This window comes from Medicago sativa, chromosome 1, assembly GCF_051527215.1.
Source record: "Medicago sativa cultivar Bolivia chromosome 1, Bolivia_mono, whole genome shotgun sequence".
NCBI classification, from domain to species: Eukaryota; Viridiplantae; Streptophyta; class Magnoliopsida; order Fabales; family Fabaceae; genus Medicago; species Medicago sativa.
In genome coordinates, this window is record NC_140749.1 from 83,805,279 (window position 1) to 83,858,902 (window position 53,624).

Consider the following 53,624-nt stretch of genomic DNA (forward strand, 5'->3'; position numbering starts at 1 on the left):
GCCATCTTAGTAAATTGCATGCAATGATGACGCAAATGTAATGGCATAACCAAAGAAATACCTAACTAGTTAAGGACATTATACCAAAGCTCTCTGGATGTGTCACACTATAGAAATAAATGTTGTGCTGATTCCGTAATTCCACACCCAGCTGCCGCACACATGATATCATCTGAATTTATAATATTCCTCCTCAACAGATTGTCTTTCGTCGGCAATCTATTACGTAAGAGACGCCAAGCCAACAGAGAAACTTTTAACGGGATCTGCTTGTGCCACACATCGTCCACAATAGACCTGTCGTCATTATTGCCTGAGTGAGAAATAAATCTGTATGCTTCTCGCACTGAGTAACCATGAACAGGAACCAACATCCATCTCTAGGTGTCAATAACGTTATCCTGCAAAACAACATTATGTAATAAAATAGAACACTCCCGAACACTTTCCTCCTCCCAAGCTAACAGACGGCGTCTCCACACCCACGCCATTCCTCCTTCCGTTCACCCCAATCTCCACATATCCTCCACCGAACACTCCTTACTAACAGCCAGATCAAAAAGGCAGGGAAACTTTAATCTTAAAGGCAATTCCCCCACCCAACAGTCAAACCAAAACAACGTATTGCGACCATTACCAACTACCCTACGCATATTATCTTCAAACCAACTCCCTACACCCTCCCTCACCCCATCTCGGACACGACAATCGTCATCCACCAATGCGAGCCACTCTTATCCCCCTCCCTCAAGCGCCCTCCCCACTCACCGTAACGGGCTTTCAAAACTCTATACCACAGCCCATCCTTCTCGTTCACCAACCTCCAACATCACTTCCCCAACAAAGATAAGTTAAAAGCTCCCACCTTTCTAACCCCCAACCCCCCTTCCTCCCTTGGTAAACAAATCGAATCCCAATTTATCCAATGAATTTTCCTAGAGTCCTCACCACCCCCCCCCCCCCCCCCCCAAAAAAAATTAAAAATAGATTTGATAGAAGAAATTATACCTGCAGGGGCTCTGAAAAAGGAAAGAAAGTAAACCGGAAGAGAGGACAGTACAGACTTCAGCAATACCAAACGGCCACCAAAAGACAAAAATTTGTTACTCCAAGATGATAATTGCGTTACTATACGATCAATAACAGGCTTCCAAAAACTCAACCTCCTGGAATCCCCACCAATTGGTAGGCCCAAATAAACAAAAGGGATAGCTCCCTTTCGACAGTTCATCACCACTGCAGCCTCAGACAACCAGGATTCAGAAACATTTACACCTGTCAACATACTTTTGTGGAAGTTAACCTTCAAACCCGACACCTCCTCGAACAAAAGCAAAACAACCCTCATAGATTGGACATTCAGCCGAGATTTTTCTCCTATCAAGAGAGTATCATCCGCAAACTGAAGGTGAGTTACCCGGACAACCTTTGCGCTACCAAGACCATAACCATTAAACAGTTGCGCCCCCACACAGCTTGCATCAACACATTAAGCCCTTCGGCAGCCAACAAAAATAAGAAAGGCGACAAAGGATCCCCTTGACGAAGACCCCTCTCAATAAAAAACTCTTCCGTAGGAGACCCATTAACCAAAACTGATGTTGTTGTTGTCCCTACACATTCCTTTATCCATTTACGCCAAATAGTAGGAAAATTCATTTTAACCGTCACCGCATCAAGATACTTTAAATCAACGGAGTCATATGCCTTTTCAAAATCAACTTTAAATAAAAGAAGTTCCTTATTCAAGCGCTTCGCTTCATCCACCACTTCATTTGCTATCAAAATGCCATCTAAAATTTGCTTCCCTCTGACAAACGCTGATTGAGTATCCGACACCACACTATTAATGACACAACGCAATCTATTAGCAAGAACCTCGCTAAAACCTTATACATACTCCCTACTAACGAGATAGGCCGGAAATCATTCAACCGTTGTGGACTAGACACCTTCGGGATCAATGCAATAAAAGTATAATTAATTCCTTTTGAAAGTTTCCCGTTCCGATGAAACTCGACCAAAAATTTCATAAAATCATCCTTCAAAATGTCCCAAAACTGTTTAATGAATCCGAAATGCACACCATCCGGTCCAGGACTCTTGTAACTATCACAGTCCCAAACCGCTTGCTTCACTTCTTCCAAAGTAAACAGCCTTGTTAAACTTCCCGCTTCAGTATATGAAAGTTGGCGAAACTGAAGCCCATCAATACTTGGCCGAGATGTTCCACTAGATTTATAATGAGAAGAGAAATGATTGTACACCGCCTCTCTAATATTTTGCACGCCTTCTACATTAACACCATTAACAGACACCACACTGATAGTATTAGACGATATTTTTCTATTAATATCTAAAAATAAATTGTAGCATATAATATGTTGGATTTGTAACTAAATATTGTTAAAATATCAATTTTCTATAATTTTTACTAAATAACTAAAGATATTAAATGTTAAAATTGTGTATTAGCATGTGTGAAACAAGCAACCTAGTATTTAATATATGAGATAGTGGAAGTAATTTGGTTTATTTGAGTTCGACACTATATCATCATACTATGATTTAAGTACCTCTTTTCAACTTTATTGGTTATCTTAAAAAAACAAAAAACATTATTGAACACAGTGTTGTTTGCTTGGAAGAACAAAATTTGGTCTGGGATATCTTAAAATTCTAAAAGAAGAGAAATTCTAATATGGTCACGAGACCAAACAAATAGTGTTTGGTCACACACACACAAACAAATATTTTTTAATGATGAAAAGAAAATTGATAACAAAATAATTAAATATTTTAAAGATAATATCTTCATGTGAGTGTGTCCAAAGACTATTTATTTGGTCTTGTGACCATGGAAGAATGACTCCTAAAAGAATATCCACACACAAAAGCTTGATTTGAAAGGCAACTTTTTAAGCCAATAACCTATTTAATTTTTTGTAGTGTATCATACATTTATTCTAGTCTCTAGACTAATTTTAATGTTTTTTCTATGGTTACATCTTTTTTTTTGGTTACAAGACTAATTTTAATGTAAACCTAAAAAAAAAAAAAAAAAGGGTTAAACCTCTATCGTTTTAATAAAATAGCATTTTTTTGTGGAGAAAAAAATTGCGATAAATTTTAATAGAAATATTTTTACTCTCATTAAACAAGTTACCATGTACTACCTTTAAAAAAAAATTATCATGTAATATCCTTTTTTGGTAGTGATTACCATGTAATATCTAGTAATTAAACTGAAGCTACTAATTAAATATATTAAAGGTAGAATCAACCGAGAATACTTGATCGATTCAACTGCTAACTCGAACAATGTTTGTGCCTTTTATTTACATTTTAGTGAAACTTCAGGTGCTCATTTATTCTCTGAGTTGAAGATTGATAGATAATAATTGGAAAAGAAACAAGTAAAAAACAGTTCTTATGACCATATTGATGAAAGTTTTAGATTTTTAGCCATAGATCACTAGATACAAATTATAGCATATCATCAATAACAAAGAAAGAACAAGAGATTGTGTACCTTTGAATTAGGTTGATGAGGATAACCGTAGACAACGCCGACAACTATGAGAGGGGTAACCACCCTCGTTCTGTCTAGCTCTAGGTTTTCACCAATATTCAGAATAATTAACCGTCTAATGGGATGACGTTTAAATAGCTATACGGCTGAGGGCAGGGACCTCTCATTGGGCTTATCTAAATGGTCCAACCCATCACAGTCCATTTAGTTACAAAAGCCCAATCACTCAAATTCATCATATAATTAGTGCTTAACACAATAGACCATAATTTATATTATGACACCGACTTATAATAATTGATTATTGTCAATCCATAATTGATTAATTAAATAATTAATCCAACAATCTCCCACTTGGATGACAATACTCAATTACTGAAAGAATAAAAAATTCACTTGTCATAAAGAATTTAAAATTTAAAATTACATGTATGGTCAAAGCACTAATCATTCAAAAGAGAAGTAAGCTTTAATGCTGCAGAAATTGAATCCGATAGGGAAAACAAATCATACAGATCAAAGACTCACTTTTCTAACAAATGATGAATCTATAGTGACACGTTTGAATTAAAAAAGAATATGTCACTAAAGAATAGCCCAAGCATTTTAAAAAATGCTGTAACAAACTCCCACTAACCCAAAATAACATAGACTTAATCAAAACATTATGAGTTACAATACTCATATATATATAAGTCTGTGGTTAGTGGTTCTGCCAATGAGTTTTCAATATTACAGAAGTCGTATATCCACATAGGTACACGAATAGTAATTACTTATAGGGATAGCCTATTAAGAGTGTAATTACATATAGTCAAAATCAATAAATGTTCTACGACATTCAATTAATCCAAGTTTTACAAAAATGTGACTATGAAAATCCATAAAAGCAAAATAGGAAATTCAATAATCCCAAAATTGGATTAACATAGACACTTAGTTTAAAGAAAAAGATGTGGATTAATGTGGCCACTAGAATGTCAATAACAAAAGAACATTTATGATTATCTCAAATTATAAGTACCACAAGAACACAATATCATACTCGATAGGAGTATTGATATTATACATTGTACTTACTGTTTATGACTTCAAAAATGTGGAATGTTGGTAAAACAGAAGCACAATGTATATTTGCATGCCAAGAAGTTATTGTGCATATTCCAACAAGATTGACTTAAGCATCCAATTATGATGCTCATTGAGATCGATAGAATTTTAACATATATCTCAATATAATAGAATGAGACTAAAGTTTAAAGTCTTTTAAGTTATGCCATATTTTATAGTGTGCACAAGAGTATATGGCGATAACGGCAATAATATTGTGTACACATTTCTCTTGATCTCACATATATATATAAACAAGAGTGAGATTTCTCATTTGAGCTCATAATATATAATATTGTGTACACACTCCCACTGATCCCACATATATATAAACAAGAGTAAGTGGGGTTCTCATTAGTGATCACTGATACAAAATATTATAATAATGTAATATTCAACAGTGGGATACTCAATTACTAGTGCAAGATTATCAACATAAGTGATTATATAATTTTAGCCAATAGAGTTTCATGAACTCAACCACATATTTTGCACAGCATAGCAGAATTATTAACACAAGTGGTAACTCAAGAATAATATGAAACCCCCATAAATACATATTTTATCAATGGCAGATTTTATCAAGAAATGGGTTTCGTAGTTAACCACATATTCTGCATTTAGAATTAAGGAGAACGTAAATTTTCATTTAAGAATTTTATAACACAAGATCTCCTTTTCACAATTAAAATTCCACAGAATTTTATAAACATAGTAACCGTTATATGACAGAGTATGATGATTATATAAAAAATTTATCATCATATGAGTGAGATGAGTCTCTAAAAAAAGATATAAGGCTCTGTTCACAATTTTAATAACTCACTCAAAACTCAAATGCTACAATTATACTTACACAAATTTGAGAAACAATTAGGTTACAGGCAGCGGAAATACACAAGACTTATATTTTATTATTATTGAGGATATAAGAGAAAATAGTCATAAGCTTCCATAAGTATTAAAGAATAGCAATAGCATAAATAATATCCTCAATATAAGTCTCTACAAAAATTTCATATCTAAAATATGAAAAACAAATAAATATATTTGTTTATGAGATATAGTAAGTTGACATGTAGAATTTTTCTCACTTATTGAAGAATGATATTTTCTCCACTTGGTGGAGAATGATAGTTAAACTATCTTACCCACAAAAGGATGATTATGTTAAGTAATGTCATACCGATAGGGTATGTCCATCACGTTACACAATACATAGCAATGATTCTCCCACTTGATAGAGAATAGACAATGATAGTTGAATTAAAAAGGTTTGAAAGATATTTTATTTAAAATATTCAACTATTTCTCTATCACAAAATGATATGTTAAGTAACGTCACACCGATAGGGTATGTCCGTCTCTCACATAACAAGGGATAGTAGCAATCCGATATATTTATATATATATATATATAAAAATCACATTTAGGTAGAAATTTAATTCAAAATGTAATAATATTGGATTGCAAAATTTATACAATTTTCTTCATGTCTTTTAACAAAGTAACTTACTTATATTAATCTCATTCAAGGATCTTAACGATAATAAGTAAGAACTATATCATCACAATGTACCATTCTTATGTCTTACAAAATTTAAACATTGATAGAGTATTCTAATTATAATTGACATAAGTATAAACATTTTAGGTACATTGAATAATAACAATTATATTAATAACAACACACCAATAGGGTATGACTGTTACCAATATAATGCTAATCTATTTAACAAAATTTGCATAATTGTACCCACGATAGGTGAGATTACAATTATACAAATAAATAATATGATACAATAATATCATGCATACACAATTATACTTAAATTTACTCAACTTCGGTCATATTCAAATGATAGAAAAATGTGCTTAACAATATTTTAAATTAGCACATCATAAATATGACTTTAGAATTTCTTTTATATAAAGTAGTATAATAACAAAAGTTGTTATTTGGAATAGAAGTGTGTCAAATAGTTTTCTAATTTATCCAGAAAAGAACTCTTAGAATAAAATTTTCAATACTCCCACTATAAATTAGAAATAACACAAATACAAAATGGAGCATTATAGTAAGAAAATAGTATATAACAACAGAGTTCTGTTTAGAATATTCTGAAAAAGGATTTCACTTCTATATAGATATCATAATTGCTCAACAAAAGAGAAGAAAGACTAAATTTCTTCATATATGCAATAATAAGCAATAAGTCACAAGAGGATAAAATAATTAAATCACAACATACCTCGGAGAGTGTGACATTCATCCTTATACTTAGAGCCAATGATTGTTGATGACTTAACGAGAATATCTTATAATATAGTCATCTCAAAATATTCATCAATGGAGAATAAGCAATTGTAAATAAACATATGTGAGACTCTAATTATAAATCAATATGATTTATATAAGAATTCAGATGTAAGGATGATAAATATTTTCAAAATTGCCTCAATTCTTAATAAGTTGTTCTGATAATAATTAACAGATAAACAACAAAGAGGCTTACAAATTTTAATTCATCATTAGACTTTTAGCAAAAAAAAAATGCAACCACGCCTCATTCATAGTTCGACATAATTGTGATCCAAATATTTAATTACGACAAGACACATAATTAGATAGTTAATGGTGTTTGTCACAAAATTTAGAGTAATAAATTAAGGGTCTAGATTAGAGAGTATAGCAGAAAACATAATGTATATTAAAGAGAAATATATCAATTTTAGATTCAATTAATATAAATGACATATATAATATACAACTTACTATACTCCTTTTGAAAACAAAATATTATTAAGACCCTTTAAATCAATTTGTGACAAGAATCAGGCACAAGTGTCTAAGTTCAAATATGTCGCCAAAAGAATGATCAATTAGTGAACTTTGGATTTTTATGCTAAGACGATATGAATTAAAGAATATATTAAATTCAATATATTTGGCATTAGAATTAATAAAATTGAACCTTCTAAAAATTCACAATAGTTTAAGCTCAAATATTGAGAATACATGATTTGAAATAAATTATTCTCAATTTAATTGATATCTAATCCTTACAAGATTTGACAAAATTTTGAAATTCATGCATCAAAAATACAATATCAACAATTCTCAAAATATATTAGTTTATACAAGATATTTGAGACAAGAATATAAGACTGAGTCTAAAGATTCTTCACAATACTAACACTTTAAAAGAATAATTTACATAAGTGTTATATTTTAGACTCAAATCTAAAGAATGCATGATTTAAAAGAACATATGATTCTCATATCAATTTACATAAAAAAAATTAGAGATTTCAAAAGTAATTTAAATCCCAAATTTTAAGGGTATAAAATAAATCAAATCTTCTGAATATTTTTGGGTACAAGATAAACTATATTTATATCCCAAAATAATATAATATTTACTAGTTAATTTGGGGAATAAATTTTTTTTTTGTCATTGACGCATCAATTTTGAGGGTGAGATTAATCCAATGAGTCATATAAGAGTAAGGATAGTTCATAAAATTTCCACACAACAAATGTGAGAATATAATTTGAATATATCAACATGTATCAAAAAATTTCCAAAATAATGTGCCAAAATTATAAGAATAGTAAATAACAATTATTTGGCATTTAAAGGAAATAAAATTTAGAATCTTAAGATTCTGACACGTCTGTGGGCTCCCATCAGTTTTTTTTATTTATTTATTTATTTTAAACGGTTTCTTCTTCGCCCGAATGCAGAGAACGGGTCGAAACGACCCACGTCTTGACCCGGTACAATGTGAAGATTTACGCAGCAGAATTCGACGATTCCAAAGGCGTTTTGATCGCAAAACATAAACAAAAGTATCGCGCATATAAATTTTTAGGATTATCGACTTTATGACAGATTTGAGAAATTAGGGTTCATTGGCAATTTTAGAATTTGTAAGCGATGGTTTTCATGATTCATATGATTCCAGCAAACAACATGATCTTAAAATTGTTTACAATCTAAATTTGTTGTCTTTAACTCGGATCGAAAAATAAGGTTATTCCCATGATCAATTTTATTTCAAAATAGTATAATATATGATCAACAAAGATGAATCAAATGTAACAAGCAAAGATTTACGGATTTCAATAATATATGATTCAAAGATTTAGCATGAAAGTAATATGGCAAGTTTGATCGGTGTCAATGTATTCATACGATTTTAACAACACCCATAAGAATGATCAAAATCATAAAATCATATAATAACAGCAAACATCAATAATAACCCTTTGTCAAAATTGACATCGAATGGAAGAGAAGTCAATTTACGGGTTGAAACAATTTGCAAAAGCCATAAAATGTATCTATTTGGCTCTGATACCAATTGATGAAAGTTTTAGATTTTTAGCCATAGATCACTAGATACAAATTATAGCATATCATCAATAACAAAGAAAGAACAAGAGATTGTGTACCTTTGAATTAGGTTGATGAGGATAACCGTAGACAACGCCGACAACTATGAGAGGGGTAACCACCCTCGTTCTGTCTAGCTCTAGGTTTTCACCAATATTCAGAATAATTAACCGTCTAATGGGATGACGTTTAAATAGCTATACGGCTGAGGGCAGGGACCTCTCATTGGGCTTATCTAAATGGTCCAACCCATCACAGTCCATTTAGTTACAAAAGCCCAATCACTCAAATTCATCATATAATTAGTGCTTAACACAATAGACCATAATTTATATTATGACACCGACTTATAATAATTGATTATTGTCAATCCATAATTGATTAATTAAATAATTAATCCAACACATATGATATGATAATTTCATACAAATCTTGATTATATTAATTTAATAAATTTAAGTAAATCTTAACTGACTTTACAAATTTAATTTTATTATATTAAGTAAAAGTAACAAAAAAAAATTTTAATCAATGACTTGTTCGAAGATGTGAATTCCTTAATATTTGGCATTCCCCATGTCTTTTATTTACTGTGCAAACTATTGTTTTTGGTACAAATTGTGCAAACTATTTTATTACTCCCTCCGTTTCAAAATGAGTGTCGTTTTAGGTGTTTACACATATATTAAGAAATGCAATGATTAAGAGAAAGAGAATGATTATTTTACCAAATTATCCTTATTAACTATTGGTTAGTTTCAAAAGTAATACTTTGGAAGTAGTGTGCAGAGTATTAATTGGAGGGTACAATTGAAAAGAAAAAGTTATTATTGCATTGGAAACTGAAAGCGACACTCATTTTGAAACAAATTTTTTTGGCTAAAGCGACACTCATTTTGAAACGGATGGAGTAATAGAAAAGGAAATTAGTTGCACATAGGGATGGGAATAGGCCAGGTCAGTCTACAAAGGTCTACGGCCTAGCCTACGACAGACCAGATCAAGTTTTTTTTTTTTTTAAGAAGAGAAGGTCTAGGCTTTTTTAGAAGCTTATTTAGTTTAAAAGGTCGGGCCACAATCCATTCAAAAAGCCTCTTAGACCTATTAGGCCCATCTATTTAAGTAAATATGAATAATATTTTTTTTTAGGGAATGAATAATATTATTTAGGCCAAATATCTCCCCGGGTCCTTTAAGTTTCATGTTTGTTTCAGATAGATCCTTTAAGTTTCTAAGGTTTCAGATAGGTCCTTTAAGTTTCGAGTTTGTTTCGGATAGGTCCTTTCTATCAACCTCTGTTAAGCCAAAGTTGATCTGTCCGTTAAACCAAAGTTGATCTGGTTGGGAAAAAATCGATGCCAAGTGTCAGAGAGAACCACCTCACCCACTTAACGGACATATCAGCTTTGGCTTAATGGACAGAACAACTTTGCCTTAACGAAGGTTGACAGAAAAGACCTATCCGAAACAAACTCGACACTTAAAGGACCTATCTGAAACAAACGTGAAACTTAAAGGACCCAGGGAGATATTTGGCCTATTATTTATTATTATATTATATTTTGTATTTTGAATTAAGATGCAAATTTGTTAACTTTTACAATAATTTAAGCTTATTAGTATACATTAATTTTTTGCATATTTAAATTATCATAAGAGAGTTTAATCTAATTGATATATTTGCTTGCTAGTCTATTTAAACTTAGATTACATTGTTTATTTAAAGATGTTCATATGAAATATGCTTTTAACTAGGCTAACATGTCGTATCAGGCTTTCAGAAAGCCAAACGCAGATCTAAAAAGTAGGTCTATGACAGGCCGCAAGTCAAGCTTAGGCCTTCAAAAAAATTGACAGGCCAGACTTAGACCTTGCATTGCCTAGATCGGCCTAGCCTATTTCCATCCCTAATCACAAAAACTTGTTCGTATCTTTTTTATTTTATTGAGCTAGATTTTAATGTCCATCATAATTTTGCCAAAAAACAGACTCATGAAAAGGAAATTTGAGAACAAAAGACAAATCAACATCCCAAAGTCACCAACCCATATGGGTCAAGTGGCAATTTAACAAAAGGATGCGTTAGGTTGTAGGGCCTTTGCCATGTCTCAATAATGTTTGTGATAATATATGTCCAAAGGTGTTAGGAAAATAAGAGAAGTGACAAGATTGCCACAATTTTAATTTCAATAAATGTCTTGCTAACGAGTGCTTTGGTGTATTTTTTAAATATTTAAATTAAAAAAATATTTTTTGTAAAAATTATATACTTTAATTTTTGATAGCGAAATGATATTTGAACTCCATTTGGTGACAACTGTTGTGACAACTTTCTCTCTCATACTCACATTATTTTTCACTTTTATCTCTCTATTGCTATGGTTTCCGTGACAATACTACTTTTTCTTTGTAAATTATGGTTGTTAAATACTCCCTCCGTCCTAAATTATAAGAAAAAAAATCACACTTATTAAGAAAACTAAAACATAAGAATTTGGAGTATAATTTTTTGTGTTTTCTTTGGAAAAAGTTTTATAAAAAGATGTAAAAACAATTTTCATTAGCTATTGGTTATGAAAAAATGAAAGAGAAAGAAAATTGAATGTAATTTGCATTTAATTTTATGAGAATAAACAAAAGTTTTTCTTGGAAAAGAGATTTTTTAAAAAACAAGATTAAATATGATAAAAATTTGTCTTTTTTGCTTATATTTTGGGACAAAGAAAATGAATTTTTTTTTGCTTATATTATGGGACGGAGGGAGTAAGTTATCATCAAATTGGTTGTTCAAATAACACTCTTTCTTATTATTTACCTTTCAAATAAGGGAAATGTTAACTTGTGCCTTCAAGGCACAAGTTAATGAAACAAATATAGAAATAGCTCATTGGAATGTGTGCATTATATTTAATCTTTAGTTTTTTAATGAATTGAATGCACAAAATTTTATAAAATATTTCTTCTTTTAGATTTTTTAACATGTGCCCTAAAGGCACAAGTTAACACTACCCCTTCAAATAATAATAGAAAAAGACATACTAATGAGGCCACGAGTTCTCACTTGAATTTAAACTTTTGAGATATGAATATTGAATTTTACATATGCAACGTAGTAATGTACTATAATTATTGAGTTCGATGGCTATCTAGGAGGAAACAACATATTCACTTTATATTTAAGCTTTTGAGATAGAATGAAAATAATATGGAAAATTATCTTTGTACATCTATGTTCAATCTACACCATAAGAGAGATAGAAAGAAAAAGAATGGTCTAATATGATAAGAGATATAGAGAGAAAATGAGATAAAAATGAGTGTTCCAGAATTATGAGTGTACAAATTTAAGGGATTTCGAGGACTTCACCATATTATATGTATACTTGATATTATAATTATTATTATAGTTTCAATATCATGGACCACAATGTCACCAATATCATCGACCACAATGTCACCCAAGTGTTGTAACCAAAAAAACAATGTCACCCAAGTGTTATCCCTTATATTATGCTAATAAACTTCCACTACTAGTTCATGTTGAAATTTGGGGTCTGACTCATCCTTACAAAACCGACTTGTAAGATGAGGATTGTCTCATCTTTATAAGAGTCTTATCTATCCGATGTGGAACTTGGGGTTTTTTCCGATAATTCACATACTGTATTTTCCAACATATGGTGACTTGTGGAATTAAATGGACTCAGATGCTATTTTAAATAATTAAATTTATGTCAAATCTAACTCATTTCATACAAAATTAATTTGAAAGATTGAAGTGATCTTACATGTAAACTCATTTTCAATGAGACTCTACAAAACCAAACATGGAAGTGTCAAACTCAAGTAAGACTTGTAAGTTGTAAGTGTGATTATCATTTTGTAGAAATTAATTCCCCTGCCAGCTAAAAGTCATCTGAACATCACCTCATGATATAAATTAATTATGAATGGCCTGCCGATAATGACTCTGATTAATTATAACACTCATAGCGACGTACACCCTCCGGTCACAAATATAAGCAAAAATTCATGTTTTAGATACATTTAATAAATGATGTATGTGGTCTTCATTGTAGACAACATACATCATTTATTGAATGAATTTAAAATATGAATTTTTGCTTATATTTATGACCGGAGGGTGTATGTATCAAATCATTCAATTCAATTTGAAAACATGGAAAAATTATATTCTCTTATGGAACAAAAAATAATGTTTATGGATGGAGCTAAGATAGCATTTCACGAGTTTCCCACATCCCCTGTCGGGTTTCTAGCAACCACCCTTTTGATTTGTGACCGCCAATTTTGAACTATCGTTACTTTCCGGGGATTTATACAAACACAAACATTAAACTTAACACTTTGTACAAAAACAGCAACAACAACAAGAAGAAAATAATTTCGTCAAAAAAAATAAGAAGAAGAAGAAATTAATAAAAAGTTTATTTGTAAAAATGATATAAGCCCATACACAAATTAAAAAAAAAAAAAAACAATTCAATGGCTGAGAGAGAAGGAGAGAATGTTTGACAGATATTTATTACGTTTTTTATGATTATTTTAGTCTCTCAAGATCATCCTATATTGTAAACAAAAAATCATATAGTCCTATCTTCTCATTTTTATCAAAAAATAAAAAAGATTAAAACTTTCGATTTGATAAAATCATTTTTGAAGTTCAAAAGTTTTTGATGTAGTAAAATTAAATTTTAATTAATAAAATTTAATTACTTTATAAAATGTGATATTAAGATTTGAAGAGTTCATATTAGACCATGTAGGATGGTTAATACCATTCAACACCCACTTTTTCAATTCTCAACACTACACATCATTTTCTCTCTCTTAATTCAACATTCATTCAACTTTTACCTCTCCAATGGTTTTTCATCCAACACCCTACCCCACCACTTTTTATTTATTTCTTATTCTTATTTAATTTTTGTTTTTATAATTACATAAAATTATAATTATCGATTATAATTAAATTAAAATAATACAATTAACTATTTATTTTTTAGTATTTTTGGAAAAACAAAATTTAGTAAAATAATTTATTTTTATTTTCTTAACTTAATATGGTTGAAAGTTTGGAACAGAGGATGACTGGTTGAAATTTGGTGTAAAACCAAAATTAGGTACGTTTTGAGGTATGTTTTGAGGACGTTGGTTGAAAAATTGATTTGGATTTGGATAATTGTTGGAATTTTCGTAGTTAAATGGGTAATTAGAATAATTTTGGGTGTTGAAATGGTTATTATTGGGATCCATTTCACTAAAAATAAGATTAAAACTTCACTTAGCTTGCTAATAGAAAGATATTAATAAGATGAAGATAGTGAAAAACTTGTTTTTTTTTGCTGTGTCCAAATCAAATGAATCAAGTCTCTATTTATAGAGAAAAAAAAATCATGAATTTTGGAGTTTTTTTTAAAAAATTAATTTACAACGAAATTATTGAGGTCCAATTATTAAAATAATAAGAATCTGGACAACCAATAACAAAGCAGCACGTGTCCCTTATCTTTCAAAATTTCGTTTTCTCTCTCCGTCATCTGCACCTCACGCGTGTTGTCGGCGCGTGGGCTACACGCGTCATGTTTCAGCAAATAAAGACGCGACACGTGGCACTTTCGGCAGGGTTCAACAATGTTTAATGCATTCATCTCCTCTCTCATCCATCTCACCATTCAACACACTCTCAACAAACCATTGGAGCTTTTATTATTGTTGAATCTCACTTTCAAGAGACCATTGGAGATGGTCTTAGTTAGAGATTACTCTTCCCCTCCCTCTCCAACAAGCCGACCCTAGTTTTCTCTCTCTCTAGGTTTTCTCTTCCAGTTTCTTCATTGAAGGGTGGTTTTGGGTCAATTTTTGACCTGAAATCACCCCCACTTCATCATTTTTTCTCTATTTTAATCTAAATAAGTGATTTTCACATAGATTTAGGTTTTTTCTTTGTGTCAATTTAAATAAGTGATTTTCACATAGATCTAGGTTTTTTCTTTGTGATTTCATCATTTAAGTGTGGTGGTTTGTTGTTTGTCGTCTTGTGCGGCGCTGTTTGATTTCCCGTCTTCTTGCGGTGTTCATTTGATTCATGTTGAAAGATCGATTATTCAATCAAAGATTTGGGCGTCAACGTTGCAGATCCGGATGCCTTGTATATTTCAGTCACTTTAATTTTATCATATATTTTTGTAGGCATTATGCCGTTATACGCTATTAACTTGGATACTGTGAGTTTGTTCGCATATTCATTCTTCACGTTTTTAGCGCTGTTGAATGATGTAATCTCTCGATTTGAATGAATGAATATCATTTTATTTTTATAAAAAAAAAAGATTTGAAGAGTTTAATTTTTATTACTTGTTGCGACTTATTTTATATAAAAGTTCCAAAAAAAAAAAATTATAATGAAGATTTCGAACCTTTATTTAAATGAAATGTTCTAGTCCTCTTGAGTTTAGCTCAGATGGCAGAAACAATGTATAATATATGCAAAGTTCGGGGTTCAAACTCCGACCACCACCAAAAAAAAAAAGAGAAATTCCACATATCGATTTTACATTATCAGTCCTTAAATAATATTTTTTTATTATATAATTTTGGATGGATTTAGTTTAGTTGAGGTTTAGTATTAATCATACGCATCAAGCATGAAGAGGCAGATATGTTTATTTGATCATATATAATTATATTTATAAAAATAAGTTTGTAAATATAGGACGAATATTAGTTGCAGTGTATTGGGTCAATAAAGGTTGAAGTCAATGCTCATTTTAAAAGGTGTGATTCCCATTCTTCGAGTGATCAATGTGGAGAAATAACTTTATCCCTTAATTATGAATATTTATAGGCAAAACTATTTCTAATGGTCAAAACGAAATGACCTACAACCTTGCTTGTTTATTTGCACAAGTTATGTGTTAATTTCCCTCGTTGAGGTCCCTTCATTTGATTGACAACTTTCCACTTCATGTCATGATCAGTTGACAAGACCCATAATAAGCATCTTTTCTTAAAACATGTTTCCTTACTCACCGTTATTTACAATTAGGGTATGTTTGGTTCAAAGGAAAGAAAGGGATGAGGAAAGAAAGGTTGAGGAAAGAAACACTTTACATTGTTTGGAAACACTCTAAAAAGGGATGGAAAGAAAGAATCTGGTGGGCCCCACACAAAAAATCCTTCCACACCAAAACGTGCAGAAAGGTTGAGGAAACTCACCATTTTACTTAAAAAGTCCAAAACACCCCTACCATTATTGTTTTTTTTATTTATGTTACTATTCTTTCCTTTTTTGAACAAATGGGTGTTTATGTCAATTACTTAAAATAGATCATTCTTTCCTCAAACTTTCTAATCCACTTTCTCTTAAACCAAACAACTAAAACAATCCTCTCACTTTCCACTCCCTTTCTTTCCTTATACAATCTTTCCTTTCACTATCTTTCCTTACACTTTCTTTTTGCAACCAAACAGACCGTGACGCTATTAAAAGAAAGTATGAGTCTAACATCTCATTATCAAGTTCTACCGAACACTGATACAATATGATATCTTCGAGACTCACATGTTAATTAATTAGTAGACTCGAGAAAAATTTGAATAACCTCGTTCGACTGCAGTAACACTCGCTTGATCTTTCACTAATTGAGGAAACTCATCTTACTTTTAATCTCATATATGCCAATTTCGATTAACAAAGTAATTACTTTGGATCTTTAATTTGTGCTCTTAAAAAACTGTTAACATTTTTCATAAAAGATAGGTTGATGATTATCCCACTTCATGAATATTTCGGGTTGGTTCCACATTCTCACTCTAAAAATGTACTCCAAAATTCTACTCTAGTTGGTAAATAACAGAATACTACTACCTCCGTTCCGGTATAATTGACCTACTTTGATTTTTCACACGGATTAAGAAAAGTGTATAAATAAAGGGGAAAGTGGAATATATTGTATTGGGAATGATAAAAGTAGTACTCCCTCCGTCTCGGTTTAATTGACTTACTTTGGTTTTTCACACAGATTAAGAAAAATGTATAAATAAAGGGGAAAGTGGAATATATTGTATTGGGAATGATAAAAGTAGTATTATTTAGTGTTATATTGTATTGGGAATGATAAAAGTTGTATTGAAAATTGAAATGAGTCAGTTATTTTGGGACACTTTTTTTTAGAAAATAGGTCAGTTATTCCGGGACGGAGGGAATATTATTTAGTGTTATACTCCCTCCGGTCTCAAATAAAGAAAATATTCCTTTTTTAGGTTCATTGAGTAGTTAATGTATCTGGTCTACATTGTAAAGCAGATACATTAATTATTCAATGAATCTAAAAAAGGAATTTTTTCTTATATTTGAGACCGGAGGGAGTATTGTATTGGGAATGATGAAAGTTGTATTGAAAATTGAAATGGGTCAGTTATTTTGGGACACTTTTTTTTTAGAAAATGGGTCAGTTATTCCGAAACGGAGGGAGTATAATTTATCACCGACACCGATACCGCTTGTTTCTCTTTCATTCAACATCTTTACACTGGCTTGGTAAGAAAACAGAGGTAAGTTATGTCACATCAAAAAAATATCCTATACTTGGTGTATTATATTCTTATTTAGGTTTTAAAATGATTGTAGACGGCTTAAACAAATGATTAATACCTTTGACCCATTGAAAATAAATAAATAGAAAGTATAATGTGACGAATGTTAATTCGATAAAAAGAGGGGTGTTTAAATATAATAAAGGGAAAATAAGATGTGAAGTGAATGAAATTTAATGATGTTTAAATATAATACTAGTTATATTTTTTATCAAATACTTCATGGGATATCGAGAGCTTCTTTTTAACCTGAAAATATTCCTACTCTTGTGTTAAAATCTGAGAGACTTTTTCTAAGTTTTCTTCTATTTTTTATTGATTCATGATATTAATTCTGTTAATTTTATATCTGAAAAATACAATATCTAAAATTTTAGACTCCTATTTTGTAAGTTATTCTAATCAGATTCGCATGTGTTTATGTCTGTAGATAAAACTCAACTAAAATAATTCAAATTATTTGTTTTTAGTAAAATGCCTATGACCCTATATTCAACCGAGAAAAAATTATTTAACTTATTAAATCGCAAAACAGCTTTTGTAAAAAGTCTAGAAATACAATAATATAACTTCTCATAATTTATATTACTATATAATTTGTCTTACAACCCCTGCAAAAGCAGCAGGCTAAAGACTACACATCATCAACATTTGCATGTACTATTGATTGTACATGTCATGGACCATAGCAGAACAGTGCTGCTTTACAACTGTCAAAATATAAAAGCTAAACTCATAATTCATCATTCATAATTCATAATAATAAACAAAAGCAATCCTATCATAGAAACAGAATATATTAAATTCACACTTTTTTGTGAAGACAAAATGCGGAAACTTTGCTTCCATTTTCTCTCTTTCGTGTATTATTATTATCAAGTGCTCTTCTTCTTCCTTTTCCATCGCTTTCTTTATTTTCAAATATTCTTCACTCATATAGCCTACAAAAATATAAAACATGCAGATATTATTATTATTATTGTTATCATCAGTCAGTCAACGTCATTAATTATATGGTCCCTCACCTAAATCTAAACGAGAAAAATATTTATTATTATACGTAAAAAGTTGATGTAGACCATATACACAATTTTGCTCTTATTACCAGAATAGTTAAATTTTGCCAAAAGCATGTAAACACATTTTGAAGGGTTGAATCAATAATAGTGAATACTGAATACTCACCGATTCTCTTAAGTCATTTATCTGATTATGGATATTTTTGTTAAAGTTTCGAAATGATAAATTATTAATAATTTATCAATATTAATAATTAATTTACTCAATGGCAATATGTGTCAAAAATCATTTGTTGTTTTCCAAAATCGTTCACTCATAATTAAATTATTTTATTCTTTACACCATTCCCATTAATCCTTACATGAGACAGAAAAATTAAAGTATATGTTTTTACGTGTATATAAGAGTATTTTTGTCAGTAGATAATGAATGTATAATGAGACTCATAAATAATTGACAGACAAATACTAAAAAGAAATATTATATTATAGTATTTAATGATGGAGGAATTACAATTGCAACAGAAAGGTGAAGAAATAAATTATGCGATATTAATATTATAGAGGAGATTAAATGAAAAAGCTTACATGCATAGAGATATGGTAAATCATCCACTATCTAAGAGTGGTAAGGAGGGGGAGGTGATGCATAGATGTAACTGTGAACTGGTGGTGGAGGAGAGTGATAAACTGGGTGAGGAGTGTAGGGAGGATGAACTGGTGGTGGAGAGTGGTAAATTGGTTTTGGAGTGTAGGGAGGGTGAACTGGTGGAGAGTGGTAAACTGGTTTTGGAGTGTATGGAGGGTGAACTGGTGGTGGAGAGTGGTAAACTGGTTTTGGAGTGTAGGGAGGGTGAACTGGTGGTGGAGAGTGGTAAACTGGTTTTGGAGTGTATGGAGGGTGAACTGGTGGTGGAGAGTGGTAAACTGGTTTTGGAGTGTATGGAGGGTGAACTGGTGGTGGAGAGTGGTAAACTGGGTGTGGAATGTATGGAGAATGAACTGGTGGTGGAGGGGATGAGTATTTGTATGGCTTCTTTGGTGGTGGTGGAGAGTGGTAGTAGGGCTTAGGGCTGACGTGATGCACTGGTGGTGGTGGTGAGGAATACTTGTATTTTGGTGGTGGAGAGTGGTAGACTGGTTTTGGAGTGTATGGAGGGTGAACTGGTGGTGGTGAGTGGTAAACTGGGTGGGGGTGAGGGTAATGGTGGTGGGTTGGTGGTGGTGGAGATGGATACTTGTAAGGTTTTTTAGGTGATGGGGGAGGTGAGTGGTGAACTGGGTAGGGGTGGGGGTGGGGGTGTGGATGGGGGTGAGGGTGTGGATAAGGGTGATATGGAGGTGGAGGAGATGAATACTTGTATGGCTTCTTTGGGGGAGGAGGTGAATGGTAAACTGGATGGGGGTGTGGGTAAGGTTTTGGGTGGGGGTGGGGATGAGGGTGTGGGTAGTATGGAGGTGGGGGAGAGTGGTAGTAAGGTTTAGGGCTTACATAATGCACTGGTGGAGGAGGAGAGGAGTATTTGTATGGCTTCTTTGGGGGAGGAGGTGAATGGTAAACTGGATGGGGGTGTGGGTAAGGTTTTGGGTGGGGGTGGGGATGTGGGTGTGGGTGGTATGGAGGTGGTGGGGAGTGGTAGTAAGGTTTAGGGCTGACATAATGCACTGGTGGAGGAGGAGAGGAATATTTGTACGGCTTCTTTGGTGGTGGTGGAGAATGGTAGTAAGGTTTAGGGTGCACATATGGTGGAGGAGGAGAAGAATACTTGTAAGGTTTCTTTGGTGGTGGAGGTGGTGAACTGTAATGGTAGGGAGGAGGAGGTGAGTAAACCGGTGGGGGTGGAGAGTGGTAGTAGTATGGTTTCTTAGGTGGTGAGTACACTGGTGGTGGTGGTGAAGAGTAATGGTAAGGTGGTGAAACTGGAGGGTACACCTTGGGTGGTGGTGAATGTGGAGGATATTTCTTGGGTGGTGGTGGTGAAGAGTAATGGTAAGGTGGTGAAACTGGAGGGTACACCTTGGGTGGTGGTGAATGTGGAGGGTACACCTTAGGTGGTGGTGGTGAAGAGTAATGGTAAGGTGGTGAAACTGGAGGGTACACCTTTGGTGGTGGTGAATGTGGAGGGTACACCTTAGGAGGTGGTGGTGAAGAGTAGTGGTAAGGTGGTGAAACTGGAGGGTACACCTTTGGTGGTGGTGAGACTGGAGGGTACACCTTAGAAGGTGGTGGAGGTGAAGAATACAAATAGCTGTTTGCTGAAATTTGAGATGGTATGGAGAGAGACACTATAGCTAATAGAAGAGTCAAAGTGGCAGAGGCCATTGAAGACCTCATTTTTTTTGTTCTCTTGTTGCCTTAACCTCACTAGATAGTGGGATTTTGATATGCTATAATGTAACCAAGTGATGCCCTTTATATAGATCTTTAATTTACCTTATTTATTACCTAGTAGTACTAACCATATTAGAATTTCTCCTAATCATGTTGGTTGGTAACTTTGTTTTCAACTTGTCAAAATTGTGTTGCCAATAAGGCGTTGCCGTATCTTTTGGTGTCCTATTTTTTTTAATCAAAAGTCAATAATATTCTAACACAAGTTTTGATAAAAAAAAAAAACTAGCACAAAAGCTGGCACTTAAAAATTGTTATAAATAAGCAACTTACTTTTCTGAATAGTTTGATTTAATTGGAAAAAAGGGAGGATAATTTATGCAAAAAGAGAAGTTGTGTTCCCTATATTCATTTTCATAAAAAGAAGAGAAAAATTATTAAAGCAAAATTAGGTTATTTTATTTTAACCAATTTTTTAAAATTATTAAAATGGACAGTATTTTGATGTAGGCTGCAAGCTTTTAGCAGGAAATTTTTTTTGTGGTGGCCAGGATTTGAACCCCGGACCTTGCATATATTATACATTGTCCATACCAACTGAGTTATGCTACCAACTGAGTTATGCTCACGAGGACTTTTTTAGCAGGAAATAAAATAGCTTGAAATGTCTCAAATTAAAACAAAATAGATTTTTTTTAATGAATTAAAACAAAGGAGGAAGAATATAAAATGTGTTAAATTGATGGATAGGTTAAAAAATCATCATTGTATTCGAATTCCTAATTTATCTTCTCCATATATCTTTTACTGTTCTTGAAAAATGCATGTATAGAGGCCTAACTTCGTGCTATATTCGTTTGTCCTTTGATTTGAAGACTTTTCAAAAAGACTCGTACACCAGGGCCCATGCATATGCATAGCATAGCAGCCTCAATTATAGGACGATAATTTTACCTGAAATTTTGATTATTACTTTTATAAAGTATAGACATAAATTTTTTCATTTAAAGAAAAATTAATTTCGATGCCATTAATTCATTTTGGTAGGCAGAGTCTAGAATATTCTAGACTAGATTAGTATATACACTTCTAGCTCCCCATCACAAATTTTGCATGCATTTAAATGATTTATCATGCATCGTCTAGGCTTGGTCCCATTCAGATAAAGACAAAAGTTATGTCTCCTGTTTACTTTTAAGCCATAGTTTTTTTTTTTTACTCTTCTGTAAAGTATATAGTATATATGACTTTTGATATACAAATAGGATTGTGGGTCCAATTGGATATAATTTACCATCCTATCACAATTATAAATAAAAATTTATACTTTAGATTTATTCAATTAATAATGGATATGATCTTTATTATAGACCACATACGTCATTTAATGAATGACTCTAAAATTTTGATTTTTGCTTACAACAATGAATAGTGACAGAAGGATGTAACTATTTTCTTAAGTCGTTGTTGTTTCTCTAAAACAATTTATTTTTATAATGGAAGGGTGTTAATTTTTTAAGACCCTTAACCCGGTACTTACAGGCATACTCTTTATTTAGTTTTGTTTTAAAAAAATATTTGAAATCTGGTTCGATCCTAGCGATTTTTATAAAACAACATAGAAATGTATACAAAAATGTTTGCTTTATTATGGTTTTTAATTTTTTAAATTGGTTTACAGTTTTATTTCAAATCGGCTTGGATTTGAACACCCCTACTTCTTACCCATGCACACAAGGAAATTCAAATCAAGGTTGAGAAGAATAATTATCTGTTTTTTTGACAAAGAATAATTATCTGTTGAATCTACCATTTTTGTATACATTTCTATGTTGTTTTATAAAAATCGCTAGGATCTACAATTAAAAGATTTCAATTATTTTGAAATCTTTTAATTTTTCTGTTCTAAAAAATACTCAGTTTAAACAGGATAAATGAGTGAGCATGTAATTTTTCAATATTTATTCAATATCTTATTTTTTTCTCAATTTATATTCCAATCATATCATATCATATAATATATAATATATTTATAAAATTTATCACGTCGTTGACTCGTTTCTTTCTCTTTCAAAACATTGAGGAGATTTATGCATGTACACAAATCATTAAGTGTAATTGAGTTGTGTAAAACACAAAAACTGCAGAGATGGGAATCATAGATCACTTGTTTAATTAAGAAGCATGGGAACAAATAAATTAATAGAAATAGTAGCTTAGTTTATGCTCTTATATCAGTAAAAATTAGGTGGGAGTTATTATTTTTCCACAGATTAGCATATATATATACCCCACAAGTCCATATTATTTTTCCCCTAAAAATGTCCATGTTACTTTTCTTTCAATGTATCCGAACTAGGAAAAGTCCGGAAAATTAATTTTTACCTGGGCAACAACACATCACCATTAATTATTTTTTCCATTTTTTTAGTTGTCCACGTTTTAAGATTATTTATCTTGACTAAAAGAATCAATACATTCTAATATCTATCTCATTACACCTATTTTTTTGTTACATGAGATAAAAAAGAACAAAGAAACAAAAGAAAGGAAAAGAAAAAAAATTAAGCCCTAATAAAGTACCCATCCACAGTGTCAACTAATAAATTAAGCCCTAATAAAGAAGAACAAAGAAACAAATAAAATTAAGCCTTAATAAATTTCATTATCTTATTACACCTATTTTTTTATGAGGAAAACATGTCTAATATAGATAAAATATAATCGGCGCAGGTTTGTGAATTTAGATTATGTCTTTTTAATCCTAATAAAAAAAGATTATGTTTTTTTAATAAGGCAAACTAACCTATCGAGATTGACACAAAAGAAAATCAAACATGAGACTCGGAACATACTTCAAGGTTTCAATTCAAATTTAAATTATGTTGATGTTAACAATTAAAATTTCATTGTTTTTCATGATATGAAAATTCTTTACTAAAAAGAAAATGATATGAAATTTCTGCCTTGTTTTTGAAAGGTGGGAACTAGGTCGAAATAAATAATAACAATGTTTCAATTGATAAGTTCTTTAAAAAAAAAAAAAAACATTCTATATTCTATTGTAGATGAGATTATGTTCGATTACATCTAAATCACAAAAGTATAAACTGGACAAAAAAATATAAGAAACTCTCAAAAAGCATTACAACTTTTATGTTAGAGGTGGCCTTAAATTTGTTTAACCGTGCTTAATTTTTGTCTTGTTTCATTTTTGTTTCTTTTTCATCTTTTTATTTTGGGTTAGATTTTTCTTCTCCTTGTATTTTTTTCTCATTTATTTTGATATATTTTAAAATTATAAAGAGCAACAGCAATAATAATAAGTTGCCCTTAAAATAATTTAAAATCCGTCACTAGCAAGTTAAGGGAAGTCACCAACCACGCAATAAATGACCCTTATTAGGATAGTTTATTGATTTAAGTCATCAGAAGTAAGAAGAAAGGGAAGGCACCAACTTGTACCCAAAAAAGAAGAAAGAGAAGGGACCAACCCAAACATTGATATTCGATGATCATGACTGCAGTACTTTTTACAGAAAAAAGGTTTTACTTTCATATCCAACCCCTGCATATGCTTGACTTTAATATTGGGATATATCGATCCAATATCTTCCATCATACATAAGTATTTTTTTACCATCGGATTAAAAAAAGTCACACCATTGCAACAAAAAAAAATCACATCATATTTCATTTAATTTAATGGTAAAATATATTGATCCGATAATAAAAACTAACTTATGTATGTTTTTTTTTTTTTTGAAAGAACTAACTTATGTATGTTGTAAAATTTGTTTCATTCATATACAGTAGAATTGACATATTATTTACTAGAGTAATTTTTCTTGGACACCTCATATATGCATGGCACACTTATTTTACACTAAAATATAAAATATTTAATATATAAAAACTGTTTTTTTTTCCTTTCAAAATGATAAAAATTGTTTATTTATGATAATAATATCATTGATGGTGGGAGAAGGTCGAAAACATGCATAACATAAAGCTCCGCCATCAAACATCGAAACTTCACCATCGATCATCGTTGAGCCACTAAAGCTCTTCCACTGACCACCTTGGATCGTTAGAACTCCACACCATCGGCCGGCCACCATCAATATTGAGGTGTCAAACGAGTGTCCCTATATATGAAATGTCCAGCTATCAATAGTCAATACTCGGAGAATTGACCCTCCGTGGTTACATAGAGGACACATTCCGTTGACTGAACGTTCTACATACTGTGAAAAACGAAGGTATAGTCATATAGCCCCTTGTCACACGCAAAACCACATTCCATTGAAGCTCCTAGATCAATTGATCTTGCATTATTTTATATTAATTTTATAAAATTAATTTAAGTTAGCTTTATCACGACAATTTTACTATGATAAATTTGCTATAAGAGCTCAAATATTAATTATAATAAATTTGCTATAAGAGCCCTAGGGCTGGAAATGAGTCGAGTCGAACCGAACCTGTCTGAGCTCGACTCGACTTGATAAGAATTTGCTCGGCTCGAAACTCGACTCGAGTTCGACACGAACTCTTTTTTCAGCTCGAGTTCGACTCGTTTAAAGTTCACCGGCTCGTTAGGTTCAACTCGTTGCTCGAGTAATATAATTCAAAAGTTTTTTTTGTTTTTGTCAAAAATTTATATTTTGACCTTTTAATTTATTTAAAAAAGTATACAAAGATTGAACTAAAAAAAAACTATAGACCATGTTTGTCTTAAGACTACTACTAAGGAAAAAGTAGTAGTACTTTAAAATCAAAACAACTGTAGCGCAAGCTATTTAGATGAACAAATGCACTTCTCTTTTATAACTACTCTTCCACTATGCTGTTATTAAACTCCCCGATGTGGGACAAAGTTTAGCACATATGTCTAGTTAAAATCTTACACAAATGTGTTATTTGCTTCTTGTTGTTTCTTTCACTCTTTTTTTTGGGTGATATTCTTTCTCTCTTTTATTAAATTGTTAATTAAATTAGAAATAACTCCTCCTCCTCTCTTTGATAAAAAAAAAAAGAAAGAAATAATTCCTCTCAAAACAAGTACATAAATATCATAGGAAGTTTGTAATAAATTACATGTGTTGTATTTTAATATTAAAGCTTGTATTTTATTATTTTTTACTAAATTTATATATATATATATATATATATAATATATTATCGAGCCAACTCATGAACCAACCGAGTCGAACTATATAAAGCTCAAGTTCAGCTCATTTATTTAACGAACTTAATTTTCAGCTCAAGTTCAGCTCGTTTGGTTCATGAACCAAGTTCAACGAGTTAATTGTCGAATCGAGTTCCGAACTATTATCGAGTTGGTTCGGTTCATTGCCAGCCCTAAAGAGCCCAAATATTTGTTTTTGAAGAAAGAGCCCAAGTTTTATAACTTTTCAATTTTACTCAAATGCATTTCTAATTGAGAACAATTTTCCTAATAAAATAGCATTTTAAGCTGAATTCAGCAGCGTAAAATTTGGTTTTGGCCAATTAAAGTATAAAGCTTTTATGTTTGAGATTTGTAGAAAAGAGTAGTGTTAGAAAAACTCTCTCCAACATTTATTTTTTATTGACTTAAATTAAGATGGTCACACACTTTAAAATGAGTTTCACTTAAAATTATAGGTCAAACATTAATTTTATCTAATAAAAAAATTTAATGTTGAAAGGGTGTTGAAAAGATAACACTCCTTGAAAAGCAAATGAACAATTGCCGGCTAGTTCTCTATGTGTCTTATATTTTTTACTTAATTAAATTTTGTTCCTCTATTTTACCAAATTAGCAAAAATAATCTTTTTTTTAAAAGGCTGAGAAAAATATATTAACAAACCAAACAAAACCCCTCTAACATAAAGTGTATCAGAGAAGGTTAACCAACTAAGAAATTCACATTAAAAACCAAACAAAACCTCTCTAACACATGATGTATCATGGTTGTGTGTAAGGAATTTTAACGGTGTTTCATTATAAATAAAACTGTTTAAAATTCACTGAAAAAAATGTAACTAACAAAATAAAATATTGGTGGGGTAGTTTAGCACGTGAATTAGGACAATCATCGATCAAGATGTCTCTCAAAGATGGGTATACATTCCGCCACACATGTTAAAACTTTAAATTAAGAAGTTAGACATCATGCAGGCCAAATTCTGAGATGTTGGTTTAAAGTCGCCTAAGAATCAGATTAATTTAGTACAAATATCATATGGTCACTTGAATATTAGATAAGCCGGACATATGCAACATAACAAACCATTTAAGGGAATATGTGACTTATTTGAAATTTCCAAATTGACTTATTTGAAATTTCCTTTCTAATTTTCAATACCAATGACAATTTGTAATCAAGATTCAAGAATGAAATTTGCAGGAAAACTTATATAATCTTCTACACCATGTTTTATAATACTAATTAATCAATTGTATTACTCCTTATCTATGTCTCATATAATGGGTTTTAATTGAAAGAGTGGTGATATTTCAACATATAAAATAGGATAACTTATGGAAAAACTTGATTTTTTTGTTTTTAGTCTAATTTTATAAGCTGTCTAAATTTTGATGTTTAAATATCAATACTCCAATTGACATGTGTACACCTCTTTAGTCTGGTGTCTGTAGCGGGGTTGGGTTGGATGTCGGGAGATGCTTTGATGATAACACTCGTAGGGTGGTGGGAGATGGTAGTGGTACTTACTTCTGGAGTGATAACTGGATGGGAGGTGTTCCACTTAGTGTCAGATATCCGCGACTCTTTGATTTGGCCGCAAATAGATGGAGCACAGTGGAGGAGATGGCGTGTTTCGGTTGGGAAGGAGGGGGTGGTGCGTGGGTGTGGAGGTGTCGCCTATTAGCATGGGAGGAGGAGGAAACGAGGGAATGCACTATTTTATTACTTAACGTTGTTTTGCAGGCTCATGTTCATGATAGGTGGAAATGGTTTCCAGATCCTACTCAAGGCTATTCTGTGTGTGGGGCTTATCACTTTCTCACGTCTGCGGATGGACCTTTAGGTAGGGAACGCATTGACAATGTGTGGCACAATCATATTCCTCTAAAGGTTTCCTTGTTCGTGTGGTGCCTTCTTCGCAACCGTCTTCCTACCAGAGACAACCTAGTGAGACTGAGGGTGATTAACAACGAGCTGGTTTCGTGTCTGGCTGGTTGCGGTGTCCTTGAGGAGGCCGACCACTTGTTTCTAGGTTGCATCACGTTGAGTAGCGTGTGGTCCCTTGTGTGGTAGTGGCTACAGATTTCTTCGATTAACTCTTGTGTGCTCTGTGACCATTTTTATCATTTTTGTCATATGGCGGGTATGCCGCGATCATCGCACTCATTCTTTAAGGTTATTTGGTTTGCTTGCGTTTGGAACATTTGGAAGGAAAGAAACAACAGAGTCTTCAACAACAACACATCTGATCCTAATACCATCTCGGACAATGTCAAGCTGACATCTTTTTTGTGGTTAAAGGCTCACTCGCCTTTATTTGTTTTTGATTTTCGTGATTGGTGGCAACACCCTCTTCTTTGTATGAGTGTTGTTACTTAACAATTTCATCTTTGGTTATTTGTTCCTTGGCGGTGCTTGAGTATTCGGCACCGGTGATTTTGTAATCCTTCTTTGGTGTTTTTCTCGTTGCACGCCTTGTGCGCGGAGATACACCACTGAGTTTTTTATAATATTCCATTTTGACTTGTTCAAAAAAATGTACTAATTAATCAAATGTATTATTATCTCTGTCTGATATAATGGGTTTTAATTGAAAGAGTAATGATATTTCAATATATAAAATTGGATAACTTATTCGACAACTTATAAAATCTAGTGTTAATTTGTTTTTAGTCTGGTTTTATAAGTTATCACATAATTAATCCAAATTTTGATGTTCAAATATCAATACGTCAATTCAAACGGGTACACCTCTTATCAATTTTTTTTTCCTTCTAAATTATCAAATTTCAAAACAAAGTAACTTCTTAAATTGAATTATCACTCTACTTCATATATCATTCACATTTACATAGTAGTTAATCTAAGCAAGCGGCGTATGGCGGCTGGCTCCAAAAATGGGATAGCGTATAGCAGTATGGCCATTATTAAACCTTTTTTGAACAAATTACAATGGATAATGTCAATAATTGTAACCACATCTATATACCGGCCTACATTTGATTTTTTTTTTTTTAATTGAATACTTAGCATTATCCATTGTTGCATATATTTCACCCATCGCAGGTTTTTTCTCAATATAAACTATTCTTATCCATGGATATGAAGCCGCTATTTTCATATGCTCCGCTAAGCTACCACCATAGCGGTCGGTGGCTGCTACGCTACGCCGCTATAATGCCTTATTGACTACTTTGATTATTTGTTCACCATGCACTTGTAAAAAAAAAAAATAAATTAACTAAGGATATATAACATTGAAAACCCTCGTGTCGATTTCACTAAAGAGACCAAACAAATAAATAAACTCATGATTTAACAAGGGTAACCATGACTTTAGCAACTTCCAACATTTTTATAAAGATTCCAACATATATTCATGATATTGTTACAAATGAAGTACTGAAGTATTCTTTAATAAAAAAGGGTGACATTGGAAAAAAAATGTTAGATTAGTACTCTAAGAAAGATAAAAATCGTAAGACAAAAATATTTTGAATAAGCGAGTGTTAGCCTTAAATTCTTCTAAACATCCACTCCTTAATCGATTGAAATCAAAATAAATCAAACTAAATCATGTATGCTTCACACAAGTTTAATAGTCGTTCAAAAGGTGTGTTTAGTATTGAAAAAAAATCAAGTCTTGCATTGAATAAGGGTAGAATATGAAGAAAGTTGGGTTAGATAAGTTTTTGGTCCCTATAATATTACAACTTTTTGATCCCTGCTTTTAAGTCAGATTATATGTATGTACTATTTAAAATTTTGAATTAGTTTTTAAACAAATGTTTAGAATAGTATATATAAGTATCTCTAAAAAAAAGTAACTTTTTATCAAAATGAATTAAATATAAATTTTTAAGCGCCTAAAAAATAAAAATCATATTTAGTTCATTTTTGATTAATGCATTACATTTTTATGGTAGAGATTCTTATAATATTATAAATATTTTGTAGAAATTCATTTAAAATTTTGAATGATACACATGAATTGATTGAAAAACAGAGACCAAAAGTGGTGTTGGAAAACTTATGGGGGACTAAAAGTCGAAGCATAATTTTAAGGATTAAAATAAAAAGTTAAAATATTTATAGGGACTAAAAACATAACCAACAAAAGTTTATAAAGAGTTGCACCCTTTATATATCTTACAAATCGGTTTTATATGGTTGAGTTATACTCAATATAAAAACCTAATATAGTAAAAAAAGTATATCTTTTCGGGCCATCCACCCTTTATATCCACGCACCAAATTCAATAGTGTCTTGCGCGAGAAAAAAAAGTTTATAAAAAACGACTTACATCATTATATAAGTCAGTATTGTAAGAATGACGACCCAATATAAAAATCTAATATCTAGTCACATATTACATTAAAATAACATATTTTGCAGATATCGCACATCCATTATACTTTTGCCGCTTACTTTTGTTGCTTTCCACTGTGCTTACGGATTAATAGGTTTTATGTTACATCAATTTGAACTTGCTCGATCTGTTCAATTGCGTCCTTATAATGCAATCGCATTCTCGAACCTTTTATCTTACAACTAAATTATATACTTTATCTGTCTCATTATAAATGTCTTATTTGTTTTATTATGTTTCAAATTAATTATCACCTATAAAATATCAATGAACAATTGGTTAACCTTTTAACTAGTACTATACCATTATTTACTGTATCCGAAATCATATAACTATTAGCCTAAAAAAACTAAAATTAATAAGGTTTTTGTAATAATGAAATTCTCTTTTATCCTTAAAATTAACCCAACTTAACTTATGCCCCAAGAGCACAAGTTAACATTTCTCTTTGTTTAAACAATCGCGCCCAAATCAATATATTTATACTAAGATATCTTCATCCTTGTTTTGGCCTAAAATTTGGAGCAGCAAATACTTCATTCTTGTCTTTTATTTAGTTGGACATATTGGATTAATTACATGCCATGAAATTGCATGTCACATACTTTTATTTTCTTACATACACCATATAAGTCATTCAAAGGACGTATGAATTGCAAAACTTAGTTTAATTGTCAATACTGATATTGTTGGATTAGACATATTCATTCGAGTTCTAATCTGATTTCTCGTAGTTGTGTTGTATATGAATTTATATTGATGTTTTTCAATTTGTGTACAAAAAAGGAAATGTAGGAGTTCTTTAGCATAGTAAGATAGGTTTATATATATTAAAGTAGCATGTGATTTTTTTTACTATATAATACTTTTTTTTAACTATACAATACTTGTAAGTTAAGGAATCAATCATGCAAATTAAAATTATAATATGAATATGTAAGTTATAATGATTGTGTATAAATCAATTAACAGAGAAAGCAGAAGATATAATATGAATATGTAGGTTATAATGATTGTATATAAACCAATTAACAGAGTGAAAGCACAAGATTTGGACCTAAGATCCTATGGAAAAATAAAATAAAATAAGAAAAAGAAGAAGAGACGATTTTGATAGCTATACCAGCTCCAAAAGCATAACAAAATATTATATTTTAAAACATAAATTGAGTATCCATTATTACCATATATTATGCAACACTTTTAGTTGTCCTCATGTCGCCTAGCGGGTAGAAAACGGAACATAATTGATTTTTTGTTTTTGAAGGATTGGAACATAATTGATGAGGAGCTAGAAGATAACCTTTTCACTAAAAAAATTCAAAAAGAAAAGAGAGTGAGCTCCATTACACGTGAAAAAGAAAAGGTGGATCCGGATATTCGTAAGACAGATAGATTAAAAAATAATTCCTGGCAAAAAAAAATTATTAAAAAATAAATTTACTCAAAGATAACTATATTTTAAAAAATAATGTTGTGTTAAATAATTGAATTTTAGATATTATATCTTACGTTCTCGTGAGCTTAGCTCAGCTGGTTGGGACATGCATAAAATGCATAAAATATGCAAGGTCCGGGGTTCAAACCCCGGCCACTACAAAAAAAATAGAAATATATTATATCTTTTACAAATCTTACAAAGTTTTAGACTATGAGTAGTTCGACAAATGCAAATCATATTTTAATTATGTAATTGAATTTAAATGGTTGATAAATTTTACTTAAAAAGTCTCGCAAAAGTTTCAGTTAATGATAATAACTTATTAGAGTGTCTAATTGTAAATGATAATAACTTATTAGAGTGTCTAATTGTACTTAAAAAGTCTCGCAAAAGTTTCAGTTAATGATAATAACTTATTAGAGTGTCTAATTGATAAAGTTTTATTATCTATCGATTAAATTCTGAATTAATTTGACATTTGTTGTTCTGAAAATTAAATGATTAATTAAGTGTCTGTTTGTTTTCGAGTTTCCTTAATGTTTATAAAACGATTCATCATTGATCATATTTAAGCTCGATCACTTGGTTGAAGATACATTCCTTTAACAATAGGGGTTAACAAAAATATTAAATATCACCTCTAAAAAAACATATATTAAAAATCAACCTAGTTACCGACAGAGAAAAGATTACATGCAACTTTAACAATAGGGTAACAAAAATATTAAATATCAACCTAGTAGTTACCGACAGAGAAAAAGATTACATGCAACGAGTGGACATGCAATACAATACAACATCGTGCTCATAATGGATCCAAGGCCAAATTTGATAAGATGTCGTTGTCAAAAATGTGACCAAGTCACTACGTGGTACATGCACGTCACAAATGGTAACAAAAGCTAAAATCACAGTAGCTTCACATCAATCAATTCCACAGCACGTGTCCTTTGTGTTTGGTTTGTAGTTTTTTGTGAAGGTTCCCAGTTTGAATATTTGCAAACAAAGTCCAAAAATATTGATAGGGAAACCAGAGAAAGGTTATCGAAATTGAAAATATGTGTTTTGAGATGTTACAAATGAACGAGGAAAGCTTCTTGATACGATAAATACAAGGACGAAAAAAACGAATGTATATCTACGGTAAAATATGCTTTAGATCGTAATATATATTTTCACTCTTATTTATTTTCAAAATAGGCTTAATGGTGTGTTTCACCCCTGCAAATAGGCGGCGTTTAAAAATTGGTCCATGTAATCGCTAATCCTGACATTTTACCCCTGCAATTGTTAATCATTTAAAATTTGGTCCTTTGACCAACTTAATCACTGCCACGTCACCAGATTAACAAAAATGGCATGGGAATTGACCAAAATACCCCTGGTCTAATTTTTTTTTTCCTTCAAAAATTTTTTTTTTTCAAAATTTTGAAAATTCTTTTTTAAATTAAAAAAATCTGAAAAAATAATTAAAAGTCAAAAAAAAATTCGGAAAAAAATTGCTAAAATTAAAACTGAAAAATTTTCGGGAAAAAATCGTAAAAAAAATTCGGGAAAAAACTGAATTTTTTTTTTTAAGGAAAAAAAATAAGCCAGGGGTAATTTCGTCAATTCCCATGCCATTTTTGCTAATCTGGTGATGTGGCATTGATTAAGTTGGTCAAAGGACCAAATTTTAAATGATTAACAATTGCAGGGGTAAAATGCCAGGATTAGCGATTACAGAGACCAATTTTTAAATGGCGCCTATTTGCAAGGACTAAAGACATCATTAAGCCTTCAAAATATGATACTACCATTTGCATGCATGGTGTGTCATTCGTGCTTTTTCCTTCGCACTATATAACAATCCTCAAAATGATTAAACTCATTTGTAGATTCAAATTTAAAAAAAAAATTGTGAATTAGACTACATTGATGCGGATAGAATTGCTGATAAATTCGAGTAGATCATTTAATTTTTTAGGCGTTTGTTTGCATGCTAATTTTTAGCGAAAAAGATTGATGGACACCCGATGCATCTCTCTCTCTCTTTCTCCTCTGAATATGCATGACCCTTCTGAGGTACAAAATTGGTGGATGTTTAGATATCACCATCCTAACTTTTAAGAAGGATTCATGATTCAATGTTTACGACAGTGTTTGAAAATTTTGGGGCCTTACAGTTTTGACAAATAATAAAAAAAAAAAATATACATAAACTATCAATTTCGTACTATTAATATTCTAATTTTCTTTACCCATAATTTTATAATCAAGCATTCTTAACATTTCATTCTTAGTAGATAAAATCTTTAATTTACTAAATCTATTGATGATCTTCGATAGATTTGGAGAAAATATTAAAAGTTAAAATATATTTGTAAGTGAAGGAGTAAATAGTAGTTTTATGAATAGTAGTTTTATGAAGCCCAAACAAAAAAATGCTATTTCTTTTCAATGCTATTATAGAAGGTTTAAACTTTTGAAGAAATTAACCCTTGTATTTTTTGATAGTTTTAAATCTTTAAGAAGTTAGAATTTTGTTAAAAAATTGAGTTTGATAACCTTAGAAGTATGGATTCGTGTTGACTTTTGTAAAATCACATTATTTCATTTTTTGTTTTGTTGCAACGTTAGATTTTTGAAGTTTTAGCAAAATAACAATCAAAATAACATTGCCATTGTGATATCGTCAAACATACACTAATTTGATATCGATCCATCGTCTGTTATGAAGACGTACGTGATGTATTTTTTTATTTTTTATTTTGTATAAATTGAGTATTGGTAGTGATTAATTTCTTGAACTCTAAGGATAATACATGAGCAACACACTTTTTATGTCAAAATAGCTTTGGTAGTTTCAAAATCAAGATCATTAGTTAAACTTAAATAATCTCACATCCAAATGTTTTTGGATCTGATTTCAACCTCTAAGATAATTTAATTTTTAGAGGTATTTGTTTGCATGCTAATTTTTACCGACAAAGATTGATGGTCTCTCTCTCAATATATCAACATTCTAACTTTTAAGAAGGATTCAAGATTTAATGTTTACGACCGTGTTTGAAAATTTTGGGGCCTTAGAGTTTTGACAAATAATAAAAAAAGTAAAGAGAATTTTAAAGAAGACTTTTAAAAAAAAAATAAAGAAATGTTATACGGAAAATGCTAATCCTTTAGGGGATGGGATTGAATGAGAATTTTAAAGGGGTAACTTTTGCATGTATTTGTTACTTTTTTCAAGTGTCTTACTTATATTTTGAGTACTGCTGTATTGTACGATAATTTACCAACGAATGCACATTTGTCCAATTTTGAAGCAATAAAAAGAGGGTCATGAAGTTGTTTAACAGAAATCATGGAGTAGTGGCCAGTTATTCCTATCGATAAGGATTTTCATTATCATTTCACGGATTACATATGATTGTTAGCATTTAGAATCTGGAATAAACTACATTTGTCATTTTTTGTTGTTTATCTCTCGTACCATTTATCCATTTTTTAAATGAGTTTTTTTTTCTTTTAAAGAAATCCTTAAACGATTTTTTAGGGTTAAGGCCAACTGCCTTATGGCTTATAAAGCTATTCTTTGGAGGGTCATGTTAACTTGTGCCCTTAGGGCACAAGTTAAGAAACTAAAAATAGAATTAAAAGATAATTTTTGCATTGAAAATATAAAATTTTAAACTTTTAATACAATGAATGTACAATTTTCAAGAAAAAGTTTATATGTTTAGTTTTTAAACTTGTGCCCCAAGGGCACAAGTTAACATTTCCTTTCTTTGGAAGACCTGGATATTTAAACAACTATTTTTGTACAATTTTGTAGCAACCTTGTTGTTTTCTCTTTTTATTGGTCAAAAACAATAGAGAGAGAAAAATGAAGAGAGAAAATAAAAATATAAGGTGAGTATGAGAGAGAAAGTTATACAAAAGTTATACCAAAATGGATGTACAAATATCATTTCTCTTCGAGAAAATCCCATTCTCCAATGATTTAAACACTACTTTGGACCACTTAATTTGTTTTAACAAACATTTGGACCACTTCATTGTATCATCTATCATGGTCTCGGTGGAATGTCTCGTTCTCTCTCATATTTACTGTACCACTTTATAAAGAATCCCAGGATTTTCTTAAAAGAATCCACGACATGCTTTATTCGTGTTGACATCTCAAATTTCATTTCATACTACTATTTCTAAGTAATTTCACCACCGTAATGACTCAATTTTATAAATAGAAAACCATGTTATGAAAGTTATGAATAATTTTCAAATTAATATGAAAACTTGTCGAGTAATTAGCTTGTCCCAGAGGCAGTTTCTTTGTTCATGTGCATTTTTCAATAAAGTGATTGATATGGGATTAATAAATAGCAACCATAACCATGCACGACGTCATCATAGTCACAATATGTATTCAATCAGCCTTGTAATGTAAATGTATAAATCCTATTTTTACGTCATACTATAAATGGCAAAGATGTGACCGACCATACAATGTAAATTTGATTTTAACCAAAATATATGCATGTACCCAACACTCGATTATTATCATTAAGTGTAGTGATACATAGACCACCTTAGATGACATGTACCACTTGTACACCCATATACAATTGTGACATGTGTCTATATGGTCCCCACACACACAAAAAACTCATCTTTTGTGTCTCTCACACACTCTCACATGGGAGTGGTACAATGTATGTATGGAGAAAAAGGTGTTCATGAAACATTATCCTATCATTAAATATGAAAGACAATCATTTCTGGTATGCCTTTGAAGGTGCCATGCACTCCATATGAAGGAAAAGAAATGAGTATAGGCAATGCTTTTGCACATGGGGACAAGTAAGGGATTCATCTAGATGCTGTCCTTTTTCCTTTCCCGCACTCATGCATGGCTCTTGAGGCTATGAGTGCAATCATGTGCATGTCATGTACAAACAAAATCACCAATATCAAAAGAATAACGATATTTGTATAATATTTGACAACAACTTTTGTTACAATTTTTTTTATTGATCAAACAGAATAGAGAAAAAAAAAATGAAGAGAGATGATAAGAGCATGGACATGAGAGAAGATGTTTAAAAGTTTTCAAAAAATATTAAAAAAATGTTCATAGCACTTCTCGCTCTAACAAAGAGGACTCCTACTATCTTGAGTGGAGACATTGTGTGGTAATTGAGAAAATGAAAACGAAAAAAAAAATTATGCATTATTGATTTTCTATTTTAATTAAAATAACATTTTAGTACATTCATTTCTTTTCTTTTCTTTTTTTACAAAAAGAAACAATTTTTATTCATTTACATTGATATAGTATATTAAAACCAAAACACAAATTCAATATTGCTATAATAAAATAAAATAATGAATATGCAAACAAACTCACAATATTTTTTTTAGGGAAACAAACTCACAATATTTAAATGTAAATTTTGAATTTATAATTATTTTAAGATAGAGAAAAAAATGTAAAAATGAAACTTATTATGAGAAGATTGTATTAACACACTACTAGGAAAACCAAAATTGGGGAGGGAAATTAGTGACAGAAAAAATAAAATCTCTCACAAATTCATTGATCGCAAAATTTAATGACGAAATTAGAGAGGGATTTCATGTTTTCCCTTGCTAATTTTCCCTCACTAATTTTTGTTTTTTTAGTCGTGACATTTCTTTTCTAACTCTATGGTTCTCAGGGGAGTCATTCTTCAAAGGCCTTCACTTGATCTACATGCAAATAAAAACCAAAATATTTTTATAGTAAGAAACCGCGCTCTACTTTTTGATCGGTCATGTATTTATAATCATTCTTATGATCCGTCATAATAGTATGAACGTGATAATTTGGAGTTCGACCGTGAGATAAATATAACATGACTAAGAATTATTTCATTTAAAAATTAAACTCGGGTGGTTCCAAACTATCCATAATTTTGTCGAGTTCATTAATAACTTAAACTCAATTGCTAATGGAAAAACTTTTCTCTAATTAAAATTATGTTTCTATTAGTAAAATTTAAAATGGGTGCACGATAATTGCATTAATAATGAAAGGAAAAAAAGTACTCGTATCATTGAACAAAGGCCCCACTGTAATTTCCTCAACGAATGAGAAAGAAAAACATTATCCGATCTATTATTGCTAAGGGAAGGACAAGGTACCGGGCATTTATGATAATTAATTAATTTTGCCTTTTTTTCAGGGGAATTAATTTTGCTTTGTTATTATGAGTACTTTCATAGATTTACAAATTTGCAACATGATTAAGGGAAATGTTAACTTGTGCCTTTAGGGCATAAGTTAAGAAACTAAATATGTAATTTTTTTTTTGGAAATTGGGCATTTAATACCTTAAAAGTTTAAAAAATTATCTTTTTAATATAAAATTTATTACTTAATTTTATTTTAAGTTTCTTATCTTGTGTCCTAAGGACACAAATTAACACGATCCTATGCTTAAATAAGGAAAATTTGAAGAAAAAGTCAGTCACCAACTACGCAAATGACGACAAGGGATGACAAAGATTACACTTTGAGTAAATTTAGGAATTTGCACTTTCCACTTTTTCAATTTTAGTCTTTTTATACCATCTTGGATATTACTCCAATTTTTACCCTTAACCCGGCAGCTTTAAATAGTCCCTATTAGTAGCCATCAGATTGATAAATAGAAACTCATTGAATTAATTTCATCCCAGCAACTTTAATCAAAGTTTCGTATAGTTTGGTGACCATATTTAATATGATCTATACACCCTCCGTTCTTAATTATAAATAAAATTGACTTTTTAGGTTCATTCAATTAATGATATATGTGGTTTCTATTATGGACCACATACATCATTAATTGAATGAACCTAAAAATTCAATTTTGCTTATATTCAAGAACGGAGGGAGTACATCTTTATGTTTTTATTATAAACAAAATTTCATTTTTTTTATATTTATTAAATAATTGATATATATTGACTATATTACAAATTAGATATATTAATTATTCATTCCTTTGCTTGATTGGATAAAATGCAACATCGATGATGCTACAATTGAAGTACCAGGTAATATGCAACTTGTGGTGGTATTTTTAAAAACTAAAATAGGGATCACTTAGGAAGTTTTGCTTTCTACATAGGCAATGGATACTTTGGTTAGAGACAGATTTCAAATTAGTTGTTTCAGCTTTCAAGAATCCTTCTTTAGTTCCTTGGAGATTAAGGAATCGATGATGGTTTAACGGTATTCACCTCTCCTTATCTATGAGCTTTTTGGTTACTCATATATTTAGGGAGGAAATCATTGTGCAGACAAAACGACAAATATTGGTTTAACTTCTCAGAATTTAGTTTGGTTAGATGATGTACATATAAGGACATCAGAGGGGACTTTGCTAGGAACAAATTAGCTTTCCCTTGTTTTCGCTTTGCTAACTGAAAAGGTTTTGGTATAGTCTCCCCTTTTCTTTTTTGTTCCCTTTTTATTTCTATATTTACTAGGGGTTTGCCCCCGTATTTTTTGCTATAAAAAAAACAATAACGTCATGAGTGTGTATATCTCTAATAGCGACATTACTTCTTCAATACGACTTTATGATGATCCACAAGTGATTGTATAGACCACGGATCCTCTTTATTTTTTAGTAAAAGAAATGGAAATGTATAATATTATAGTTTTGAAGTAAATAAAAGATATAAATACATCTTCTTTTTTTTTGACAAAAAAATCCTATTTATTCACCTTATAAATGTGGGTTTTTAGCCAATAGATTACCTGACTAAAAAAATAAGTATAAATACACGTTCTTTTTTTTACAATAATTCAAATCAAACGCACTTATTTCTTTATCCAAATATTGATTTTATTTTTAAGGGAATTTATAATGATACTCATTTATCTACCCTTCCTTTGATCACTCTTGTACGTCAAAGAAGCAGAAGGGACCCCTGCCTGACTTTCAGCGGTCTAAAAGAATAAAGAAAAGTCACTATGATATTATCTTCGATCGTGATATCAAGTTTATTTTTTATAAAGAATTCCATGGCTTTCTTAAATTCACACAGAGTGGAAAATAAAAAGCATTTGGATTTTAAAAACAACATGCATTAATAATACTGACTGATCCATTTGATCTATTGTTTAGAGTTCAAAGGAATATATAGGGCCCGTTTGTTACGGATTAAAATAAAAGTGATTTTGATATAAAATAATTTAGAGATTATATTTTAGAGATTATATGAAAAATCAGAATCTATTTTGCGTTTGTTTACTGTAATAAAAATCACTTTTTTTAAACAAATAATCTAGTTTGTTTGGATACAACTATATAAAAGCGATTTTTTTGTTACAAAATTAGTTCAATCTTTTAAATTATATTTTCTCTCTCCTCTAAAAAAAATCTATTTTATTTTAAGCTGCTCCTAACAGCTTCTCATTTGAAGCTGTTTTTAGATTATTTTTAGATTCTGATTTTTTTAAAAATCTGTAACAAACGGATGCAAAACTCTTAAAAGTGATTATTTGTTTAAAAAAAGTGATTTTTTTCTTAAAAAAGCTATAACAAACGGGCTCATAATGAGATCTAATAAATCAATTTCACACTGACATTTAATACAACAAACCCCCTATTTTCCATTTCATAACATCAATCTCAAAATGCAATTACAAGAGAAATGTGGTGTTTGCAAACTTTTTTTTTTTTTTGTTACAGTTTGCAAACTGATTTACACTTGCATTTTTTATTTTTCTTCAATAAATTTATTATAAATCAAATTATTTTTCTACAAGCAAGTATAAAAAGTAATATTTTAAATTATTTAAACTTTAGGTACTAGTTTAAATCTCCTCTGAAGTTATTAGCTGGCCATTAAAGCTACTTTAATTAATAATTATTTTTTTCCACTCCATTTTTAAAAATCTTTTAAAATAACTAAGATTTATTCAAGAGAATGATGTCTAGCGATATACTCCATCCGATCTCAATTATAAACAAAAATTGACTTTTTTATATTCATTCAATAACTAATGAATTCAGTATATATTATAGACCAAATACATTAGTTATTAAATGAATCTAAAAAGTAAATTTTTGTTTATAATTGAGATCGGAGAAAGCATACCAGTTGAACTTAGATCCTCTTCATGGTCCTTGTGAGCTAAGCTCAGTTGGTAAGGAGTAAGGACAATGCATAATATATGCAAGGTCTGGGGTTCGAATCCCCAAAAAAAAAAAAAATCCTCTTCATGTAACATGTCCTTCATTCTCTCTCCATCATCATCTTTGCTCCGTGCTTGGATTCTATCCTTCACCGTACAAAGGGGCATGAGAGAGAATAGAAAGAGATAAAAGAGGAGAGAAGAGAAGAGATGGATAGAGAGGATGTATGGTGATTGTTGAGAGATGAAAGGAGATAATCCAAATTCCAAATCAATGTTCATACTAATACAGTGCGTGGTCGTCATGTCAGATTAATACAGTACACTACATGCACATGATATTCAATCGTCACAGTAATCACTTTTGTATTTTCTGGACAATGTTCCAATCATTTTTTTAAAAGAGTTGAAAGTTTAGCATAGATATAAATGGGTTCCACTTTGGTGCCATTAATGGCACCAATGTCACCATCCAATTTCATCTCCACCACACACACACACATCACACACACATCCCCACGCGGACCCACACACATCAACGACCAGGATCTCCCCAATGGCACCAATGTCACACAAGCTAAGTCACTGAAGTATTTCCCGATATAAATTAGAAAACTTGGTTGAAAAGTAACAATCGAGCAAAATAATTCAAAATTAGCAGTGTCTAAACAGCACAAGTCCTGCAACATTATGACATCGTCTACAAAACAATAGTAAGATATTGTTAACTAAGATTTTCAGAAAATAAGATTGCCTCAAAAACTAAATAATTAAGATTTTACTCGCATATTATAAATTCATATATAATATTTATATCATAAAACTGTTGCAATATAAAACAGCATTTATAATAGTTAAAATAGTGAATGCAATATAAAATAATTTTAATTTTTTTACATAAAAAGCAATAATAAACAACTCATTAATTGTACCTGGTAAAGGACCGCACATAATGTCTCTTCACATGAAAACGATGGCTCTATGAATTGCTATTTTTTTGAACAAAATTGGAAGGTCAAAGACAATATTATGATATAGAGACATTTCATCTACGTTGGCACCCAGGCAACTATTATGATATAGACCAATTTTTATAGCTCTTTGGAAGGCGAATTCAACTCTTAGTATGTTTGTGGGGCAATTATTCCAACGTTATTTAACCCAGCCACTGAAAATAGCCTAGGGCTGTTGAAATGAAACACACTATCTGTTTCTCAAGTTCATTCTCAGCAGCTATCTTATTCTGAGCTATATATGAGCTATGAGCCATGGCATCATCTAGTAGTTTTCCCTTTTAGGCAGAACTCCAATTTGAATTCTTACCATATTATTGAAAACTATAAAACAAAATCAATACAATAATTGTATCATTTAAGCAACAAAAAGCACAAACTACAATAAATAAGCATATGCTTTACATTACCACTATTTATACAACACGGTAATCAATCGGCTATGACCATCCCGTAAATGTCTATATTAGTTTTGCTCAAATGCAATTGTAGTTTGGTCTTAGCCTGTCTAGGCTATGAGCGCATACAACCTTAAACCCAAGGTGAACCAGCTCACCTCTTGCCGCGAGGTCCAGGCCCGCCACTTCTTCGGCCAGGAGACCGCGAAAACTGAAGGCGCAAGTAGCTTGACTCAGGATTGATTTCATCAACTTTATAGCCTGCATAACCCGTAAAGAAATGAATGCATAATTAACAGAAAATCATAAACAAATTAGTTCAAATCCTAATAAAGTTTATCAGCGACTAAGATACTTTAGGAACCAATAACTTGCAGAATTTTGTAGTACAGAATACAGAGGAGGCAGACACACTAAAGTGAAGGATGATAAGTAAATCAGAAGTGATGACCATGATATTGATAGTTAATATAACAGCATCTCTGTAAGTGAAAATTTAATGTACTTTTGACCTAGAATATTACAAACAGAACCAAGGATGTTGGGACCCATTTTCAGTTTTCACTTTCAGATATTCACTGCTCCAGTAACTGTTAAGTATTGGTTTGAATCAAGCTCTACATCACATGTAACTCACACATTCAGTGTGACAAAGTGATTTACAACTTTCCAAGTTGTAAAGCTCAGTAAATCTATGAATTATTACTTGTTTATAAACATTAAATTCATCACCACTTAATAACCACATCTTGATTTAGACCAACTACCTAAGGGCAGTTTTCAATTTTTACATGCTCTATCAGGTTATAACTTATATAGATGATTCTCTGTTAGACAACTTACAAACCCATAACATGAAATCAATTTCCTTTTATATCAGCGTGTAAAAAGAAGTGATACCTTGCAAGGCGCTCAAGGCAGTTGCTGCACAAGCCGGATTTGCAAAATCTACAAAACAAAGGATTAAAGGATCTCCACCTCGCTGCAATAAACAAGTGTTTCAGCATAAAGAGCACAACGGAACTTTAAACCAATCAGGTGATAAACCAAGACAAAAGAGGACAAGCAACAACCGTTACAAACATGCACTTACATGTTTGGATTCTTTGGCCACAAGTCTTACTTCTCTATATCCGACAAAAGGGCGAAAAATATCTAAATATGACGTTAAGGAACTTGAATAATTGGATTAAAATGAATGAAGCCCAGGAGACACTGATTAAAGCATGATAATGCGATTTCTAAACAGTATCAAAGAAAAAAATAAAAAATAAAAAGGATACGAGCCACTTCTCTTTTTGTGCTGTCAGATGGGAGCCCTTCAACATATAAAGTACTTGAAGCATCTCGAGGTAGTGGTATTGTCTCAGGTCCGGGCCTGGAAACTGCATCTACAGGTAGCTGACCACCAAAATTGACATTACGCCCATTTCGTGCAAGATCAGGGCCACCACCAACACCACTAAGATGCCCCATGGCAGAAGGATCACCTAGAGAATGGCCTGGAAATTCACCAACACCCCTTGCCAATCCAACACCACCAATTACACTAGCCTCCCCAGAATTAAATGAAGTAAGCTGCTTCACAATCAAACAGGATGATAGTTTTCAGCAAACAACCAGTGATAGCTAGCACCTGTGCGCACATTAGATGTAAAATAAAATGGGTTATGATATTACCCCTGCACTCTGAAGGAAGCGGTCATAAGCAGACCCGAGTGTTTTAGTGTCGTTTAGCATTTGGTGACCATTGTTTTGAGCAATATAATTATGCACCTCATTGCCCGAGGTCACACCAGAAGGTGCCGTATCTGCAACATTACATAATCTGGTCTCAGAACTTCCACATCTTTAGCAAAAAAACTTCTGAAAAATGCATTTAAAAAGGTTTGGTTTATTTGCAATAGCATATATCATTGCTATTCTAACGATCTTATATTATAGTGTTGGGTTGGGGAGAAATGAAGAAGAGGGGAGGGGTCATTTTGAAATTTCCTTGTTTCCAATTTTCGGGGAGAGAGGGAAGGGGAGCAAAATGCTTCCATACTCAATTTTGACTCACCATTCGGGGAATCAGAGAGAAGAGTGCATAAGAAAAGTATCTTATAATATCAGGATATTATTTAGAAATATCTCATATGATTAGTTTTTCAGAGTATCTCTTAAGATTAGTTTCTATTGTAGTTTCTATCGTAGTTATTATCACGGTTTGTTCCCATATTCAATTAAGATTAGGTGTCTTGTGTCCGTATAAATACAGGTTATGCTTAGTTGTTTTGTATTATCAAATCAATAATCATGATCTTATTTTCCACCTTTAATCTTAATCTCATCTTTTTATCTAAAACCCCATAATTTAAACATGGTATCAAAAGGGATCCACCACTGGAAAAACACGTTCTAGTGAGAATTGAGAATTTTCGACAAAGCCAATCTCAAAAGCAGCTGAATCTGCCGATCTTCCATGGCCCAAAATTTTGAGCCCAGTTCTCACACTTCACTCACAAAAGCTCTCAGGCCGCTGCTTCAAACCCACATATCATGTGACGCTTTCCCAGGGCTTATGAAATCGCTGCTGCTACTGTGCTCGTTGGCTTTTTCTAGTTCAATTGTCCCCTTGTTTGACATGTGCTATGAAGCACGGACACTTCTCGGATTAGCCGTGTCCCGGTGTCGGACACGTGTCATGTCCGACACCGACACCTATAATTACACTGAATTATGTGATTTTCTCAAATTATTAGCGGTGTCGGCGTGTTAGTATCCATGTCGTATCCGGTGTCCGTGTCCGTATCCGTGCTACGCTTTTATATCTGCGAGTTGTGTCTCTTCCTTACTGGCCTTCAGCTGCTTCTTTGGTGTTAGTGGTACTGTTGCTACGCCACCATTATTACATGCTATAGCTGCTACTTTTTCATTTGGGTTTCTTTCAAAGCTGTTGTGACACCTTTCAGTCAGGGCTACAACTGTTGTAAGCGCTAGCCTAGTAAAGTTTGAATTTGGTTTGAAGTTGTGACACCTTTCAATTAAGGCTTCAGTTGTTGTATTTGCTGGCCCGATGTTGTTGTAGTTCGGTTTACTTGTTGTTCATAAAAATTAGCTATGGTTCTTGCACTAGTTTCTCTTCCACAAATTATATTTGAAGCAAGCTTAAGGTGGAGTAAGCTTTAGCTCAATGGGGAGTGTTAAAGAATATAAGAAAATATCTAATAATATCAAGACATTATCTTGAATTATGTCATGGTTATTTTCTTGTCTTTTGAGTATATTTGTAAGATTAGTTTCTATATTAGTTGTTATTATCATAATTTGCTTTTCTATTCATAAGATTACGAGTCTTGTATCCCTATAGCTAGGCGTTAGAGCTTAAACTCATTGTATCACCAATCATAATCTTCTTTTAGTTTTTATTCTTTATCTCCTCTCTTTATCTAAAACTCCATAATTTAAAAAAAATAAAAAAATAATTGAACGCAGTAACAAAAATATTCACGTTTAAAAAGTAAATTAAAGATTTATAAAGATATAAAAAGTAAATGAGTCATTCCCCCCCCCCCTCCCCTTGTGAACGAAACAAAGAGATGGTAACCTCCCCTCCCTCAGTTGAACCAAAGAGACCCTTAATCAACAACCGCAATAGTATACATCTAAATACGCCACGTGTTAGAAAAACTAAGATAACTAAAAAACATGTGCCACATAATGCCAAGCACTCTAACAACAAACAAGCATGCTTTACAAACATTGCTAACAGCTACAAAATTGTCAGTACAACCAAAATTGATTGATAAATCCAGCATTGCTAACTGACTGTTTGAACATTTGAAAAAGAATCTACGAACAGAACAGCATTACAAAATAACATGAACAGAATTAACAAAAACAAACTGTATCTATAAAAAATCAGGGACGAATCCTGCACATTGCTTCCATGAACTAGTCATCACACTCTAGATTAGATATATCAAAATATCAAAGTAAAGAATGTATAACAGTTAACAAATCAAGCATTCCGAATGGTAGCTGGTGGTCTCCACATAAATGAATTCATATAAATCTGTAGCAAATTTCTGCACCTACTTCTGTTTTTTTTTTTTTTTTAACGAAAAATGATTTTAAATTAAATTCAAATAGTTGGATGTTCTTTCTAAAAACCAAGGGGAAAAAGCAATAGCTTCTGTAACTTGTAAAATACTTCTAGAAAAGGCTTTATAAGCACTGCAAAAGGACGAAACCAACTCCCTCAACCCAGCATAGTAAAGGTATTGTGCCGTCGGAAAGAAGGCAGATTAACAACAGATTGCAGGGGTAGCCAAAGTTAAGGCAGGCTTTCCAACACACCTCCTAAAGTGTGGACACGGTGGGGTGAGCCCAGCAACTTTATTTTTTTTGAACGGCAAATGTTAGCGGTTAGTTGTTAGATTAATATTTACTCATTTGACCGGGTTTGAACCCAGGACTTCCAATTCCTTATCTGTGGCTCAAACCATTGAGCTACCCCCCGATCTAAGATAAGGCTTTGATACAATCTTAGAATTTAGACAAAAGGCCTAACTCAAGGCCATATAAATGGGTGATGTAAACTCACTCCCTCTACCAAGCATGCTAAAGACTTGTACAACAAGCAATGAAGAAAGACAAAACAATTCAATTACAGACCGCAGAGGTAGCCGCAATTAAGGCTGACTGCTCAACCAAAATATTAAATAGCATCTCTTAAGATAAAACAAAGTGCATAAATCAATATTAAAATGTTTCTAAACTTTGGAAAACATAAGAACTGAAATATGAAAATGCTAATCGTTCACAATTTTCTTTGAAAAAGCAAGAGGACTTGGTCGTACAACAATGGATGAAAATGACATAACCAAAATATCACAAGACTTCCAGATAAAACAAAAGCAATTATTATTCAAAAAAGCTTAAAGTTTACTCTCAGCAACAAAAAAACATAAACGGGATAACACCCAAAATACTTATAAGCAAAAAAAAATGAAGGCATAGTCTTGCCATTTTATTTATTGTGTTTCAGATCGTATAAATTTTATTAAAAAGGATAAGATGAAATGTGTATTTCACTCTTTCTGCCAGTAGCAATACCATAACAGACACCAGCGCAGAGAGCTGCGTGTCATAGTAAAAAATAAATGCAATCTGGCATAATTACACACATACATACATGTCATTATCACATCACAGCTTAACTCTACAAACAACGATGACAGCGATAACAACAACAAAAGGCTTTTCTCATCAGGTAAGATTGGCTACATTGATCAAATGATGTTGTAAATCTTAGCATGGATGGGCCACGTCTATACCACGTAAGCTCCACAAACAACGAAACTATTCAAAACCAATGGCAAGTGGTATAGTAACACTCAGTTTGTCCTTGCAATCAGTATAGCATAGCAGAATTTGAACAAACAACTATTTTCCGCAATCCACGTAATTCAAAAACATCGATGTCAACTATCATTTATATAAATCACATATCAGTGAAGCCCACAATCTAATAAATTACAAAGACCTAACCCTAAATACCAATAACTTGAAAGATTGAATTTTTGGAAAAATAAATTACAGAAAATGGGATTAGAGCTGCTAACCATATTCAGTACGGGGTCTTTTGAGCATGCCGCCCGGAGGAGGGAGATGCGGCTGCTGTCGATTCCAGAAGCCATCTGCCATTGCAAGAGATCAATAGAATGAGCAGAGGAAGACGTTGATGATGATGATGAAGTTGATGGGGATGGTGGTGAATTGTAATGGTGTAGAAGATGGAGCTAATTAACAATTCAGAAACCCTAATTTGGAAAATGATAAAACCCTAATTCTTCTTCTTCTTCTTCGTATTCGCAAGATCAGAAATGAGCAGAGGAAGACGTTGATGATGATGATGAAGTTGATGGGGATGGTGGTGAATTGTAATGGTGTAGAAGATGGAGCTAATTAACAATTCAGAAACCCTAATTTGGAAAATGATAAAACCCTAATTCTTCTTCTTCTTCTTCGTATTCGCAAGATCAGAAAAACATAATGTTCAACAGCTCCATATTTGTTTTTCTTCCTTGACACCAGAAGTAAGAATGAAATAATGGAGGGTATGAATAGCAAATTTCTAATTTCATCTAATTTGGGCCATTTAATGAAGTTGATGCACCCAATTTGGGCTACATTTGACGTAATGGATAACATAAAAATTTCAAATTTTATCATATACCCCTTTCTTCAAAAAAAAAAAAATCATATACCCCTACAATTTACTAAATATTTCAATTTTATCCCTTTAGATATTTAATTTTTGAGATTAATTGGAATAGACTGACAGTGTAAAACAATTTTACACTGTCAACCAATTAAAATTATCCAATTAAACACATCATCTTAATCTTAAGTGTTACTGGAAAAGGAAAAAATCAAACAAAATCTTTTTCAATAACTACCTTCTACCTTGCTCAAAAAAATAAAAATTAAAAACTGCCTGCTACCCACATTTCTTAATACTATTAATGGTTATGCTCCATTACATTCCTCTGTGAAAGTTCAATTGTTTTTCCTCCTTCTCACCCCTTTAGTTTTAAAAATTTGATGAATCATGATGTTGATATATTGTAATTGGCCTATGAGTTACAAGAGTTGACATCTATGAACAATAAAGAAGATTAATAGTCAGATGCACAAATCCATTTACCTTGCAGTTAAATTGAAATAATATGCAATTCAGATTTAATTTGATGGAGGAAGGCATTGAAATTTGATTATTTTGGAAGGAGTTTATTAAATTTCGTTGCCGATAGCAAATAATTTGAGCTCCAAAACCTTCTAATTAACAATCTTTAGCCTTCTAGTAGTGATGCTCCTAAACGTAATGGAAAAAAAATCTAAGCATATGCCCAATTTGCACTCAAACTATGTCTTCCTTTAAATCATGAAGAAAGAAACAATTTTGTTTTAGGCTAATAATAGTCAATTCTGTTTATTCAGCAAAATTGAAACAAAATTGATCGAGTATATAAAATAAGAAAATTGAAGATCATAGAAATTATTATCATTTTGTGATGAATTGTTGACAGGAATTGGGCAAAGGTAAGAGAAGGTTAGGGAAAGCAAAGAGAGGCTTAGGCTGATGTTGTATTCCCTTTGTTTTAGGCTAATAAATTAAATGTGGGATATGACATTATTATCCATATTTTATGATTTTTCTCCTTTTTTAACACTTAACATGATGTGTCTAATTAGGTGAGTTTAATTGGTTGATAGTGTAAAGTCTTTTTACACTGTCAGTCTATTCTAATTAATCTCTTAATTTTTTACACCTAAATTTTTTACCATCACTTTCAAAATTTCAGGATAGCTTATCCCCACACGAGATTATAGATTTGTATTTATCGAAAAACTATAATAAACATTTTTGGTAGTTTATTTTTTTGTAGAAATCTTTCAATGGTTATTTCGATTGTTTTTTTTTTCTTTCCTTTTTCCATAATATTCAAATTGAGATTTCCATATTAAATCCAGAAAAATATAAAAATGTGTCTGGTGATGATAAATAAAAATACACTATAACATAGATATACATGATTAGTGTTTTGAAAGTTTTTATATCATAATTGAAAATGCATAATTAGATTGTTGAAGAAATGTCTAAGCTTATAAAGCGTTGTTACTATCTTATTGGTGTTATTATTTTATATTAATGCAGATTTTGTTCTTAGTATATCATATGAAATGTTGAGATATATACATTCACTTTACTTTGAAGAATAACTTTTCCAAAAATTATGATTGAATTTATGTGCTTTAAGAAGAGGCAAGTCACAAATTTATATTGCATAAAAGAAGAGGTTCTATTTTTAAACAATATATTCAAGTATACACAACAAAATTATAATATATAATATATTTTTTAGGGGATCACATACAATTTATTTTTTTTGTCGATCTGATTAAAAATATTAACATGATAATATATATATATATATATATATATATATATATATATATATATATAAGAAATATTTTAAATATAATAATATATAGGTATATTTTAAGACGAAGTCAAATTTTAAAAATTAACATATGATATTTGTATATAAAAAAGTAAATTATCATAATATTTTATTCAATAATCTCTAAAATGAATTATCTAAAATAAATTAATATATAAAACATAAATTTAAATTTTAAATTTTTTTAATTAACTATTTTCAAGATGATATTTTATTTTGAGTAAATTACACTCACCTCTCTTCAAAGATGCTTGAATTACACTCCCCTCCCCCTCTTATGTTAAAATATACACTTTCCTCCCCTCTTATTCAAAACATATTAGAAAATATTTCACTCCCCTCCCTTGAGAGAAGCTTGAATTACATTTCTATCCCATCTTATGTTAAAATCTACGCTTTAGTTTCTCAATAATTTTTTTTATTTCTAATAATCTAGCAAAAAAAATAATCTAACACACTTCAAGAAAAAATAACATTGCGGATTCATTTTAATATAATCAAATTTTGAACACATATCTTTCTCTATTTTTTATTCACAATTTCATTAACATATAGTTTTAAACCCCATTATAAAATATGAAACAACCCAAAATAAAATTAAAATATGTGAAAATTTATTAAAGTTGATTAAGTATGGTTATTTAAAAGTGAATTTTAAACTCTAAATTATAAAATTAATAACAAAATATTTAAATTTAATTGTCATTGCCATTAAAATTATAAAGAAACGAATTTATATTTTTTAAATGGTGATTCAAAATGAATATATATTATAAAATATTTATTTATGTTAAAATAGATTAAAGCGTAGTCTGTATTTAATTATTAAGGGAGGGGGTTGTAATTCAAGCATCTTATAGGGGAGGGGAGTATAATTTTTACATTTCAAGGGAGAGGAGTGTAATTCAAGCATCTTTGAGGGGAGGGAAGTGTAATTTACTCTTTCATTTTTAATCTCCTAACTTGTGTTCTTAGGGTAGAAGTTAGTACTTCTCTTAAAAGAAATTAAGAAATAATATTTTGTGTCAATATAAAGTTTTACATCTGGTGTCAACGGATCTTATCTTGCTAATTTGACCTTAGTAGAATCTTGTCTCGTTAATTTTACTATAATCAAATATATTGGCCAAGTTTAAGAACTTGGCTATGTGTTCAGATGTTGATAGGATCGTTTTTGAGGCAAAAAGTTATCCCATCATAAATAAAAGTCACATGTTGTTCTATTAGGATTTGACTGTGTTCAAGGTGCTGATAGTATCGATTTTTAGGTAAAAAGTCATCCAATCATAAATAAAAATCACATGTTGTTCTATTAATGGAGCTTATGAAGTGTTTTTTCTTTTTAAAGAAGAGCTTATAAAGTGATGTTACTATCTTACTGATGTTATTATTGTATATTAATGCATATTTTGTTCTTAGTATAACATGAAATGTTGAGACATATATTTTGTTCTTAGTATAATTTATAGAGTATTTGACGCGCGTGTAATGCTTGTTTATAGGAGCAAAAATCTGTCAATGCACATGCATCTTGTGACCTAGCCCTGATACGGTTCGCGATTACATGTGGTGCCACCGTCTCAATGATGATGTGCAGTCTGCTACTCCAGTTTGGTCTAAACTATAGGCAGATTGGATCAAGTGTGACTTTGATTGTGCCCCTTTTTAAGCCGAAGGAAAATTTGGAGTTGGTATCTGTTTTCAAGACAGCCTTGGACATCTTATCCAAGCTAACTCTATGGTCTTTCCTTTTGTTACAACCGCAACTGAGTGTAAAGCTACCACTCTACATCAAGCCCTCCAAATTGCTCTTGACCTTGGCCTGAATCGGGTAGTATTCAGAAGTGACTGTCAACTAGTTGTAAATACAGTCCTTAATAATAGCTCCTATATGAATGAACTAAGAAGTTTACTACTATCTAATTATAGGACTTTGCTTTTATCTAATGCCAGTTATGCTCTAGCTTATATTAGGAGACAAGCTAATATAGTCGCTCATAACCTTGCTCGAGCGTCTATATCAGATGTTAGTCCCAGTATTTTCTTTTATCCCCCCTGATTGTATTCACTCACTTTTTTTGACTTTTGAAACCTTGATTACACAATTTTCAATGCAAAAACTTCTACATTTGTTTCCTTAAGCAGTGCCCCGGGAGCACCGGTTAACATTTCCCTTTAGATAAAATAAAATGAGTTACCTTTTCCAAAAAAAATATGTTGTGTTTTTCTTGCAGGTTAAGCTGGGCCACATGAACTTTTCGCTTAAATACCCAAAATTTTTAAAAAAAAAAAAGTGACAACGGTTATTTCAAGCCATCGAAAAAATTGGAAAAAAAATAATAAAAAGAGTGAAGATTTAATTTAATCTTTAAAAATTTGGAAAAAAAAACTCAATTCCTAGTGAAGTTGCATTCAGAAAAGGGACAATTAACGACAATTAAAAACCGATACTTTAATCACTGACGATAATAATAAACAGATAATTTGATTCATGCATTTGAAAATGTCACTTCTACAGTACCAGCTATGACTTTGGTACGCCTAAAAAAACCTCTGACGTTATATATAGAAATTGTCTCGTAAATTCTATTACAAATCCTTAAAATTAAGGTTTCTCTCAAATCTTATATGAAGAGTGTCTCATCTAATTCATTTTTTAGGGTTTTTCAATCATGTGCAAATTTGCACATGTTAAGAAGTTTAAAGTAGTAACTTTGACTTGAAACTCGTGTTTTTTATAATAAATATGTAGCTTTTGAATAAAAATTGTTGATTTTCAATAAAAAGTTACTACTTTTGGTTATCTTTTTTTTTTTTTTTTTACAAATACTTTTGGTTACCTTAACATGTGCAATATTGCACATGTTAGACAAACCCTTGATAAAAATATATCTAAAATATGTTGAGGGATAAGATAACACACCGTGATGATATTTATACGTTTTAATATAATTTGGATGAATATACAATTATATGTGAAATACAAACAGTTCAAGGATGAAATAAATTGTATAGTAGTAGTAGTACT

The 53,624-nt window shown here is 31.3% G+C and overlaps 4 protein-coding genes across 6 annotated transcripts; 1 reads left to right on the forward strand and 3 right to left on the reverse strand.

Annotated features, from left to right (window-relative positions):
- Positions 1-380: 380 nt before the first annotated feature.
- On the reverse strand, positions 381-1,659 carry LOC146958302 (uncharacterized). Its single transcript, XM_085751929.1, has 3 exons — positions 1,438-1,659; positions 1,076-1,318; positions 381-401 (listed from the first exon to the last, which is right to left on the reverse strand). Exons 1-3 carry the CDS (start codon positions 1,657-1,659, stop codon positions 381-383), a joined length of 486 nt encoding a protein of 161 aa, XP_085608055.1.
- A 16,559-nt stretch (positions 1,660-18,218) lies between these two features.
- LOC146958303 (uncharacterized) lies at positions 18,219-21,068 on the reverse strand. Its single transcript, XM_085739814.1, has 2 exons — positions 19,270-21,068; positions 18,219-18,603 (listed from the first exon to the last, which is right to left on the reverse strand). Exon 1 carries the CDS (start codon positions 21,014-21,016, stop codon positions 19,301-19,303), a length of 1,716 nt encoding a protein of 571 aa, XP_085595940.1. The 5' UTR covers positions 21,017-21,068; the 3' UTR covers positions 18,219-18,603; positions 19,270-19,300.
- Positions 21,069-27,753: 6,685 nt separating this feature from the next.
- LOC146958304 (uncharacterized) lies at positions 27,754-28,281 on the forward strand. Its single transcript, XM_085751937.1, has one exon. The coding sequence runs from the start codon at positions 27,754-27,756 to the stop codon at positions 28,279-28,281; it is 528 nt and encodes a 175-aa protein (XP_085608063.1).
- Positions 28,282-42,458: 14,177 nt separating this feature from the next.
- Positions 42,459-48,455, reverse strand: LOC146958305 (RNA-binding protein 2). Of its 3 annotated transcripts, none has more exons than XM_085739816.1 (6): positions 48,194-48,455; positions 44,265-44,395; positions 43,868-44,162; positions 43,678-43,739; positions 43,485-43,566; positions 42,459-42,845 (listed from the first exon to the last, which is right to left on the reverse strand). In XM_085739816.1, the coding sequence occupies exons 1-6, from the start codon at positions 48,273-48,275 to the stop codon at positions 42,739-42,741; spliced, it is 759 nt and encodes a 252-aa protein (XP_085595942.1). In that variant the 5' UTR covers positions 48,276-48,455; the 3' UTR covers positions 42,459-42,738. The 3 variants fall into 3 exon arrangements, with proteins under 3 accessions (XP_085595942.1, XP_085595941.1, XP_085595943.1); XM_085739815.1 differs by having other exon boundaries at positions 43,868-44,165; XM_085739817.1 differs by lacking the exon at positions 44,265-44,395 and having other exon boundaries at positions 43,868-44,220.
- Between the last annotated feature and the right edge of the window lie 5,169 nt (positions 48,456-53,624).

What these genes read in the sequence shown, in the direction of transcription:
- LOC146958302 (XM_085751929.1), bottom strand. Translation starts at nt 1,659, where the DNA reads ATGAATTTTCCTACTATTTGGCGTAAATGGATAAAGGAATGTGTAGGG. An exon ending in GTTTAATGGTTATGGTCTTG is followed by an intron (nt 1,319 to 1,437) that starts GTAGCGCAAAGG and finishes TTGTTCGAGGAG; the next exon opens with GTGTCGGGTTTGAAGGTTAA. An exon ending in TGTCTTTTGGTGGCCGTTTG is followed by an intron (nt 402 to 1,075) that starts GTATTGCTGAAG and finishes GTTGTTTTGCAG; the next exon opens with GATAACGTTATTGACACCTA.
- LOC146958304 (XM_085751937.1), top strand. Translation starts at nt 27,754, where the DNA reads ATGGGAGGTGTTCCACTTAGTGTCAGATATCCGCGACTCTTTGATTTG.
- LOC146958303 (XM_085739814.1), bottom strand. Translation starts at nt 21,016, where the DNA reads ATGAGGTCTTCAATGGCCTCTGCCACTTTGACTCTTCTATTAGCTATA.
- LOC146958305 (XM_085739815.1), bottom strand. Translation starts at nt 48,275, where the DNA reads ATGGCAGATGGCTTCTGGAATCGACAGCAGCCGCATCTCCCTCCTCCG. An exon ending in GCTTCCTTCAGAGTGCAGGG is followed by an intron (nt 44,166 to 44,264) that starts GTAATATCATAA and finishes TTGATTGTGAAG; the next exon opens with CAGCTTACTTCATTTAATTC. An exon ending in TGGCCAAAGAATCCAAACAT is followed by an intron (nt 43,567 to 43,677) that starts GTAAGTGCATGT and finishes TGTTTATTGCAG; the next exon opens with CGAGGTGGAGATCCTTTAAT.